The sequence below is a fragment of the Pseudophryne corroboree genome, unplaced genomic scaffold (genome assembly GCF_028390025.1).
Source record: "Pseudophryne corroboree isolate aPseCor3 unplaced genomic scaffold, aPseCor3.hap2 scaffold_1755, whole genome shotgun sequence".
NCBI lineage: Eukaryota > Metazoa > Chordata > Amphibia > Anura > Myobatrachidae > Pseudophryne > Pseudophryne corroboree.
Window position 1 is genome coordinate 1 of NW_026968393.1, and position 72,089 is coordinate 72,089.

General features: G+C 45.0%; 6 non-coding genes across 6 annotated transcripts; 5 read left to right on the plus strand and 1 right to left on the minus strand.

Moving 5' to 3' along the window:
- Positions 1-231: 231 nt before the first annotated feature.
- TRNAN-AUU (transfer RNA asparagine (anticodon AUU)) lies at positions 232-305 on the minus strand. Its single transcript has one exon. It is a non-coding gene; the product is annotated as a tRNA-Asn (tRNA).
- Positions 306-4,203: 3,898 nt separating this feature from the next.
- On the plus strand, positions 4,204-4,366 carry LOC135002287 (U1 spliceosomal RNA). The gene has a single exon (XR_010203525.1). It is a non-coding gene; the product is annotated as a U1 spliceosomal RNA (small nuclear RNA).
- A 675-nt stretch (positions 4,367-5,041) lies between these two features.
- On the plus strand, positions 5,042-5,205 carry LOC135002285 (U1 spliceosomal RNA). Its single transcript, XR_010203523.1, has one exon. It is a non-coding gene; the product is annotated as a U1 spliceosomal RNA (small nuclear RNA).
- Positions 5,206-5,357: 152 nt separating this feature from the next.
- LOC135002284 (U1 spliceosomal RNA) lies at positions 5,358-5,520 on the plus strand. Its single transcript, XR_010203522.1, has one exon. It is a non-coding gene; the product is annotated as a U1 spliceosomal RNA (small nuclear RNA).
- A 1,965-nt stretch (positions 5,521-7,485) lies between these two features.
- Positions 7,486-7,649, plus strand: LOC135002286 (U1 spliceosomal RNA). The gene has a single exon (XR_010203524.1). It is a non-coding gene; the product is annotated as a U1 spliceosomal RNA (small nuclear RNA).
- Positions 7,650-31,413: 23,764 nt separating this feature from the next.
- On the plus strand, positions 31,414-31,487 carry TRNAN-AUU (transfer RNA asparagine (anticodon AUU)). Its single transcript has one exon. It is a non-coding gene; the product is annotated as a tRNA-Asn (tRNA).
- Positions 31,488-72,089: the final 40,602 nt, after the last annotated feature.

The window sequence follows — 72,089 nt, forward strand, 5'->3', positions numbered from 1 at the left end:
AGAAAATGAAGAGCTGTTTAATCACTCGATTGGATTTTTCTGCCAGCATATTTTTTTTCTCTGCAACCCACTGCTAAATTGTGCTTCCTAGCTGTTTTTTTATAAAATCACTGAATCAAATCTAACTCTGATTACATCAGAGAAGGCCATGTACCCTACACCATAAGAGGGGGTTTGAAATTTTGACTTGTCTACTTAAATATCACCAAAATCTGATCACAAGTTTAATTACGTCCCTGGGTGGGATTGAACCACCAACCTTTCGGTTAATAGCCGAACACACTAACCGATTGCGCCACAGAGACACTTTGCAAAAAGTGCGTACTGACAAAGGTTAATAAGCATACATCTAGAACGTTTCCTAGAAAAACATAAAAAAATCAATAATCTGGAGAGTTTTTGTAAGATGTTTCTTCCATCAACCAACGAATAAACACATTGGTACTTTCCCATGATGAGTGAGTGCTTCAGGATCTCTTGCACTTACATGTGCAGCAGAGTACTGCAATGGAAGCATGCTGGACCCATAACCCAGAGGTAGGCAGATTGAAACTATCCTTTGCTATATGCATTTTTTTTGTTAATTTAAGTAATCAAAACTGGGATTGATATTTTTGCTCTTTTATTTTTACTTAAAGTACAATAACTTTTACCATTTTAATTTGTTTTAATAGTATATTGACAGTATAGTTTTCTTTCAAAAATCCACTTAATTTTCTTTACCCTGTTATTAAAATGGTAATTGACAAAAAAAACTACATTGTCACCAGAAGAGCAATACAAAATGTACAAGTGATATATTAAAATCATCTTTCCAGCTTGAATTTCAATGATGCATTGGGGCAACAATTTTGTGAGAAACATCTTCACCCTTAAATAAAGATTTTCGTAATTCCTTACCTGTGTGCTAATTAGATATCACCTTGTTTTCACATTAAACAGACTTCCACATGAGAAAGCAGCAAGGATGCAGTGGCGTTAATGTTTCCTGGTGTCAACCTGTATTATTTCAGTAGACATTGAAATGAGGATGCATCTTGCTGCCTTTCCAATGAAGCAAGTTTAATTTAGTAATAGGTGAAAAACCATCCCTACAAAGGTGTTAATCAGAGACTTGGCTTTGTGGACACTTTTCAGAGAACAAATTTGTTAGCATAAAAATTAAGCAAGAAAATTAAGAGCTGTTAAATCAAGCAATTTGATTTTTTTGCAAGCATATTTCTTTTTCTCTGCAACCCACTGCTAAATTGTGCTTCCTAGATGTTTTTATAAAATCACTGAATCAAATCTAACTCTGATTACATCAGAGAAGGCCAGGTACCCTACACAATAAGAGGGGGTTTGAAATTTTGACTTGTCTACTTAAATATCACCAAAATCTGATGACAAGGTCAATTACGTCCCTGGGTGGGATTGAACCACCAACCTTTTGGTTAAAAGCCGTACACACTAACTGATTGTGCCACAGAGACACTTTGCAAAAGTACATACTGACAAAGGCTAATAAGCATTCATCTAAAACGTTTCCTAGAAAAACTTAATAAAGTCAATAATCTGGAGAGTTTTTGTAAGATGTTTCTTCTATCAACCAACGAAGAAACACATTGGTACTTTCCCATGATGAGTGAGTGCTTCAGGATCTCTTGCACTTACATGTGCAGCAGAGTACAGCAATGGAAGCATGCTGGGCCCATAACCCAGAGGTAGGCAGATTGAAACTATCCTCTGCTATATGCATTTTTTTGTTTGTTAATTAAAGTAATCCAAAACTGGGATTGATATTTTGGCTCTTTTATTTTTACTTAAAGTACAATAACTTTTACCATTTTAATTTGTTTTAATAGTATATTGACAGTATTGTTTTCTTTCAAAAATCCACTTAATTTTCTTTACACTATTATTAAAATGGTAATTGACAAAAACAAACTACATTGTCACCAGAAGAGCAATACAAAATGTACAAGTGATATATTAAAATCATCTTTCCAGCTTGAATTTCAATGATGCATTGGGGCAACGATTTTGTGAGAAACATCTTCACCCTTAAATAAAGATTTTCTTAATTCCTTACCTGTGTGCTAATTAGATATCACCTTGTTTTCACATTAAACAGACTTCCACATGAGAAAGCAGCAAGGATGCAGTGGCGTTAATGTTTCCTGGTGTCAACCTGTATTATTTCAGTAGACATTGAAATGAGGATGCATCTTGCTGCCTTTCCAATGAAGCAAGTTTAATTTAGTAATAGGTGAAAAACCATCCTTACAAAGGTGTTAATCAGAGACTTGGCTTTGTGGACACTTTTCAGAGAACAAATTTGTTAGCATAAAAATAAAGCCAGAAAATAAAGAGCTGTTTAATCACTCAATTGGATTTTTCTGCCAGCATATTTTTTTTCTCTGCTACCCACTGCTAAATTGTGCTTCCTAGCTTTTTTTATAAAATCACTGAATCAAATCTAACTCTGATTACATCAGAGAAGGCCAGGTACCCTACACAATAACAGGGGGTATGAAATTTGACTTGTCTACTTAAAGATCACAAAAATCTGATAACAAGGTCAATTACGTCCCTGGGTGGGATTGAACCACTAACCTTTTGGTTAATAGCCGTACATACTAACTGATTGCGCCACAGAGACACTTTGCAAAAGTACATACTGACAAATGCTAATAAGCATTCATCTAAAACGTTTCCTAGAAAAACTTAAAAAAGTCAATAATCTGGAGAGTTTTTGTAAGATGTTTCTTCTATCAACCAACGAAGAAACACATTGGTACTTTCCCATGATGAGTGAGTGCTTCAGGATCTCTTGCACTTACATGTGCAGCAGAGTACAGCAATGGAAGCATGCTGGGCCCATAACCCAGAGGTAGGCAGATTGAAACTATCCTCTGCTATATGCATTTTTTTTTGTTAATTAAAGTAATCCAAAACTGGGATTGATATTTTGTCTCTTTTATTTTTACTTAAAGTACAATAACTTTTACCATTTTAATTTGTTTTAATAGTATATTGACAGTATTGTTTTCTTTCAAAAATCCACTTAATTTTCTTTACCCTATTATTAAAATGGTAATTGACAAAAACAAACTACATTGTCACCAGAAGAGCAATACAAAATGTACAAGTGATATATTAAAATCATCTTTCCAGCTTGAATTTCAACGATGCATTGGGGCAACGATTTTGTGAGAAACATCTTCACCCTTAAATAAAGATTTTCTTAATTCCTTACCTGTGTGCTAATTAGATATCACCAAACAAGGCTTCACCTTCATAGGGAAGAGACTCCCTTTCTTCTTGGAGTCAGCATCAGCATTCTCTTGGTGAATCCACAATGCCCTCCTATCCGACACTGCCATGAAATTGGCCCGTGAACTCAAGAGTCCTATATCCCTTGCAGTCTCACGTAAGTATGCTGCAGTGTCCTTGATATGATACAACGTAAGGAGTATCCCATCTCTCCAGGGTATCTATATCGGATGACAAGGTATTCGACCAATTCTTGAATACTACTACTCACCCATGCACATGTATTTGTATTCTGTCCGCGGCGGGAAATGAATAAACAACCAGAATCCTTTTGGGGATTTGAAACCATTTTGTCGAGCTGGCCCAGACTTTCTCAAACAGAGATGGAGGAACGTTACATCAGCTTTCATTATATATCTATATATACATACATATAGACCCCTTTGTCAGGAACAGCAGGGTCTTCAGTGATTTTAATATGTCCATAATATCCACAATCATGTACTGAATGCTCCTTGCCAATATTGGATCTAATCAGGAAACTTATGGTCGACATAAGTATCAGTATCCGTGTCAGTATCAGTGTGTAGTAACTGGGCAAAATAACATTTTTGCGACCCAGCGGGGCCTGAGGGAAAAGAAACATAGCCATGAATATCACATCTATTCTCTACGTCTGTGTCTGGGACACAGATTTATCCAACCTTACTCTGATATTACTGAAACATTTACCCAGTCAGTTATCGGTGGTGCCAACAGGGCCACCATCATATGTCTGCATTCCTAATATAGTTTCCTCTTGGGAAAAACAGGTCAGATTTCTTTGTCTCAGATCTTCCTCTAGCCTTGTTCTTCTTTTGAGAGTTCCCTTGTGCTGCCTCAGTTGGATCTCCTTCACTTGACAGGGGGGTGCCCGAGCAGCGACCCTCCCCAGCTCTAGCCCAACTCCTACTTACGTGCCAAGTGAGATACTATGATCAGGAAGGTGCTTCTCCCAGGGCAAGGCTCACCCATTGCACTCTGGGTGTGCTGCTCCTGCGATTTCCCCAAATGTGGGACACTTGACTGCATAATTTGTGTTTCCACTGGTCTGCTTTCATATAATTCAGATCTCTTTGTCTCAGGTCTCTCTCCAGCCTAGTTTGCTGTCTGTTTCCACTTCTTTTTTTTTTGAGCCCCTCCCTTCTATACCCTTGTGCACTATCCTGACTTCTCCTCCTGTCTGCTTACTTTGTGCCTTCCAACGCACAATGCGAACTACAGGTAGTGCTGCAGTGCCCACACCCTTTTACTTGCCTTACAGAGCAGCTCTGGAGCTGTTACAGTGCCCAGCTGCTGCAAGAAATCAGCTTGAATGCTTCAGGGGCTGGGGCATAGCCAACATGAGCCCCACACCGAAGGAGGGTGGAGGTGTTTAATGCGAACTAGGGGTCATCCAAGCGCCGCAAAAGGCCGCCATGCCCTGCACGCCCCTTTTCTCTTTTCATATGCAGATGAGGGTTGAAGCCAACTTTGACCCACTGCTTGGATGACATCACCGTATGCAAATCCATCTGCTGCAGGCCTTCCCCCAGGAATGCTTGTACTAGTTGTTGCATTTGGTTTGTTGTTTGGGGGTGCTTCAGTATTAGGCAGCCTTCTGCCCTCCCATGTTCATCTGAAAATATGTGTTCTCCCTGCAGTTGTTGTCCCCAGATGAGAGTTCCCTTGTGCTGCCTCAGTTGAATCTCCTTTACTTGACAGAGATGTGCCTGAGCAGCGGCCCTCCCCAGCTCTATCCCAAATCATACTTATTTTGCATAGGAGATACCATGGTCATGAAGATTGTTCTCCCAGGGTGAGGTTCATTCATTGCATTCTGAGTATGCTAACCCCTGTGATTTCCCCAAATGTGGGAAACTCGACTGCATTATTTGTGGTAGTGGGGGACTGTGTTTGTGCTTTCCTCTGGTCAGCTCTGGTAAAAGTCAGATTTCTTTGTCTCAGATCTTCCTCTAGCCTTGTTCTTCTTTCGAGAGTTCCCTTGTGCTGCCTCAGTTGGATCTCCTTCATTTGACAGGGGGGTGCCCGAGCAGCGACCCTCCCCAGCTCTAGCCCAACTCCTACTTACCTGCCAGGTGAGATACTATGATCATGAAGGTGCTTCTCCCAGGGCAAGACTCACCCATTGCACTCTGGGTGTGCTGCCCCTGTGATTTCCCCAAATGTGGGAAACTTGGCTGCATAATTTGTGTTTCCACTGGTCGGCTTTCATATAATTCAGATTTCTTTGTCTTAGGTCTCTCTCCAGCCTAGTTTGCTGTCTGCTGGCATACTCTCTCTCTGTCTCTCCAAAGGGCCTTGTGGGGAAACTGTCTTCAGAAAAAGCATTCCCTGTGTGTGTAGTGTGTCGGTACACGTGTGTCGACATGTCTGAGGAAGAAGGCTATATTAGAGAGGAGCGGGAGCAAATGAACGTGGTGTCTCCGCCGACACCTGATTGGATGGATATGTGGAATGTTTAAAATGCTAGTGTAAACTCATTGCACAAAAGATTAGACAAGGCAGAAGCTTTGGGACAGTCAGGGTCTCAACCAATGCCTAATCCTATGTCGCAGGGACTGTCAGGGTCTCATAAGCGCCCACTATCCAGATTGTTGACACAGATACCGACACGGATTCTGACTCCAGTGTCGATTACGATGATGCAAAGTTACAGCCAAAATTGGCAAAATACATTTGATATATGATTATGGCAATAAAAGATGTTTTGCACATCACAGAGGAGCCCCCTATCCCTGACAAGAGGGTACATATGTACAAGGGAAAGAAGCCTGAGGTAACCTTTCCCCCCTCACACGAGCTGAACGAGTTATGTGAAAAAGCTTGGGAATCTCCTGCAGATTTCCAAAAGGATTCCCCTTTCCCATCAACGGATAGGTTACGATGGGAATCCTCCCCTTGGGTGGACAAAGCATTAACACGCTTATCCAAGAAGGTAGCCCTCCCGTCCCAGGATACGGCTACCCTCAAAGAGTCTGCTGACCGCAAACAGGAGATTACCCTGAAGTCCATTTATACACATTCAGGTACCTTACTCAGACCGGCAATTGCGTCGGCCTGGGTGTGTAGTGCTGTAGCGGCATGGACGGATACCCTAGATAAGGCTACTATTTTATTGCCCCTGGGGCATATAAGAGATGCTGTCCTATATATGTGTGTATGCAAACTACAGGTGGTGCTGCAGGGCTCACACCCTTTTACTTGTCTTGTAGAGCAACTCTGGAGCTGTTACTGGGTCCAGCTGCTGCAAGAAATCAGCTTGAATGCTTCAGGGGCTTGGGCATGGCCAACATGAGCCCCACACTGATGGGGGTGTATAAAGCGATCTAGGGGTCATCCAAGCGCAACCCCACAAAGGCCGCCATGCCCTGCGTGACCATTTTCTCTTTTCATATGCAGACGAGGGTTGCAGCCAACTATGCCCATTGCTTGGATGACATCACCGTATGCAAATCCGTCTGCTGCAGACCTTTCCCCAGGAATGCTTGTACTAGTTGTTGCATATGGTTTGATGTTTGAGGGTGCTTCAGTATTAGGCAGCCTTCCGCCCTCTCATGTTCATCTGAAAATATGTGGTCTCCCTGCAGTTCCCTTGTGCTTCCTCAGTTGAATCTCCTTAACTTGACGGGTGTGTGCCCGAGCAGCCGCCCTCCACAGCCCTATCCCAGCACATGCTTTTCTTGCGTATGAGATCTCTTGATCATGAAGATAGTTCTCACAGGGTGAGGTTCATCCATTACATTTTAAAGTAGGAAGGTACAAATTACATATTCAAATTACATATATGTGCTGGATTCAAATGTTTTCCCCCCTTCCTTTCTCAATTGTGCCCATCAGCAGCTATTCTAATGTTGCTGCCAATGGGTGTGACACATTCATTTCTTCTGTGGGGTACACTGGACTCCACAAGGATTCACATTGGGGTGTAGAGTAGGATCTTGATCTGAGGCACCAACAGGCTCAAAGCTTTTGACTGTTCCCAAGATGCTCAGCGCCCCCTCCTCTATAACCTCGCTTCCATGAACAGGGAGCTCAGTTTGTAGTTGGTGCCTTCAGTAGCAGGCCACTTAAGAGGGGGCTGCCTCAGGCAGCCTATTCTTAGCTATTAATTTTGACAAGAAAAGAAGAACTTTTATTTATAAGAATCTACAAGGGCTGCAGCGGCCCTCCCCAGCCCTATCCCAAATCATACTTATTTTGCATAGGAGATACCATGGTCATGAAGATTGTTCTCCCAGGGTGAGGTTCATTCATTGCATTCTGGGTATGCTGACCCCTGTGATTTCCCCAAATGTGGGAAACTCAACTGCATTATTTGTGGTAGTGGGGGACTGTGTTTGTGCTTTCTTCTGGTCAACTCCCCCCTCTTCCTGCTGTGTTCGGCCACCCCCTACCCCCTCCCCTCCCTGCCGTGTGTCCGGTCACCCTCCCCTCTCTGCTGTGTGTCCAGCCACCCCCCCCCCCTCTCAGCTGTGTGTCCGGCCACCCCCCCCAGACACGCAGCGCCTGACACACACAGACATGCAACGCCTGACACGCATACGCATATGCAGCGCTGGACGCACACGCACACAGCACCTGACACACACACACACACACACAGCACCTGACACACACGCACACACACAGCACCTGACACACACACACACAGCACCTGACACTCACACGGACCTGACACACGCGCACACACTCACACGCAGCACCTGACACACGCACACACAGACGCAGCACCTGACACTCACACGGACCTGACACACACGCACACACTCACACGCGGCGCCTGACGCACATAGACACGCGGCGCCTGACGCACATAGACACGCGGCGCCTGACGCACACGCGGCGCCTGACGCACACGCGGCGCCTGACGCACACGCGGCGCCTGACAGACACGCGGCGCCTGACACACACGCACAGGCAGCGCCTGGCACACACGCACAGGCAGCGCCTGACACACACGCAGCGCCTGACACACACAGACACGCAGCGCCTGACACACACAGACACGCAGCGCCTAACGCACAGGCAGCGCCTGACACACGCAGCGCCTGACACACGCAGCGCCTGACACACGCAGCGCCTGACACACGCAGCGCCTGACACACACACGCACCTGACACTCACATGCTCCTGACACACGAAGCATGATGGCCTAACAGGAGGCTTTAAAATTTTCTTTCTAGTGACCTTCGTTTGGGAGAAAAATGCAAAGGTACAAGACAGCTTTTCCTTGCCAATATCTCTCTTTTGCAAAGAGCTGCGCATTGGAAAATTCAGGGCTATGTCGTGTAGATGATGGCCTAACAGGAGGCTTTAAAATTATCTTTCTAGTGTCCTTCGTTTGGGAGAAAAATGCAAAGGTACAAGACAGCTTTTCCTTGCCAATATCTCTCTTTTGCAAAGAGCTGCGCATTGGAAAATTCAGGGCTATGTCGTGTAGATGATGGCCTAACAGGAGGCTTTAAAATTATCTTTCTAGTGTCCTTCGTTTGGGAGAAAAATGCAAAGGTACAAGACAGCTTTTCCTTGCCAATATCTCTCTTTTGCAAAGAGCTGCGCATTGGAAAATTCAGGGCTATGTCGTGTAGATGATGGCCTAACAGGAGGCTTTAAAATTTTCTTTCTAGTGTCCTTCGTTTGGGAGAAAAATGCAAAGGTACAAGACAGCTTTTCCTTGCCAATATCTCTCTTTTGCAAAGAGCTGCGCATTGGAAAATTCAGGGCTATGTCGTGTAGATGATGGCCTATCAGGAGGCTTTAACATTTTCTTTCTAGTGTCCTTCGTTTGGGAGAAAAATGCAAAGGTACAAGACAGCTTTTCCTTGCCAATATCTCTCTTTTGCAAAGAGCTGCGCATTGGAAAATTCAGGGCTATGTCGTGTAGATGATGGCCTAACAGGAGGCTTTAAAATTTTCTTTCTAGTGTCCTTCGTTTGGGAGAAAAATGCAAAGGTACAAGACAACTTTTCCTTGCCAATATCTCTCTTTTGCAAAGAGCTGCGCATTGGAAAATTCAGGGCTATGTCGTGTAGATGATGGCCTAACAGGAGGCTTTAAAATTTTCTTTCTAGTGACCTTCGTTTGGGAGAAAAATGCAAAGGTACAAGACAGCTTTTCCTTGCCAATATCTCTCTTTTGCAAAGAGCTGCGCATTGGAAAATTCAGGGCTATGTCGTGTAGATGATGGCCTAACAGGAGGCTTTAAAATTATCTTTCTAGTGTCCTTCGTTTGGGAGAAAAATGCAAAGGTACAAGACAGCTTTTCCTTGCCAATATCTCTCTTTTGCAAAGAGCTGCGCATTGGAAAATTCAGGGCTATGTCGTGTAGATGATGGCCTAACAGGAGGCTTTAAAATTATCTTTCTAGTGTCCTTCGTTTGGGAGAAAAATGCAAAGGTACAAGACAGCTTTTCCTTGCCAATATCTCTCTTTTGCAAAGAGCTGCGCATTGGAAAATTCAGGGCTATGTCGTGTAGATGATGGCCTAACAGGAGGCTTTAAAATTTTCTTTCTAGTGTCCTTCGTTTGGGAGAAAAATGCAAAGGTACAAGACAGCTTTTCCTTGCCAATATCTCTCTTTTGCAAAGAGCTGGGCATTGGAAAATTCAGGGCTATACCGTGTAGATGAAGCACTAACAGGAGGCTTTAAAATTTTCTTTCTAGTGTCCTTCGTTTGGGAGAAAAATGCAAAGGTACAAGACAGCTTTTCCTTGCCAATATCTCTCTTTTGCAAAGAGCTGCGCATTGGAAAATTCAGGGCTATGCCGTGTAGATGATGGCCTAACAGGAGGCTTAAAAATTTTCTTTCTAGTGTCCTTCGTTTGGGAGAAAAATGCAAAGGTACAAGACAGCTTTTCCTTGCCAATATCTCTCTTTTGCAAAGAGCTGCGCATTGGAAAATTCAGGGCTATGTCGTGTAGATGATGGCCTAACAGGAGGCTTTAAAATTTTCTTTCTAGTGACCTTCGTTTGGGAGAAAAATGCAAAGGTACAAGACAGCTTTTCCTTGCCAATATCTCTCTTTTGCAAAGAGCTGCGCATTGGAAAATTCAGGGCTATGTCGTGTAGATGATGGCCTAACAGGAGGCTTTAAAATTTTCTTTCTAGTGTCCTTCGTTTGGGAGAAAAATGCAAAGGTACAAGACAGCTTTTCCTTGCCAATATCTTTCTTTTGCAAAGAGCTGCGCATTGGAAAATTCAGGGCTATGTCGTGTAGATGATGGCCTAACAGTAGGCTTTAAAATTATCTTTCTAGTGTCCTTCGTTTGGGAGAAAAATGCAAAGGTACAAGACAGCTTTTCCTTGCCAATATCTCTCTTTTGCAAAGAGCTGCGCATTGGAAAATTCAGGGCTATACCGTGTAGATGAAGCACTATCAGGAGGCTTTAAAATTTTCATTCTAGTGTCCTTCGTTTGGGAGAAAAATGCAAAGGTACAAGACAGCTTTTCCTTGCCAATATCTCTCCTTTGCAAAGAGCTGCGCATTGGAAAATTCAGGGCTATGCCGTGTAGATGATGGCCTAACAGGAAGCTTTAAAATTTTCTTTCTAGTGTCCTTCGTTTGGGAGAAAAATGCAAAGGTACAAGACAGCTTTTCCTTGCCAATATCTCTCTTTTGCAAAGAGCTGTGCATTGGAAAATTCAGGGCTATGTCGTGTAGATGATGGCCTAACAGGAGGCTTTAAAATTATCTTTCTAGTGTCCTTCGTTTGGGAGAAAAATGCAAAGGTACAAGACAGCTTTTCCTTGCCAATATCTCTCTTTTGCAAAGAGCTGCGCATTGTAAAAATCAGGGCTATGTCGTGTAGATGATGGCCTAACAGGAGGCTTTAAAATTATCTTTCTAGTGTCCTTCGTTTGGGAGAAAACTGCAAAGGTACAAGACAGCTTTTCCTTGCCAATATCTCTCTTTTGCAAAGAGCTACGCATTGGAAAATTCAGGGCTATGTCTTGTAGATGATGGCCTAACAGTAGGCTTTAAAATTTTCTTTCTAGTGTCCTTCGTTTGGGAGAAAAATGCAAAGGTACAAGACAGCTTTTCCTTGCCAATATCTCTCTTTTGCAAAGAGCTACGCATTGGAAAATTCAGGGCTATGTCTTGTAGATGATGGCCTAACAGTAGGCTTTAAAATTTTCTTTCTAGTGTCCTTCTTTTGGGAGAAAAATGCAAAGGTACAAGACAGCTTTTCCTTGCCAATATCTCTCTTTTGCAAAGAGCTGCGCATTGGAAAATTCAGGGCTATGTCGTGTAGATGATGGCCTAACAGGAGGCTTTAAAATTATCTTTCTAGTGTCCTTCGTTTGGGAGAAAAATGCAAAGGTACAAGACAGCTTTTCCTTGCCAATATCTCTCTTTTGCAAAGAGCTACGCATTGGAAAATTCAGGGCTATGTCGTGTAGATGATGGCCTAACAGGAGGCTTTAACATTTTCTTTCTAGTGTCCTTCGTTTGGGAGAAAAATGCAATGGTACAAGACAGCTTTTCCTTGCCAATATCTCTCTTTTGCAAAGAGCTGCGCATTGGAAAATTCAGGGCTATGTCGTGTAGATGATGGAATAACAGGAGGCTTTAAAATTTTCTTTCTAGTGTCCTTCGTATGGGAGAAAAATGCAAAGGTACAAGACAGCTTTTCCTTGCCAATATCTCTCTTTTGCAAAGAGCTGCGCATTGGAAAATTCAGGGCTATGCCGTGTAGATGATGGCCTAACAGGAGGCTTTAAAATTTTCTTTCTAGTGTCCTTCGTTTGGGAGAAAAATGCAAAGGTACAAGACAGCTTTTCCTTGCCAATATCTCTCTTTTGCAAAGAGCTGCGCATTGGAAAATTCAGGGCTATGTCGTGTAGATGATGGCCTAACAGGAGGCTTTAAAATTATCTTTCTCTATCGTCCTAAGTGGATGCTGGGGTTCCTGAAAGGACCATGGGGAATAGCGGCTCCGCAGGAGACAGGGCACAAAAGTAAAGCTTTTACAGGTCAGGTGGTGTGTACTGGCTCCTCCCCCTATGACCCTCCTCCAGACTCCAGTTAGATTTTTGTGCCCGGCCGAGAAGGGTGCAATTCTAGGTGGCTCTCATAAAGAGCTGCTTAGAGAGTTTAGCTTAGGTTTTTTATTTTACAGTGATTCCTGCTGGCAACAGGATCACTGCAACGAGGGACAGAGGGGAGAAGAAGTGAACTCACCTTCGTGCAGGATGGATTGGCTTCTTGGCTACTGGACATGAAGCTCCAGAGGGACGATCACAGGTACAGCCTGGATGGTCACCGGAGCCACGCCGCCGGCCCCCTCACAGATGCTGAAGCAAGAAGAGGTCCAGAATCGGCGGCTGAAGACTCCTGCAGTCTTCTTAAGGTAGCGCACAGCACTGCAGCTGTGCGCCATTTTCCTCTCAGCACACTTCACACGGCAGTCACTGAGGGTGCAGGGCGCTGGGGGGGGGGCGCCCTGGGAGGCAAATGAAAACCTTTAAAAAGGCTAAAAATACCTCACATATAGCCCCAGAGGCTATATGGAGATATTTACCCCTGCCTAAATGTACTAAATAGCGGGAGACGAGCCCGCCGAAAAAGGGGCGGGGCCTATCTCCTCAGCACACGGCGCCATTTTCTGTCACAGCTCCGCTGGTCAGGAAGGCTCCCAGGTCTCTCCCCTGCACTGCACTACAGAAACAGGGTATAACAGAGAGGGGGGGCAAAATAAATGGCAATATATTAATATAAAAGCAGCTATAAGGGAGCACTTAATCATAAGGCTATCCCTGTCATATATAGCGCTTTTTGGTGTGTGCTGGCAGACTCTCCCTCTGTCTCCCCAAAGGGCTAGTGGGTCCTGTCTTCGTATAGAGCATTCCCTGTGTGTCTGCTGTGTGTCGGTACGTGTGTGTCGACATGTATGAGGACGTTATTGGTGTGGAGGCGGAGCAATTGCCAAATATGAGGATGTCACCTCCTAGGGGGTCGACACCAGAATGGATGCCTTTATTTGTGGAATTACGGGATAGCGTCAACTCGCTTAAGCAGTCGTTTGCCGACATGAGGCGGCCGGACACTCAATTAGTGCCTGTCCAGGCGCCTCAAACACCGTCAGGGGCTGTAAAACGCCCCTTGCCTCAGTCGGTCGACACAGACCCAGACACAGGCACTGATTCCGGTGGTGAAGGTGACGAATCAACCGTATTTTCCAGTAGGGCCACACGTTATATGATTTTGGCAATAAAGGAGATGTTACATTTAGCTGATACTACAGGTACCACTAAACAGGGTATTATGTGGGGTGTGAAAAAACTACCAGTAGTTTTTACCGAATCAGAAGAATTAAATGACGTGTGTGATGAAGCGTGGGGTGCCCCGATAAAAAACTGCTAATTTCAAAGAAGTTATTGGCTTTATACCCTTTCCCGCCAGAGGTTAGGGAGCGCTGGGAAACACCTCCTAGGGTGGACAAAGCGCTAACACGCTTATCAAAACAAGTGGCGTTACCCTCTCCTGAGACGGCCGCACTTAAAGATCCATCAGATAGGAGGATGGAAAATATCCAAAAAGGTATATACACACATGCAGGTGTTATACTACGACCAGCTATTGCGACTGCCTGGATGTGCAGTGCTGGGGTAGTTTGGTCAGAGTCCCTGATCGAAAATATTGATACCCTGGACAGGGACAATATTTTACTGTCGTTAGAACAAATAAAGGATGCATTTCTTTATATGCGTGATGCACAGAGAGATATCTGCACACTGGCATCACGGGTAAGTGTGCTATGTCCATTTCGGCCAGAAGAGCTTTATGGACACGACAGTGGACAGGCGATGCGTAGAGGAGTTATTTGGGGTCGGTCTATCGGATTTGGTGGCCACGGCTACGGCCGGGATATCCACCTTTCTACCTCAAGTCACTCCCCAACAGAAAAAGGCACCGACCTTTCAACCGCAGCCCTTTCGTTCCTTTAAAAATAAGAGAGCAAAGGGCTATTCATATCTGCCACGAGGCAGAGGACGAGGGAAGAGACAGCAACAGGCAGCTCCTTCCCAGGAACAGAAGCCCTCCCCGGCTTCTACAAAAGCCTCAGCATGACGCTGGGGCTTCGCAAGCGGACTCGGGGGCGGTAGGCGGTCGTCTCAAGAATTACAGCGCGCAGTGGGCTCACTCGCAGGTAAATCCCTGGATCCTGCAGATAATATCTCAGGGGTACAGGTTGAAATTAGAGACAGAGCCACCTCGCCGTTTCCTGAAGTCTGCTTTACCAACGTCCCCCTCAGAAAGGGAGACGGTTTTGGAAGCCATTCACAAGCTGTATTCTCAGCAGGTGATAGTCAAGGTACCTCTTCTACAACAAGGGAAGGGGTATTATTCCACTCTTTTTGTGGTACCGAAGCCGGATGGCTCGGTAAGGCCTATTCTAAATCTGAAGTCCTTGAACCTGTACATAAAGAAGTTCAAGTTCAAGATGGAGTCACTCAGAGCAGTGATAGCGAACCTGGAAGAAGGGGACTTTATGGTATCCTTGGACATCAAGGATGCGTATCTCCACGTTCCAATTACCCCTCACACCAGGGGTACCTCAGGTTCGTTGTACAAAACTGTCACTATCAGTTTCAGACGCTGCCGTTTGGTTTGTCCACGGCACCTCGGGTCTTTACAAAGGTAATGGCCGAGATAATATTTCTTCTTCGAAGAAAAGGCGTATTAATTATCCCATACTTGGACGATCTCCTAATAAGGGCAAGGTCCAGAGAACAGCTAGAGATGGGTTTAGCACTATCTCAAGAGGTGCTAAAGCAGCACGGATGGATTCTGAATATTCCAAAATCCCAATTAATGCCGACAACTCGTCTGCTGTTCCTGGGGATGATTCTGGACACAGTTCAGAAAAAGGTTTTTCTTCCCGAAGAAAAAGCCAAGGAGTTATCTGACCTGGTCAGGAACCTCCTAAAACCAGGAAAGGTGTCTGTACATCAATGCACAAGAGTCCTGGGAAAAAATGGTAGCTTCTTACGAAGCAATCCCTTTCGGCAGATTCCATGCAAAGGGATCTGTTGGACAAATGGTCAGGGTCGCATCTTCAGATGCACCTGCGGATAACCCTGTCGCCGAGGACAAGGGTATCCCTTCTGTGGTGGTTGCAGGAGGCTCATCTATTGGAGGGCCGCAGATTCGGCATGCAGGATTGGATCCTGGTGACCACGGATGCCAGCCTGAGAGGCTGGGGAGCAGTCACACAGGGAAGAAATTTCCAGGGAGTGTGGTCGAGCCTGAAAAAGTCTCTTCACATAAGCATTCTGGAACTAAGAGCAATCTACAATGCTCTAAGCCAGGCGGAACCTCTGCTTCAAGGAAGACCGGTGTTGATCCAGTCGGACAACATCACGGCAGTCGCCCATGTAAACAGACAGGGCGGCACAAGAAGCAGGAGGGCAATGGCAGAAGCTGCCAGGATCCTTCGCTGGGCGGAGAATCACGTGATAGCACTGTCAGCAGTATTCATCCCGGGCGTGGACAACTGGGAAGCAGACTTCCTCAGCAGACACGACCTTCACCCGGGAGAGTGGGGACTTCATCCAGAAGTTTTCCACATGCTATTAAACCGTTGGGTAAAACCAATGGTGGACATGATGGCGTCTCGCCTCAACAAAACACTGGACAGGTATTGCGCCAGGTCAAGAGATCCGCAGGCAATAGCTGTGGACGCGCTGGTAACACCTTGGGTGTACCAGTCGGTATATGTGTTTCCTCCTCTGCCTCTCATACCAAAGGTATTGAGGATTATACGGCAAAGAGGAGTAAGACTAGTGGCTCCGGATTGGCCAAGAAGGACTTGGTACCCGGAACTTCAAGAGATGGTCACGGACGATCCGTGGCCTCTAGTTCTGAGAAGGGACCTGCTTCAGCAGGGTCCTTGTCTTTTTCAAGACTTACCGCGGCTGCGTTTTGACGGCATGGCGTTTGAATGCCAGATCCTAAAAGGAAAAGGCATTCCAGAAGAAGTCATTCCTACCTTGATAAAGGCAAGGAAGGAAGTCACCGCGAAGCATTATCGCCGTATTTGGCGAAAATATGTTGCGTGGTGCGAGCAGCGGAGTGCTCCGATGGAGGAATTTCAACTGGGTCGTTTTCCTACATTTCCTGCAATCAGGATTGTCTATGGGTCTCAAATTGGGATCTATTAAGGTTCAAATTTCGGCCCTATCAATATTCTTCCAAAAAGAATTGGCCTCAGTCCCTGAGGTCCAGATTTTTATCAAAGGAGTACTGCATATACAGCCTCCTGTGGTGCCTAAGGTGGCACCGTGGGATCTAAATGTAGTTTTAGATTTCCTCAAATCCAATTGGTTTGAACCACTAAAGAATGTGGATTTGAAATATCTCACATGGAAAGTGACTATGTTACTGGCCCTGGCTTCGGCCGGGAGAGTATCTGAACTGGCGGCTTTGTTTTATAAAAGCCCATATTTAATTTTCCATTCGACATAGGGCAGAGCTGCGGACGCGTCCGCATTTTCTCCCTAAGGTGGTATCAGCGTTTCACCTGAACCAGCCTATTGTAGTGCCTGCGGCTACAGACGACTTGAAGGACTCCAAGTTGTTGGACGTTGTCAGAGCCTTAAAAATATACATTTAAAGGACGGCTGGAGTCAGAAAATCTGACTCGCTGTTTATACTGTATGCACCCAACAAGTTGGGTGCACCTGCTTCTAAGCAGTCGATTGCTCGTTGGATTTGTAACAAAATTCAACTTGTACATTCTGTGGCAGGCCTGCCACAGCCTAAATCTGTTAAGGCCCATTCCGCAAGGAAGGTGGGCTCATCTTGGGCGGCTGCCCGAGGGGTCTCGGCATTACAACTCTGCCGAGCAGCTACGTGGTCAGGGGAGAACACGTTTGTAAATTTTTACAAATTTGATACCCTGGCAAAGGAGGACCTGGAGTTCTCTCATTCGGTGCTGCAGAGTCATCCGCACTCTCCCGCCCGTTTGGGAGCTTTGGTATAATCCCCATGGTCCTTTCAGGAACCCCAGCATCCACTTAGGACGATAGAGAAAATAAGAATTTACTTACCGATAATTCTATTTCTCGGAGTCCGTAGTGGATGCTGGGCGCCCATCCCAAGTGCGGATTATCTGCAATACTTGTACATAGTTATTGTTAACTAATTCGGGTTATTGTTTAGGAAGCCATCTTTCAGAGGCTCCTCTGTTATCATACTGTTAACTGGGTTTAGATCACAAGTTGTACGGTGTGATTGGTGTGGCTGGTATGAGTCTTACCCGGGATTCAAAATCCTCCCTTATTGTGTACGCTCGTCCGGGCACAGTACCTAACTGGAGTCTGGAGGAGGGTCATAGGGGGAGGAGCCAGTACACACCACCTGACCTGTAAAAGCTTTACTTTTGTGCCCTGTCTCCTGCGGAGCCGCTATTCCCCATGGTCCTTTCAGGAACCCCAGCATCCACTACGGACTCCGAGAAATAGAATTATCGGTAAGTAAATTCTTATTTTCTAGTGTCCTTCGTTTGGGAGAAAAATGCAAAGGTACAAGACAGCTTTTCCTTGCCAATATCTCTCTTTTGCAAAGAGCTGCGCATTGGAAAATTCAGGGCTATGTCGTGTAGATGATGGCCTAACAGGAGGCTTTAAAATTATCTTTCTAGTGTCCTTCGTTTGGGAGAAAAATGCAAAGGTACAAGACAGCTTTTCCTTGCCAATATCTCTCTTTTGCAAAGAGCTACGCATTGGAAAATTCAGGGCTATGCCGTGTAGATGAAGCACTAACAGGAGGCTTTAAAATTATCTTTCTAGTATCCTTCGTTTGGGAGAAAAATGCAAAGGTACAAGACAGCTTTTCCTTGCCAATATCTCTCTATTGCAAAGAGCTACGCATTGGAAAATTCAGGGCTATGCCGTGTAGAGGAAGCACTAACAGGAGGCTTTAAAATTATCTTTCTAGTGTCCTTCGTTTGGGAGAAAAATGCAAAGGTACAAGACAGCTTTTCCTTGCCAATATCTCTCTATTGCAAAGAGCTACGCATTGGAAAATTCAGGGCTATGCCGTGTAGATGAAGCACTAACAGGAGGCTTTAAAATTATCTTTCTAGTGTCCTTCGTTTGGGAGAAAAATGCAAAGGTACAAGACAGCTTTTCCTTGCCAATATCTCTCTTTTGCAAAGAGCTGCGCATTGGAAAATTCAGGGCTATGTCGTGTAGATGACGGCCTAACAGGAGGCTTTAAAATTATCTTTCTAGTGCCCTTCGTTTGGGAGAAAAAATGCAAAGGTACAAGACAGCTTTTCCTTGCCAATATCTCTCTTTTGCAAAGAGCTACGCATTGGAAAATTCAGGGCTATGTCGTGTAGATGATGGCCTAACAGGAGGCTTTAAAATTATCTTTCTAGTGCCCTTCGTTTGGGAGAAAAATGCAAAGGTAAAGACAGCTTTTCCTTGCCAATATCTCTCTTTTGCAAAGAGCTGCGCATTGGAAAATTCAGGGCTATGCCGTGTAGATGATGGCCTAACAGGAGGCTTTAAAATTTTCTTTCTAGTGTCCTACGTTTGGGAGAAAAATGCAAAGGTACAAGACAGCTTTTCCTTGCCAATATCTCTCTTTTGCAAAGAGCTGCGCATTGGAAAATTCAGGGCTATGTCGTGTAGATGATGGCCTAACAGGAGGCTTTAAAATTATCTTTCTAGTGTCCTTCGTTTGGGAGAAAAATGCAAAGGTACAAGACAGCTTTTCCTTGCCAATATCTCTCTTTTGCAAAGAGCTACGCATTGGAAAATTCAGGGCTATGTCTTGTAGATGATGGCCTAACAGTAGGCTTTCAAATTTTCTTTCTAGTGTCCTTCGTTTGGCAGAAAAATGCAAGGTACAAGACAGCTTTTCCTTGCCAATATCTCTCTTTTGCAAAGAGCTACGCATTGGAAAATTCAGGGCTATGTCTAGTAGATGATGGCCTAACAGTAGGCTTTAAAATTTTCTTTCTAGTGTCCTTCGTTTGGGAGAAAAATGCAAAGGTACAAGACAGCTTTTCCTTGCCAATATCTCTCTTTTGCAAAGAGCTACGCATTGGAAAATTCAGGGCTATGTCGTATAGATGATGGCCTAACAGGAGGCTTTAAAATTTTCTTTCTAGTGTCCTTCGTTTGGGAGAAAAATGCAAAGGTACAAGACAGCTTTTCCTTGCCAATATCTCTCTTTTGCAAAGAGCTACGCATTAGAAAATTCAGGGCTATGCCGTGTAGCTGAAGCACTAACAGGAGGCTTTAAAATTTTCATTCTAGTGTCCTTCGTTTGGGAGAAAAATGCAAAGGTACAAGACAGCTTTTCCTTGCCAATATCTCTCTTTTGCAAAGAGCTGCGCATTGGAAAATTCAGGGCTATACCGTGTAGATGAAGCACTAACAGGAGGCTTTAAAATTTTCTTTCTAGTGTCCTTCGTTTGGGAGAAAAATGCAATGGTACAAGACAGCTTTTCCTTGCCAATATCTCTCTTTTGCAAAGAGCTACGCATTGGAAAATTCAGGGCTATGTCGTGTAGATGATGGCCTAACAGGAGGCTTTAACATTTTCTTTCTAGTGTCCTTCGTTTGGGAGAAAAATGCAAAGGTACAAGACAGCTTTTCCTTGCCAATATCCCTCTTTTGCAAAGAGCTGCGCATTGGAAAATTCAGGGCTATGTCGTGTAGATGATGGCCTAACAGGAGGCTTTAAAATTTTCTTTCTAGTGACCTTCGTTTGGGAGAAAAATGCAAAGGTACAAGACAGCTTTTCCTTGCCAATATCTCTCTTTTGCAAAGAGCTGCGCATTGGAAAATTCAGGGCTATGTCGTGTAGATGATGGCCTAACAGGAGGCTTTAAAATTTTCTTTCTAGTGACCTTCGTTTGGGAGAAAAATGCAAAGGTATAAGACAGCTTTTCCTTGCCAATATCTCTCTTTTGCAAAGAGCTGCGCATTGGAAAATTCAGGGCTATGTCGTGTAGATGATGGCCTAACAGGAGGCTTTAAAATTTTCTTTCTAGTGTCCTTCGTTTGGGAGAAAAATGCAATGGTACAAGACAGCTTTTCCTTGACAATATCTCTCTTTTGCAAAGAGCTGCGCATTGGAAAATTCAGGGCTATGTCGTGTAGATGATGGCCTAACAGGAGGCTTTAAAATTTTCTTTCTAGTGTCCTTCGTTTGGGAGAAAAATGCAAAGGTACAAGACAGCTTTTCCTTGCCAATATCTCTCTTTTGCAAAGAGCTGCGCATTGGAAAATTCAGGGCTATGTCGTGTAGATGATGGCCTAACAGGAGGCTTTAAAATTTTAATTCTAGTGTCCTTCGTTTGGGAGAAAAATGCAAAGGTACAAGACAGCTTTTCCTTGCCAATATCTCTCTATTGCAAAGAGCTACGCATTGGAAAATTCAGGGCTATGCCGTTTAGATGAAGCACTAACAGGAGGCTTTAAAATTTTAATTCTAGTGTCCTTCGTTTGGGAGAAAAATGCAAAGGTACAAGACAGCTTTTCCTTGCCAATATCTCTCTTTTGCAAAGAGCTACGCATTGGAAAATTCAGGGCTATGTCGTGTAGATGATGGCCTAACAGGAGGCTTTAAAATTATCTTTCTAGTGTCCTTCGTTTGGGAGAAAAATGCAAAGGTAAAGACAGCTTTTCCTTGCCAATATCTCTCTTTTGCAAAGAGCTGCGCATTGGAAAATTCAGGGCTATGCCGTGTAGATGATGGCCTAACAGGAGGCTTTCAAATTTTCTTTCTAGTGTCCTTCGTTTGGGAGAAAAATGCAAAGGTACAAGACAGCTTTTCCTTGCCAATATCTCTCTTTTGCAAAGAGCTACGCATTAGAAAATTCAGGGCTATGCCGTGTAGCTGAAGCACTAACAGGAGGCTTTAAAAAATTCTTTCTAGTGACCTTCGTTTGGGAGAAAAATGCAAAGGTAAAGACAGCTTTTCCTTGCCAATATCTCTCTTTTGCAAAGAGCTGCGCATTGGAAAATTCAGGGCTATGCCGTGTAGATGATGGCCTAACAGGAGGCTTTAAAATTTTCTTTCTAGTGTCCTTCGTTTGGGAGAAAAATGCAAAGGTACAAGACAGCTTTTCCTTGCCAATATCTCTCTTTTGCAAAGAGCTACGCATTGGAAAATTCAGGGCTATGTCGTATAGATGATGGCCTAACAGGAGGCTTTAAAATTTTCTTTCTAGTGTCCTTCGTTTGGGAGAAAAATGCAAAGGTACAAGACAGCTTTTCCTTGCCAATATCTCTCTTTTGCAAAGAGCTACGCATTAGAAAATTCAGGGCTATGCCGTGTAGCTGAAGCACTAACAGGAGGCTTTAAAATTTTCATTCTAGTGTCCTTCGTTTGGGAGAAAAATGCAAAGGTACAAGACAGCTTTTCCTTGCCAATATCTCTCTTTTGCAAAGAGCTGCGCATTGGAAAATTCAGGGCTATACCGTGTAGATGAAGCACTAACAGGAGGCTTTAACATTTTCTTTCTAGTGTCCTTCGTTTGGGAGAAAAATGCAATGGTACAAGACAGCTTTTCCTTGCCAATATCTCTCTTTTGCAAAGAGCTACGCATTGGAAAATTCAGGGCTATGTCGTGTAGATGATGGCCTAACAGGAGGCTTTAACATTTTCTTTCTAGTGTCCTTCGTTTGGGAGAAAAATGCAAAGGTACAAGACAGCTTTTCCTTGCCAATATCTCTCTTTTGCAAAGAGCTGCGCATTGGAAAATTCAGGGCTATGTCGTGTAGATGATGGCCTAACAGGAGGCTTTAAAATTTTCTTTCTAGTGACCTTCGTTTGGGAGAAAAATGCAAAGGTACAAGACAGCTTTTCCTTGCCAATGTCTCTCTTTTGCAAAGAGCTGCGCATTGGAAAATTCAGGGCTATGTCGTGTAGATGATGGCCTAACAGGAGGCTTTAAAATTTTCTTTCTAGTGACCTTCGTTTGGGAGAAAAATGCAAAGGTACAAGACAGCTTTTCCTTGCCAATATCTCTCTTTTGCAAAGAGCTGCGCATTGGAAAATTCAGGGCTATGTCGTGCAGATGATGGCCTAACAGGAGGCTTTAAAATTTTCTTTCTAGTGTCCTTCGTTTGGGAGAAAAATGCAAAGGTACAAGACAGCTTTTCCTTGCCAATATCTCTCTTTTGCAAAGAGCTACGCATTGGAAAATTCAGGGCTATGTCGTGTAGATGATGGCCTAACAGGAGGCTTTAACATTTTCTTTCTAGTGTCCTTCGTTTGGGAGAAAAATGCAAAGGTACAAGACAGCTTTTCCTTGCCAATATCCCTCTTTTGCAAAGAGCTGCGCATTGGAAAATTCAGGGCTATGTCGTGTAGATGATGGCCTAACAGGAGGCTTTAAAATTTTCTTTCTAGTGACCTTCGTTTGGGAGAAAAATGCAAAGGTACAAGACAGCTTTTCCTTGCCAATATCTCTCTTTTGCAAAGAGCTGCGCATTGGAAAATTCAGGGCTATGTCGTGTAGATGATGGCCTAACAGGAGGCTTTAAAATTTTCTTTCTAGTGACCTTCGTTTGGGAGAAAAATGCAAAGGTATAAGACAGCTTTTCCTTGCCAATATCTCTCTTTTGCAAAGAGCTGCGCATTGGAAAATTCAGGGCTATGTCGTGTAGATGATGGCCTAACAGGAGGCTTTAAAATTTTCTTTCTAGTGTCCTTCGTTTGGGAGAAAAATGCAATGGTACAAGACAGCTTTTCCTTGACAATATCTCTCTTTTGCAAAGAGCTGCGCATTGGAAAATTCAGGGCTATGTCGTGTAGATGATGGCCTAACAGGAGGCTTTAAAATTTTCTTTCTAGTGTCCTTCGTTTGGGAGAAAAATGCAAAGGTACAAGACAGCTTTTCCTTGCCAATATCTCTCTTTTGCAAAGAGCTGCGCATTGGAAAATTCAGGGCTATGTCGTGTAGATGATGGCCTAACAGGAGGCTTTAAAATTTTAATTCTAGTGTCCTTCGTTTGGGAGAAAAATGCAAAGGTACAAGACAGCTTTTCCTTGCCAATATCTCTCTATTGCAAAGAGCTACGCATTGGAAAATTCAGGGCTATGCCGTTTAGATGAAGCACTAACAGGAGGCTTTAAAATTTTAATTCTAGTGTCCTTCGTTTGGGAGAAAAATGCAAAGGTACAAGACAGCTTTTCCTTGCCAATATCTCTCTTTTGCAAAGAGCTACGCATTGGAAAATTCAGGGCTATGTCGTGTAGATGATGGCCTAACAGGAGGCTTTAAAATTATCTTTCTAGTGTCCTTCGTTTGGGAGAAAAATGCAAAGGTAAAGACAGCTTTTCCTTGCCAATATCTCTCTTTTGCAAAGAGCTGCGCATTGGAAAATTCAGGGCTATGCCGTGTAGATGATGGCCTAACAGGAGGCTTTCAAATTTTCTTTCTAGTGTCCTTCGTTTGGGAGAAAAATGCAAAGGTACAAGACAGCTTTTCCTTGCCAATATCTCTCTTTTGCAAAGAGCTACGCATTAGAAAATTCAGGGCTATGCCGTGTAGCTGAAGCACTAACAGGAGGCTTTAAAAAATTCTTTCTAGTGACCTTCGTTTGGGAGAAAAATGCAAAGGTAAAGACAGCTTTTCCTTGCCAATATCTCTCTTTTGCAAAGAGCTGCGCATTGGAAAATTCAGGGCTATGCCGTGTAGATGATGGCCTAACAGGAGGCTTTAAAATTTTCTTTCTAGTGTCCTTCGTTTGGGAGAAAAATGCAAAGGTACAAGACAGCTTTTCCTTGCCAATATCTCTCTTTTGCAAAGAGCTACGCATTGGAAAATTCAGGGCTATGTCGTATAGATGATGGCCTAACAGGAGGCTTTAAAATTTTCTTTCTAGTGTCCTTCGTTTGGGAGAAAAATGCAAAGGTACAAGACAGCTTTTCCTTGCCAATATCTCTCTTTTGCAAAGAGCTACGCATTAGAAAATTCAGGGCTATGCCGTGTAGCTGAAGCACTAACAGGAGGCTTTAAAATTTTCATTCTAGTGTCCTTCGTTTGGGAGAAAAATGCAAAGGTACAAGACAGCTTTTCCTTGCCAATATCTCTCTTTTGCAAAGAGCTGCGCATTGGAAAATTCAGGGCTATACCGTGTAGATGAAGCACTAACAGGAGGCTTTAACATTTTCTTTCTAGTGTCCTTCGTTTGGGAGAAAAATGCAATGGTACAAGACAGCTTTTCCTTGCCAATATCTCTCTTTTGCAAAGAGCTACGCATTGGAAAATTCAGGGCTATGTCGTGTAGATGATGGCCTAACAGGAGGCTTTAACATTTTCTTTCTAGTGTCCTTCGTTTGGGAGAAAAATGCAAAGGTACAAGACAGCTTTTCCTTGCCAATATCTCTCTTTTGCAAAGAGCTGCGCATTGGAAAATTCAGGGCTATGTCGTGTAGATGATGGCCTAACAGGAGGCTTTAAAATTTTCTTTCTAGTGACCTTCGTTTGGGAGAAAAATGCAAAGGTACAAGACAGCTTTTCCTTGCCAATGTCTCTCTTTTGCAAAGAGCTGCGCATTGGAAAATTCAGGGCTATGTCGTGTAGATGATGGCCTAACAGGAGGCTTTAAAATTTTCTTTCTAGTGACCTTCGTTTGGGAGAAAAATGCAAAGGTACAAGACAGCTTTTCCTTGCCAATATCTCTCTTTTGCAAAGAGCTGCGCATTGGAAAATTCAGGGCTATGTCGTGCAGATGATGGCCTAACAGGAGGCTTTAAAATTTTCTTTCTAGTGTCCTTCGTTTGGGAGAAAAATGCAAAGGTACAAGACAGCTTTTCCTTGCCAATATCTCTCTTTTGCAAAGAGCTGCGCATTGGAAAATTCAGGGCTATGTCGTGTAGATGATGGCCTAACAGGAGGCTTTAAAATTTTCTTTCTAGTGTCCTTCGTTTGGGAGAAAAATGCAAAGGTACAAGACAGCTTTTCCTTGCCAATATCTCTCTTTTGCAAAGAGCTGCGCATTGGAAAATTCAGGGCTATGTCGTGTAGATGATGGCCTAACAGGAGGCTTTAAAATTTTAATTCTAGTGTCCTTCGTTTGGGAGAAAAATGCAAAGGTACAAGACAGCTTTTCCTTGCCAATATCTCTCTATTGCAAAGAGCTACGCATTGGAAAATTCAGGGCTATGCCGTTTAGATGAAGCACTAATAGGAGGCTTTAAAATTTTAATTCTAGTGTCCTTCGTTTGGGAGAAAAATGCAAAGGTACAAGACAGCTTTTCCTTGCCAATATCTCTCTTTTGCAAAGAGCTGCGCATTGGAAAATTCAGGGCCATGTCGTGTAGATGATGGCCTAACAGGAGGCTTTAAAATTATCTTTCTAGTGTCCTTCGTTTGGGAGAAAAATGCAAAGGTACAAGACAGCTTTTCCTTGCCAATATCTCTCTTTTGCAAAGAGCTGCGCATTGGAAAATTCAGGGCTATGTCGTGTAGATGATGGCCTAACAGGAGGCTTTAAAATTTTAATTCTAGTGTCCTTCGTTTGGGAAAAAAATGCAAAGGTACAAGACAGCTTTACCTTGCCAATATCTCTATTTTGCAAAGAGCTGCGCATTGGAAAATTCAGGGCTATGTCGTGTAGATGATGGCCTAACAGGAGGCTTTAAAATTTTCTTTCTAGTGTCCTTCGTTTGGGAGAAAAATGCAAAGGTACAAGACAGCTTTTCCTTGCCAATATCTCTCTTTTGCAAAGAGCTACGCATTGGAAAATTCAGGGCTATGTCGTGTAGATGATGGCCTAACAGGAGGCTTTAAAAATTTCTTTCTAGTGACCTTCGTTTGGGAGAAAAATGCAAAGGTACAAGACAGCTTTTCCTTGCCAATATCTCTCTTTTGCAAAGAGCTGCGCATTGGAAAATTCAGGGCTATGTCGTGTAGATGATGGCCTAACAGGAGGCTTTAAAATTTTCTTTCTAGTGACCTTCGTTTGGGAGAAAAATGCAAAGGTACAAGACAGATTTTCCTTGCCAATATCTCTCTTTTGCAAAGAGCTGCGCATTGGAAAATTCAGGGCTATGTCGTGTAGATGATGGCCTAACAGGAGGCTTTAAAATTTTCTTTCTAGTGTCCTTCGTTTGGGAGAAAAATGCAATGGTACAAGACAGCTTTTCCTTGCCAATATCTCTCTTTTGCAAAGAGCTGCGCATTGGAAAATTCAGGGCTATGTCGTGTAGATGATGGCCTAACAGGAGGCTTTAAAATTTTCTTTCTAGTGTCCTTCGTTTGGGAGAAAAATGCAATGGTACAAGACAGCTTTTCCTTGCCAATATCTCTCTTTTGCAAAGAGCTGCGCATTGGAAAATTCAGGGCTATGTCGTGTAGATGATGGCCTAACAGGAGGCTTTAAAATTTTCTTTCTAGTGTCCTTCGTTTGGGAGAAAAATGCAAAGGTACAAGACAGCTTTTCCTTGCCAATATCTCTCTTTTGCAAAGAGCTGCGCATTGGAAAATTCAGGGCTATGTCGTGTAGATGATGGCCTAACAGGAGGCTTTAAAATTTTCTTTCTAGTGTCCTTCGTTTGGGAGAAAAATGCAAAAGTACAAGACAGCTTTTCCTTGCCAATATCTCTCTTTTGCAAAGAGCTACGCATTGGAAAATTCAGGGCTATGTCGTGTAGATGATGGCCTAACAGGAGGCTTTAAAATTTTCTTTCTAGTGACCTTCGTTTGGGAGAAAAATGCAAAGGTACAAGACAGCTTTTCCTTGCCAATATCTCTCTTTTGCAAAGAGCTGCGCATTGGAAAATTCAGGGCTATGTCGTGTAGATGATGGCCTAACAGGAGGCTTTAAAATTTTTATTCTAGTGTCCTTCGTTTGGGAGAAAAATGCAAAGGTACAAGACAGCTTTTCCTTGCCAATATCTCTCTTTTGCAAAGAGCTGCGCATTGGAAAATTCAGGGCTATGTCGTGTAGATGATGGCCTAACAGGAGGCTTTAAAATTTTCTTTCTAGTGTCCTTCGTTTGGGAGAAAAATGCAAAGGTACAAGACAGCTTTTCCTTGCCAATATCTCTCTTTTGCAAAGAGCTACGTATTGGAAAATTCAGGGCTATGTCGTGTAGATGATGGCCTAACAGGAGGCTTTAAAAATTTCTTTCTAGTGACCTTCGTTTGGGAGAAAAATGCAAAGGTACAAGACAGCTTTTCCTTGCCAATATCTCTCTTTTGCAAAGAGCTGCGCATTGGAAAATTCAGGGCTATGTCGTGTAGATGATGGCCTAACAGGAGGCTTTAAAATTTTCTTTCTAGTGACCTTCGTTTGGGAGAAAAATGCAAAGGTACAAGACAGCTTTTCCTTGCCAATATCTCTCTTTTGCAAAGAGCTGCGCATTGGAAAATTCAGGGCTATGTCGTGTAGATGATGGCGTAACAGGAGGCTTTAAAATTTTCTTTCTAGTGTCCTTCGTTTGGGAGAAAAATGCAATGGTACAAGACAGCTTTTCCTTGCCAATATCTCTCTTTTGCAAAGAGCTGCGCATTGGAAAATTCAGGGCTATGTCGTGTAGATGATGGCCTAACAGGAGGCTTTAAAATTTTCTTTCTAGTGTCCTTCGTTTGGGAGAAAAATGCAAAGGTACAAGACAGCTTTTCCTTGCCAATATCTCTCTTTTGCAAAGAGCTGCGCATTGGAAAATTCAGGGCTATGTCGTGTAGATGATGGCCTAACAGGAGGCTTTAAAATTTTAATTCTAGTGCTACTCCGATCAACAACTGTTCCTTGGACCTCGCCTTTATCTGGAGATCGTCCAAGTACGGGATAATTATAACTCCCTTTTTTCGCAGGAGTATCATCATCTCGGCCATTACCTTGGTAAACACCCTCGGTGCCGTGGACAGACCAAACGGCAGCGTCTGGAATTGGTAATGACAGTCCTGTACCACAAATCTGAGGTACTCCTGGTGAGGAGAGTAAATGGGGACATGCAGGTAAGCATCCTTGATGTCCAGTGATACCATGTAATCCCCTTCCTCCAGGCTTGAGATAACCGCCCTGAGCGATTCCATCTTGAACTTGAACCGTTTTATATACGTGTTCAAAGATTTAAAATTTAAAATGGGTCTCACCGAACCGTCCGGTTTCGGTACCACAAACCTTATTATTTCAAAACTTGTAACCATGCCAATCACAGACAGAAGGTTTCCATTAGACACAGATCTGAGAATATACTTAACTGAACATTATGTCCCACACACAAAACCATAACACACAAATTTAAATACAGTTTGCAAACTTCAATTTCTTGCAGATTTCAACAGTTTTGCCGATTTCAAAATACGCTTAGTATTGGTTGATCAGGCCAATATTATACAGCATGATTTAAATGCAAAACATATACTGTACCCTTTGTCACAGTACTATACAAAATTTGTGCTTCTATGGAATATTTCTTCCATACATGATATGCACACTTAGGGTTAATCCTCCCTGCCCTTCCCATACGCTGGAAAAATTCGCAATCCCTGCAATTTTTCACACACGCGACACGTCTGTCAACTGGGAAGCTGCAGTAGATCCTCTTATCACAACTACAATCACAAAGCAACATGCTTAGGTTATGCTTAAAACAACCAGCAGCTCTTAGCAGCTCAGTATTGCAATATATACTTACACTCAGTTACATATAATCCCTATAACCTCGGGTTGTTCACTCTATTTTTTTCTAATGTACCCTTCTTATACACGTGTAGCTGACTAACAAGTGGAGGTGATCTATGTGCTTTTTACTTTATTTGGCTCTTGGTCCAAAGCACTTATTCATGCAATCATTCATAGAGTGAAAAACACAGGTCACTGTTTCTTTGCTCAAATCTTTGAATTAATTTTGGTATTCTTATTTACATGCAACAGCATCTGTCAATCATCATTTCCGAGTTACTTGGTCCTTCAACCGATTTGGACATAATTTTGGTATTCATTTTACAAACAAGCAACAACAAACAGGTCCCTGAGTTATTTTACTAGTTTTTTTTCAATCTCTCCACTTCTCATTCTCATATTATAAAAAATACAATCACACAGACAGCTGGCAGGTATAGAAACAGCATGTACTGGAATACAGCACATACCATGGTATTCTATACTTACCAGTGCTGTTATGACTTGGGATGTTCCTTCCATCATCAGCTGCTGGCTGGCTGGCACACCCCTTTGAGAATTTGATGAAGAGATCGAGATCTATAGTTCCAAGGACATAGCCCCCATCTGTTGAATTCTCTTGGATTAACTAAATTAACCATCTTGTTGCTGTTTGGGTTGTTAGGTAAAAGAATGAATTGAAAATGGATTTATAAAAATCAATTATTATTTATTCAAAGGGCCACGCCCGTATACAGGGGAGAAGTAGCATTCTCTCGTCCTGTGTCAAATCATTTAACAACAACATACACGTATCAACAATGAGTTTTATATAATACACAGTTACACCCCTTTTGTATATTCCTCCCATATGATTTCATACCCCAGGAATACAATGTTAGGCAATAGAGTTATGCAATATTGGGACAATTGTCAAGAATACTAAAAAGATACTCGTGAGCTTCAACTGTGTCCATATTAGGAATTACATCTGGTCTCTATGAGCTTTTAGAAAGTGCGTATGTGGAAACAATACTTAGCCAACAAAGTTGTTTTTCTCTCAGGGTGTGTAAAAAGTTCAAGATGAATTTGCTATATCATCTAGCTAGAATCAAAATGGATTCTGTTATGCTTTCATATTATACTAGTGAATATGAGAACCCTTTGCTTATTGGATGTATACATAATATACGTACTATCCCGTAGTGCACACACATAACTGTTAGGCCTTCAGCAGGTTGCCTCTGTCACAGTATTCAACACATCTTATAAAACTCTCCAGATTATTGACTTTTTAAAGTTTTTCTAGGAAACGTTTTAGATGAATGCTTATTAGCCTTTGTCAGTATGCACTTTCGCAAAGTGTCTCTGTGGCGCAATCAGTTAGTGTGTACGGCTGTTAACTAAAAGGTTGGTGGTTCAATCCCACCCAGGGATGTAATTGATCTTGTTATCAGATTTTGGTGATCTTTAAGTAGACAAGTCAAAATTTCAAACCGCCTCTTATGGTGTAGGGTACCTGGCCTTCTCTGATGTAATCAGAGTTAGATTTGATTCATTGATTTTATAAAAACAGCTAGGAAGCACAATTTAGCAGTGGTTTGCAGAGAAAAAAAATATGCTGGCAGAAAAATCCAATTGAGTGATTAAACAGCTCTTCATTTTCTGGCTTTATTTTTATGCTAACAAATTTGTTCTCTGAAAAGTGTCCACAAAGCCAAGTCTCTGATTAACACCTTTGTAAGGATGGTTTTTCACCTATTACTAAATTATACTTGCTTCATTGGAAAGGCAGCAAGATGCATCCTCATTTCAATGTCTACTGAAATAATACAGGTTGACACCAGGAAACATTAACGCCACTGCATCCTTGCTGCTTTCTCATGTGGAAGTCTGTTTAATGTGAAAACAAGGTGATATCTAATTAGCACACAGGTAAGGAATTCCGAAAATCTTTATTTAAGGGTGAAGATGTTTCTCACAAAATTGTTGCCCCAATGCATCATTGAAATTCAAGCTGGAAAGATGATTTTAATATATCACTTGTACATTTTGTATTGCTCTTCTGGTGACAATGTAGTTTTTTTTTCAATTACCATTTTAATAACAGGGTAAAGAAAATTAAGTGGATTTTTGAAAGAAAACTATACTGTCAATATACTATTAAAACAAATTAAAATGGTAAAAGTTATTGTACTTTAAGTAAAAATAAAAGAGCAAAAATATCAATCCCAGTTTTGATTACTTAAATTAACAAAAAAAATGCATATAGCAAAGGATAGTTTCAATCTGCCTACCTCTGGGTTATGGGTCCAGCATGCTTCCATTGCAGTACTCTGCTGCACATGTAAGTGCAAGAGATCCTGAAGCACTCACTCATCATGGGAAAGTACCAATGTGTTTATTCGTTGGTTGATGGAAGAAACATCTTACAAAAACTCTCCAGATTATTGATTTTTTAATGTTTTTCTAGGAAACGTTCTAGATTTATGCTTATTAGCCTTTGTCAGTATGCACTTTTTGCAAAGTGTCTCTGTGGCGCAATCGGTTAGTGTGTTCGGCTATTAACCGAAAGGTTGGTGGTTCAATCCCACCCAGGGATGTAATTAAACTTGTGATCAGATTTTGGTGATATTTAAGTAGACAAGTCAAAATTTCAAACCCCCTCTTATGGTGTAGGGTACATGGCCTTCTCTGATGTAATCAGAGTTAGATTTGATTCAGTTATTTTATAAAAAAACAGCTAGGAAGCACAATTTAGCAGTGGGTTGCAGAGAAAAAAAAATATGCTGGCAGAAAAATCCAATCGAGTGATTAAACAGCTCTTCATTTTCTGGCTTTATTTTTATGCTAACAAATTTGTTCTCTGAAAAGTGTCCACAAAGCCAAGTCTCTGATTAACACCTTTGTAAGGATGGTTTTTCACCTATTACTAAATTAAACTTGCTTCATTGGAAAGGCAGCAAGATGCATCCTCATTTCAATGTCTACTGAAATAATACAAGTTGACACCAGGAAACATTAACGCCACTGCTTCCTTGCTGCTTTCTCATGTGGAAGTCTGTTTAATGTGAAAACAAGGTGATATCTAATTAGCACACAGGTAAGGAATTAAGAAAATCTTTATTTAAGGGTGAAGATGTTTCTCACAAATTTGTTGACCCAATGCATCATTTAAATTCAAGCTGGAAAGATGATTTTAATATATCACTTGTACATTTTATATTGCTCTTCTGATGACAATGTAGTTTGTTTTTGTCAATTACCATTTTAATAATAGGGTAAAGAAAATGAAGTGGATTTTTGAAAGAAAACAATACTGTCAATATACTATTAAAACAAATTAAAATGGTAAAAGTTATTGTACTTTAAGTAAAAATAAAAGAGCCAAAATATCAATCCCAGTTTTGGATTACTTTAATTAACAAAAAAAAATGCATATAGCAGAGGATAGTTTCAATCTGCCTACCTCTGGGTTATGGGCCCAGCATGCTTCCATTGCTGTACTCTGCTGCACATGTAAGTGCAAGAGATCCTGAAGCACTCACTCATCATGGGAAAGTACCAATGTGTTTCTTCGTTGGTTGATAGAAGAAACATCTTACAAAAACGCTCCAGATTATTGACTTTTTTAAGTTTTTCTAGGAAACGTTTTAGATGAATGCTTATTAGCCTTTGTCAGTATGGACTTTTGCAAAGTGTCTCTGTGGCGCAATCAGTTAGTATGTACGGCTATTAACCATAAGGTTGGTGGTTCAATCCCACCCAGGGACCTAATTGACCTTGTTATCAGATTTTGGTGATCTTTAAGTAGACAAGTCAAAATTTCAAACCCCCTGTTACGGTGTAGGGTACCTGGCCTTCTCTGATGTAATCAGAGTTAGATTTGATTCAGTGATTTTATAAAAACAGCTAGGAAGCACAATTTAGCAGTGGGTTGCAGAGAAAAAAAAATATGCTGGCAGTAAAATCCAATTGAGTGATTAAACAGCTCTTCATTTTCTGGCTTTATTTTTATGCTAACAAATTTGTTCTCTGAAAAGTGTCCACAAAGCCAAGTCTCTGATTAACACCTTTGTAAGGATGGTTTTTCACCTATTACTAAATTAAACTTGCTTCATTGGAAAGGCAGCAAGATGCATCCTCATTTCAATGTCTACTGAAATAATACAAGTTGACACCAGGAAACATTAACGCCACTGCATCCTTGCTGCTTTCTCATGTGGAAGTCTGTTTAATATGAAAACAAGGTGATATCTAATTAGCACACAGGTAAGGAATTAAGAAAATCTTTATTTAAGGGTGAAGATGTTTCTCACAAAATCGTTGCCCCAATGCATCATTGAAATTCAAGCTGGAAATATGATTTTAATATATCACTTGTACATTTTGTATTGCTCTTCTGGTGACAATGTAGTTTGTTTTTGTCAATTACCATTTTAATAATAGGGTAAAGAAAATGAAGTGGATTTTTGAAAGAAAACAATACTGTCAATATACTATTAAAACAAATTAAAATGGTAAAAGTTGTTGTACTTTAAGTAAAAATAAAAGAGCCAAAATATCAATCCCAGTTTTGGATTACTTTAATTAACAAAAAAAAATGCATATAGCAGAAGATAGTTTCAATCTGCCTACCTCTGGGTTATGGGCCCAGCATGCTTCCATTGCTGTACTCTGCTGCACATGTAAGTGCAAGAGATCCTGAAGCACTCACTCATCATGGGAAAGTACCAATGTGTTTCTTCGTTGGTTGATGGAAGAAACATCTTACAAAAACTCTCCAGATTATTGACTTTTTAAAGTTTTTCTAGGAAACGTTTTAGATGAATGCTTATTAGCCTTTGTCAGTATGTACTTTTGCAAAGTGTCTCTGTGGCGCAATCAGTTAGTATGTACGGCTATTAACCAAAAGGTTGGTGGTTCAATCCCACCCAGGGACCTAATTGACCTTGTTATCAGATTTTGGTGATCTTTAAGTAGACAAGTCAAAATTTCAAACCCCCTGTTATGGTGTAGGGTACCTGGCCTTCTCTGATGTAATCAGAGTTAGATTTGATTCAGTGATTTTATAAAAACATCTAGGAAGCACAATTTAGCAGTGGGTTGCAGAGAAAAAGAAATATGCTGGCAAAAAAATCAAATTGCGTGATTAAACAGCTCTTCATTTTCTGGCTTTATTTTTATGCTAACAAATTTGTTCTCTGAAAAGTGTCCACAAAGCCAAGTCTCTGATTAACACCTTTGTAGGGATGGTTTTTCACCTATTACTAAATTAAACTTGCTTCATTGGAAAGGCAGCAAGATGTATCCTCATTTCAATGTCTACTGAAATAATACAGGTTGACACCAGGAAACATTAACGCCACTGCATCCTTGCTGCTTTCTCATGTGGAAGTCTGTTTAATGTTAAAACAAGGTGATATCTAATTAGCACACAGGTAAGGAATTAAGAAAATCTTTATTTAAGGGTGAAGATGTTTCTCACAAAATTGTTGACCCAATGCATCATTGAAATTCAAGCTGGAAAGATGATTTTAATATATCACTTGTACATTTTGTATTGCTCTTCTGGTGACAATGTAGTTTGTTTTTGTCAATTACCATTTTAATAATAGGGTAAAGAAAATGAAGTGGATTTTTGAAAGAAAACAATACTGTCAATATACTATTAAAACAAATTAAAATGGTAAAAGTTATTGTACTTTAAGTAAAAATAAAAGAGACAAAATATCAATCCCAGTTTTGGATTACTTTAATTAACAAAAAAAAATGCATATAGCAGAGGATAGTTTCAATCTGCCTACCTCTGGGTTATGGGCCCAGCATGCTTCCATTGCAGTACTCTGCTGCACATGTAAGTGCAAGAGATCCTGAAGCACTCACTCATCATGGGAAAGTACCAATGTGTTTCTTCGTTGGTTGATGGAAGAAACATCTTACAAAAACTCTCCAGATTATTGACTTTTTAAAGTTTTTCTAGGAAACGTTTTAGATGAATGCTTATTAGCCTTTGTCAGTATGGACTTTTGCAAAGTGTCTCTGTGGCGCAATCAGTTAGTATGTACGGCTATTAACCATAAGGTTGGTGGTTCAATCCCACCCAGGGACCTAATTGACCTTGTTATCAGATTTTGGTGATCTTTAAGTAGACAAGTCAAAATTTCAAACCCCCTGTTATGGTGTAGGGTACCTGGCCTTCTCTGATGTAATCAGAGTTAGATTTGATTCAGTGATTTTATAAAAACAGCTAGAAAGCACAATTTAGCAGTGGGTTGCAGAGAAAAAAAATATGCTGGCAGAAAAATCCAATTGAGTGATTAAACAGCTCTTCATTTTCTGGCTTTATTTTTATGCTAACAAATTTGTTCTCTGAAAAGTGTCCACAAAGCCAAGTCTCTGATTAACACCTTTGTAAGGATGGTTTTTCACCTATTACTAAATTAAACTTGCTTCATTGGAAAGGCAGCAAGATGCATCCTCATTTCAATGGTAAGTCAACCTTCTTGCCCTATGTTCCCTGTCAACGGATGAAGACGCATCATTATCTACCGCAGTCATTTTGGCCCAATAGATATGCAAGAAGTTTAGATTCCCCTTTCTTTGCAGGTAAAGGAAGGAAAAGGAAGAGGTCTGTAGCCTCTTCAAGATCGCAGGACCAGAGATTGTCCTCTGCTTCTGCCAAATCCACTGCATGACACTGGGGCTTTCTTGCAGGAGCCCACACCAGTGGGGGCACGTCTAAAACTCTTCAGTCAGTTCTGGATTCATTCGGACCTGGACTCGTGGGTTTTACAAATAGTGTCCCAAGGGTACAAACTGGGGTTTCAAGACGTTCCCCCTCACCGATTGTTCAAATTGGCCTTAGTCAGCAGGGAGAAGGTTTTTATTCAAGCCTCTTCGTGGTCCCGAAGCCGGACGGCTCAGTCAGACCAATCTTAAATCTGAAATCCCTCAATTTCTTCCTAAAGAAATTCAATTTCAAGATGGAATTTCTCAGGGCAGTGATCTCCAGTCCGGAGGATGGAGATTTCATGGTTTTGGTAGACATAAAGGATGCCTACTTACATGTTCCCATTTAGCCACTGCCTCAAGCTACCTAAGGTTTGCAATTCAGGATTGTCATTACCAATTTCAGACATTGCCGTTTGGTCTGTCCACGGCTCCGAGGATTTTCACCAGGGTGATGGCGGAAATTATGGTTCTCCTTCGCAAGCAAGAAGTCACAATTATCCCGTACTTGGATGATCTCCTGATAAAGGCGAGATCCAGGGACCAGTTGGTGCAAAACATTGCACTCTCCCTGACAGTTCTTCAACAACATGGTTGGCTCCTAAACTTGCCAAAATCGCAGTTGGTCCCAATGACGCGGTTGTTGTTTTTGGGAGTCATACTGTTAGGCGCCGGGGTCCGCTTGATGGTCTGCGCGGCCCGGCGCCTAGCAACTAGAGACGCCGTGCACGTACAGCCGCCGGCTCCCTAGCAACGCTAGACGCCGGGCGCGCTGAGCCGCACGGACCCTAGCAACGGGGACGCCACTGGCGGACCGCGTTCCCCATTGCTAGGCTTTAGGAAATTAAGATATTCACCTGCTCTCTGGCCGTGCAGCAAGGCAGCTGCACGGCATTTATTCTAATCAGCCTTTAGCAGCTGATTGGAGGACTCCTTGTTAAATACACTCCCAGGGCTTCTCACAGACGCCGGTAATAGCTTCCTGCATGCTGCCTTTGTTTGCTGAGAGTCTGTTTCCAGTCCTGCTGTATCCGGTCATTCCAGTCCGCAGAAGTCCGGTATTCGGGAGTTATCATCTCATCCCAAGAGGTCGTTTGGTTCCCTGGAGTCCTGACTGATCACCGTTTTATATCCAGTGGTGTTCGTGAGTTGCGGCTCTGCCGTGTGTTGCGGCTCAGCCGCTTTACCTTTTATATTTTGTGTTTGGAGCACTTGCGGAGGGTTCCGCTTCCACAAGTCCTCTCTGGTACTTGGCGGTGACGGGTAGGAGAATTGGACAAGTGGATATTTTGGTTGTCCTTTTTCCTGGCGGTTTCTCCGCACATATTATAGTTTTGAGTTTGCTTAGCCCCTGGCCTGGTTGTTTAGTTAGAGGGCCTCTTGTTATCACCCTGTCTCAGGTTTCCCTTTGTCTCTCATTAAGACCGGGGGGCATCGAAGTTGGGCAGACATAATCCGCCCTTCAAACGCGGCTGCCAAGGGCTCAAGAAACCATAGTCTCGCAGGGGATTTCTGACAACACGGGTGAGACAACAGAGTTAGGGCGCCAGGGGCTATTTTCCTGTCCTGCTCCCTTCCCCAGCATTCCGTTCCAGTGCTCCAGTCTTTGCCATAAGATCTTCTCTGACCAGAGTGCTGGAATCATAACATTATTACCGGCCATACCAAAACTTAAAATTAAACAGGGTTTAATTTTTTCTCATTCAGTTTTGTGAGAGTTTATCGGCCTCATGAATCCAACAGGTTTAGGGCCAAATCCTGGTCAGCTCTTAGTCAGCCAGATTCTAGAACTTACTCAGATGGTTCAGGATCTTTCTCTTCGGGTGAAGTCGCAGGAAGATCTTTTGCGAGCTTCCCCAAGGGTAGTCCCTGAACCAAAGATGCATTTGCCTGACCGTTTTTCTGGTGATAGAAAAGAGTTTTTTTAATTTTAAAGAATCCTGTAAACTTTATTTTCGTTTAAGACCGACTTCCTCGGGTACTGAATCTCAGCGGGTCGGGTTTATTATTTCTTTGCTCCAGGGGGATCCTCAGACCTGGGCATTTGGTTTAAGAGCAGAGGATCCGGCATTGTTGTCAATTGACGCTTTTTTTGAGTCTTTAGGGCTCTTGTATGATGACCCTGATAGAGAGGCGTCCGCTGAAAGTCAGTTGCGCGCTCTCAGACAGGGTAGAAATCCTGCAGAGGTTTATTGTACGGAGTTTCGCCGTTGGTCGAACGACTGTGGCTGGAATGACCCAGCCCTGCGCAGTCAGTTTCGCCTCGGCTTATCAGAGTCTATAAAAGACAGTCTCCTTCAGTACCCCGCTCCTGAGACTCTCGATAAACTCATGGAGCTTTCTATTAAGATTGATCGTCGTCTCAGAGAGCGGAGGGCTGAAAAGGGAGCACCTGTAAGGTCAAGTCCGTGTGTTTATTCCATTCCTGAAGACGTAGAGGAGACCATGCAGATGGGTCTCTTCCGGCTGTCTCCTGAAGAAAGAGCCAGAAGGCAAAATTCTGGTCTTTGTCTGTACTGTGGGGGTAAGGGACATTTTGCTCGTAATTGTCCGAACAAGTCGGGAAACGCTTTGACCAGGTGAATTGTGAGGGGGTTCACCTAGGTCTGCAGCTTATCTCCTCGAATAACTCCCTTTTAGTCCCAGTTAAAGTTTCCTTTGGCAGCCTCAGTTCTTTGGTGTCGGCTTTTGTTGACAGTGGAGCTGCAGGAAACTTTATGGATTTAACTTGGGCTAAGGCCTTAGGCATTCCTCAGTTACCTTTGGGTAGGTGTGTCACCATGCATGGCTTAGATGGGAGTCCGCTGTCTAATGGGATTATTTCTCTCTGTACACCCCCTGTACTACTTACAGTAGGAGCTCTACATTCCGAGAAAATCGAGTTCTTTCTTACACATTGCCCAGCAGTTCCAGTTGTTCTGGGTCACCCTTGGCTGGCCTTTCATAATCCCACCATTGATTGGCGGTCGGGGGAGATTTCACATTGGGGTACTTTTTGTGATAAGGAATGTATCACGTTTCCAGTCAGAGTAGCAGCTATCATTCCAGAACTCATTCCGGTGGAATACCAGGAGTTTGCTGATGTTTTCTCCAAAGGCAATGCGGACATTCTGCCTCCCCATCGGCCTTATGATTGTGCTATTGAGTTAATTCCTGGTGCCGCATTGCCAAAGGGAAGATTATATGCATTATCCGGGCCAGAAACTGCGGCTATGAATGATTATGTAAAGGAGAGCCTTGAGAAAGGATTTATTAGACCATCAAAATATCCTTTAAGTGCAGGCTTCTTCTTTGTGGAGAAAAAGGATGGCTCGCTTAGACCTTGCATTGATTTTAGAGCCCTGAATAAGATCTCAGTTAAAAACACCTATCCTTTGCCGTTGATTTCTGTACTCTTTGATCAGTTACGTTCTGCTGTGATTTTTTCTAAAATTGACCTTAGAGGAGCGTACAACCTCATCCGAATTAAATCTGGAGATGAGTGGAAAACGGCCTTCAGTACTCAGTCGGGTCACTACGAATACCTAGTGATGCCGTTCGGCCTGTCCAATGCTCCGGCAGTTTTTCAAGACCTCATTAACGATGTGCTCCGTGACTTCCTAGGGAAATTCGTGGTCGTTTACTTAGACGACATCCTGATTTTTTCTAAATCAATGGAACAACATGTTACCCAGGTGCGTCTGGTTCTTCAAAAGTTATGTGAGAATCATTTATATGCCAAGCTGGAGAAGTGTGAGTTTCATGTCACGGAAGTATCTTTTTTAGGGTACATAATTTCCCCTCAGGGATTTTCCATGGAACCAAAGAAACTCCAGGCCATCCTTAGTTGGGCGCAACCCACCAATTTAAAAGCAATTAAGCGTTTTTTAGGGTTTGCGAATTATTATAGGAGGTTCATTCATTCTTTTTCTGACCTGGTTGCTCCCATTGTAGCTCTGACAAAGAAAGGAGCGGATCCTACCAACTGGTCGCGTGAAGCTGAGTTGTCCTTCCGGGCCTAGAAACAAGCCTTTGTCTCGGCTCCAGTCCTCAGACATCCTAATCCGGAATTGCCCTTTGTGGTGGAGGTTGATGCCTCGGAGGTTGGAGTGGGGGCTATCCTTTCTCAAAAGGATCCGGAGTCTCTGGAGTTATATCCTTGTGCCTTTATGTCCAGGAAATTCTCCTCCGCTGAATCCAACTATGACGTTGGTAATCGGGAGTTACTGGCGGTAAAATGGGCTTTCGAGGAGTGGAGGCATTGGCTGGAGGGAGCAAAACATACTATTTCGGTATTGACTGACCATAAGAACCTGCAATAGATTGAATCGGCTAAGCGGCTTAATGCCCGGCAGGCACGTTGGGCATTATTTTTTACGCGTTTCAAATTTATAATCACTTTCAGGCCTGGTTCCAAGAATACTAAGGCTGATGCCCTGTCACATAGCTTTCTTCTGGTTCACAATAACAATCCTGTTACCCCCATACTTCCATCTTCGGTCATCTGGGCGGGCCTCACACAAGATTTATTTACCCAGTTAAAACAGCTTCAACACCAAGCTCCTAGAATTACTCCTGCTGGTCGTCTTTACGTCCCTGAGTTTTTGAGAGTTACTGTTTTAACGGAATTCCATGATAACAAAGTTTCAGGGCATCCAGGAGTCTCTAAGACATTGGAGTTAGTCTCTCGCTCAGTATGGTGGCCTGGTCTTTCTAAAGACGTCAAGGAATTTGTTTATTCATGTCAGGTTTGTGCACAGCATAAGGTTCCCCGTTCCTTGCCCATCGGGCAACTTATGCCCTTAAATGTTCCTCTCAGGCCGTGGTCTCATATTTCCATGGATTTTGTGGTTGACCTTCCCCTTTCAGCCGGATTCCGAGTCATATGGGTGGTAGTGGACCGTTTTAGTAAAATGGCTCATTTTATTGCTCTTCCCCGATTGCCTTCTGCCCAAGGGTTGGCAGTTTTGTTTCTCCGCCATGTATTCAGGCTTCATGGGTTACCTACTGATATTGTTTCTGATCGGGGTCCACAATTCATCGCACAATTCTGGAAATGTTTTTGTGCCTCATTGAAGATGAAATTGTCGTTAACATCCGGTTACCACCCACAATCCAACGGGCAAACCGAACGAGTTAACCAATCATTGAAACAATATTTGCGCTTGTATTCAGCCAAACTCCAGAATGATTGGTCCGAGTTTCTTCCGTTGGCTGAATTTGCTTACAATAATTCTTGTCATTCCTCCACTAAAGAGTCTCCATTCTTTTCAGTTTTTGGTTTTCACCCCAGAGCTAATTCTTTTTTTCATCATTCCTCAGTCTCCTCGCTTACCTTAACCTCCCATCTCAGAGCCATTTGGAAAAAGGTGCACCTTGCTCTCAGAAAAGCGGCCTTTCGAGAGAAGAAATTTTCTGACAGGCTCCGACGTCCTTGCACTTTTAAGGTGGGAGATAGGGTGTGGTTGTCGACTCGCAACATCAGGCTTCGACAATCCTCAGCTAGACTGGGACCCAAATTTATTGGGCCATTTCTTATTATTAAAAGAGTCAACCCAGTTGCCTTTCGGTTACGTTTACCAAGATCTCTCAGGATTGGAAATACGTTTCATTGTTCCCTGTTGAAACAATACGTTTCTTCCAGTAGATTTCCTCGGAAGATCTCTCAGGGTAGATCTCCAGTGGATGTACAGGGACAACAGGAGTTCTTGGTAGAGAAGGTTCTCGATTCCAAATTGTCCCGGGATCGGCTGTATTTTCTGGTTCACTGGAAAGGCTATGGTCCGGAGGAAAGGTCTTGGGTCCTGGATAAGGATCTTCATGCCCCGAGGCTCAAGAGGGCATTTTTTCGGGAATTTCCTCAGAAACCTGGCTTTAGGGGTTCCTTGACCCCTCCTCAAGGGGGGGGTACTGTTAGGCGCCGGGGTCCGCTTGATGGTCTGCGCGGCCCGGCGCCTAGCAACTAGAGATGCCATGCACGTACAGCCGCCGGCTCCCAAGCAATGCTAGACGCCGGGCGCGCTGAGCCGCACGGACCCTAGCAACGGGGACGCCACTGGTGGACCGCGTTCCCCGTTGCTAGGCTTTAGGAAATTAAGATATTCACCTGCTCTCTGGCCGTGCAGCAAGGCAGCTGCACGGCATTTATTCTAATCAGCCTTTAGCAGCTGATTGGAGGACTCCTTGTTAAATACACTCCCAGGGCTTCTCACAGATGCCGGTAATAGCTTCCTGCATGCTGCCTTTGTTTGCTGAGAGTCTGTTTCCAGTCCTGCTGTATCCGGTCATTCCAGTCCACAGAAGTCCGGTATTCGGGAGTTGTCATCTCATCCCAAGAGGTCGTTTGGTTCCCTGGAGTCCTGACTGATCACCGTTTTATATCCAGTGGTGTTCGTGAGTTGCGGCTCTGCCATGTGTTGCGGCTCAGCCGCTTTACCTTTTATATTTTGTGTTTGGAGCATTTGCGGAGGGTTCCGCTTCCACAAGTCCTCTCTGGTACTCGGCGGTGCCGGGTAGGAGAATTGGACAAGTGGATATTTTGGTTGTCCTTTTTCCTGGCGGTTTCTCCGCACATATTATAGTTTTGAGTTTGCTTAGCCCCTGGCCTGGTTGTTTAGTTAGAGGGCCTCTTGTTATCACCCTGTCTCGGGTTTCCCTTTGTCTCTCATTAAGACCGGGGGGCATCGAAGTTGGGCAGACATAATCCGCCCTTCAAACGCGGCTGCCAAGGGCTCAAGAAACCATAGTCTCGCAGGGGATTTCTGACAACACGGGTGAGACAACAGAGTTAGGGCGCCAGGGGCTATTTTCCTGTCCTGCTCCCTTCCCCAGCATTCCGTTCCAGTGCTCCGGTCCTTGCCATAAGATCTTCTCTGACCAGAGTGCTGGAATCATAACACATACTGGACACAGAAGAGGTTTTCTTCCAGTGGAAAGGCTATGGAGATCCAGAGTCTGGTCAAACAAATTCTGAAACCAGCAAGAGTGTTAATCCATCAATGCATTCAGTTGCTGGGGAAGATGGTTGTGGCCTACGAGGCCATTCAGTTTGGCAGGTTCCATGCCAGAGTGTTCCAGTGGGACCTGTTGGACAATTGGTCCGGATCCCACCTACACATGCACCGGAGGATAATCCTGTCTTCCAAGACCAGAATCTCACTCCATTGGTGGCTGCACAGTTCTCACCTCCTAGAGGGGCGATGGTTCGGGATCCAGGACTGGATCCTAGGGACCACAGATGCAACCCTCCGAGGCTGGGGAAAACGTCCAAGGAAGATGGTCAAGTCAGGAAAGTTGTCTCCACATAAATGTTCTGGAGTTAAGGGCCATTTAATAACTGCAGACACAGTACACACTGGGACGGGTGCCCAGCATCCTCAACAGACTAAGAGAAAAGGATTTACCGGTAGGTATTAAAATCCTAGTTTCTCTAACGTCCTAGAGGATGCTGGGGACTCCGTAAGGACCATGGGGATAGACGGGCTCCACAGAGTTCATGATCTTCACTGAGGTAGCGCACAGCACTGCAGCTGTGCGCCATTGCTCCCATACACCTCACATACTCCGGTCACTGTAAGGGTGCAGGGCGCAGGGGGGGCGCCCTGGGCAGCAATATAAACCTCTTTTTGGCAAAAATATAACATATATACAGCTGGGCACTGTATATATGTATGAGCCCCCACCAATTTTACAGTTTAAGCGGGACAGAAGCCCGCCGCCGAGGGGGCGGGGCTTCTCCATCAGCACTCACCAGCGCCATTTTTTCTCCACAGCACCGCTGAGAGGAAGCTCCCCGGACTCTCCCCTGCTTATACCACGGTAGAGAAGAGGGTTGAAAAGAGAGGGGGGGCACATAATTCGGCCCAAATTACATACAGCAGCGCTACTGGACAAACATTAAGTTACTGTGTTATTCCTGGGTTATATAGCGCTGGGGAGTGCGCTGGCATACTCTCTCTCTGTCTCTCCAAAGGGCCTTGTGGGGAAACTGTCTTCAGAAAAAGTATTCCCTGTGTGTGTGGTGTGTCGGTACACGTGTGTCGACATGTCTGAGGAAGAAGGCTATATTAGAGAGGAGCGGGAGCAAATTAATGTGGTGTCTCCGCTGACACCTGATTGGATGGATATGTGGAATGTTTTAAATGCTAGTGTAAACTCATTGTACAAAAGATTAGACAAGGCTGAAGCTTTGGGACAGTCAGGGACTCAACCCATGCCTGATCCTATGTTGCAGGGACTGTCAGGGTCTCATAAGCGCCCACTATCCCAGATTGTTGACACAGATACCGACACGGATTCTGACTCCAGTGTCGATTACGATGATGCAAAGTTACAGCCAAAATTGGCAAAATCCATTCGATATATGATTATGGCAATAAAAGATGTTTTGCACATCACAGAGGAACCCCCTGTCCCTGACAAGAGGGTACATATGTACAAGGGAAAGAAGCCTGAGGTAACCTTTGAGGGGGTCACACGAGCTGAACGAGTTATGTGAAAAAGCTTTGGAATCTCCAGATAAAAGACTGCAGATTTCCAAAAGGATTCTTATGGCGTATCCTTTTCCATCAACGGATAGGTTACGATGGAAATCCTCCCGTAGGATGGACAAAGCATTAACACGCACAGCTACAGTTGGAAAATCAAATTTTTTACCTTATGTTCCCTCACAGCATAAGAAAGCTCCGCATTATCAAATGCAGTCCTTTCGGTCACAAAGAAACAAGAAAGTGCGAGGTGCGTCCTTTCTTGCCAGAGGTAGGTGCAGAGGAATAAAGCTGCACAACACAGCTAGTTCCCAGGAACAGAAGTCCTCCCCGGCCTCTACAAAATCTACCTCATGACGCTGGGGCTCCACTGGCAGAGTCCGGCCCATGTGATGTCATGCAGCTGCTCTGACCACGCCTCCTGTTTCTCCGTTGCTGACCCCATTTTGAAACCGTGCCCCGCACCGCTCCATCTCTGACTTGGAAATGGAGTGTTGTTGACCCCCCTCCCCCCCCCCCTTCACCGATTCACAGGCAGAGGTGATCGCATTATCTGCGGGGTGCCGCAGAAAATGCAGGTGGATGCGTATGCTCTTAGCAGTTTTTGCAGTTGGATTGCGATCCAACCTGAATCAGGCCCCATTACCTATCACAATGCACTGCGGGTAGTACAAAATGGGGTTAATATAGGAGAAAAAACCCCAGAGCTGTGCTCCTTAACTGTCCCTGGTGGCTAGTGGAGCGGCTGCCCAGTAATCAGTGTCCACGCCAGTGCGCACACGGCCCGCCCCCATCAGCGGCCTCGTGATCCCGGAGGGCGGTGTGTGTGTGACTGACCTTAGGAAGAAACCGGAGCCTCCGCTGCAGTGACCCAGCAACCGGGGCACGGGAGTATACTGCGCCACTGGGAGTGATGGAGCTGCAGTAAAGAGGTCTATTAGACCTAGCCTGCTGCAGCCCTTGTAGATTCTTATAAAAAAAGTTCTTCTTTTCTTGCCAAAATTAATAGCTAAGAATAGGCTGCCTGAGGCAGCCCCCTGTTAAGTGGCCTGCTACTGAAGGCACCAACTACAAACTGAGCTCCCTGTTCATGGAAGCGAGGTTATAGAGGAGGGGGCGCTGAGCATCTTGGGAACAGTCAAAAGCTTTGAGCCTGTTGGTGCCTCAGATCAAGATCCTACTCTGGTGTACATATACAATGTGAATCCTTGTGGAGTCCAGTGTACCCCACAGAAGAAATGAATGCGTCACACCCATTGGCAGCAACATTAGAATAGCTGCCGATGGGCACAATTGAGAAAGGAAGGGGGGAAAACATTTGAATCCAGCACATATATGTAATTTGAATATGTAATTTGTACCTTCCTACTTTAAAATGTAATGGATGAACCTCACCCTGTGAGAACTATCTTCATGATCAAGAGATCTCATATGCAAGATAAGTATGTGTTGGGATAGGGCTGTGGAGGGCGGCTGCTCGGGCACACCCCTGTCAAGTTAAGGAGATTCAACTGAGGAAGCACAAGGGAACTCTCATCTGGGAACAACAACTGCAGGGAGAACACATTTTCAGACGAATGTGGGAGGGCAGAAGGCTGCCTAATATTGAAGCACCCCCAAACAACAAACCAAATGCAACAACTACTGCAAGCATTCCTGGGGGAAGGCCTGCAGCAGATGGATTTGCATATAGTGATGTCATCCAAGCAGTGGGCATAGTTGGCTGCAACCCTCGTCTGCATATGAAAAGAGAAAAGGGTCACGCAGGGCATGGCGGCCTTTGTGGGGTTGCGCTTTCGAGAGTTCCCTTGTGCTGCCTCAGTTGGATCTCCTTCACTTGACAGGGGGGTGCCCGAGCAGCGACCCTCCCCAGCTCTAGCCCAACTCCTACTTACCTGCCAGGTGAGATACTATGATCAGGAAGGTGCAAAACCAGTGCTGTTGGCTGGCAATCATAACATATGTGCACAAGCAGAAGCAAATCCTGTCCCCTACCAAAGGGCCAGTGCTAGGGTGTTTGGCGCCTCCCTGCAAACTATTAATTTGGGCCCTCTCTCCAATACTTAATAAAGGGACAGTGCGCTCCTTAAAAAAAGAAGGTGTGGTATCACAAGGAAGGGGCATGGCCACACAATAGCACCCCAAATCAAAATACGCCACACAGTAGCACTATCTTATTGTCATTACACCACATGTAATAATAATAATAATAATAATAATAATACCCACAGTCGCAGTGCCCTTTATACACATAACCACCATATCAGTGCAGCTTACACACATAATGCCAACAGTAGCAGTGCCCCTTCTACACATGCCCACGGTGGCAATCCTTTACATGGCAAATATCAACCTGGTTTTGCCATGTAAAGGATTGCCACTTTAAAAAACAAACAATAAAAAAAAAAAAAACAACAGGAAAAAACACAAAATCTCTCACTTTCTGATTCTCACACCCTATTACATTCCTCCCTATATATTTAAATGTTTCTATTACTGTATGTTCCCTCTTCCCTTCTCCAAACTATACACATAATCTTTTAGTATTTCCAGGTAAGTTTTGTGATGTAGGCCATGCACAATTTTAGTTGCCCTAATGTATTTACAGCCTTCTGGAGATATGGCTTCGGGAACTGAACACAGGATTCTAAATGTGGCTGTACCAAGGACCTATACAGTGGCATTACAGGTTGAGTATCCCTTATCCAAAATGCTTGGGACCAGAGGAATTTTGGATATCGGATTTTTCTGTATTTTGGAATAATTGCATACCATAACGAGATATCATGGTGATGGGACCTAAATCTAAGCACATAATGCATTTATGTTTCATATACACCTTATACACACAGCCTGAAGGTCATTTTAGCCAATATTTTTTATAACTTTGTGCATTAAACAAAGTGTGTGTACATTCACAGAATTCATTCATGTGTCATATACACCTTATACACACAGTCTGAAGTTCATTTAATACAATATTTTTAATAACTTTGAGTATTAAACAAAGTTTGTGTACACTGAGCCATCAAAAAACAAAGGTTTCACTAGATAGTGGTTGGTGGAGCAACAGAGTCAAGAGCAGAAGTAAGGGAAGCATTGTATGTGGAAGTGGCTTGTTCAGGGCATGAGAGAGAGAGAATAGGAGAGAGAAGTGAGTCAAACAGGGAGGAAAGGAATGTGGTGTCAATAGCTTCAATGTTACGCTTAGTGATGGTAGCCTTAGGAGGTAGAGATGGGGAAGTCGAGAGAGATAGGTTGAAGGAGAGCAGGTGGTGGTCAGAGAGGGGAAATGGGGAGTTGGAAAAATCAGAAATATCACAGCGGTGAGTGAAGACCAGATCCAGTGAGCTCCCATTCACATGGGAGGGTGAGGAGGTCCACTGGGAGAGACCAAGTGAAGAGGTGAGGTTAAGGAGTTTAGAGGCAGGGGATTGTGTGGGGATGTCAATAGGGATGTTGAAATCGCCTAGGATAATGGTGGGAATGTCAGAAGAGAGGAAGTGAGGAAGCCAGGAAGCAAAGTTGTCGATGAATTTGGAAGCAGTGCCAGGGGGGCGGTAAATGACAGCTACTCTAAGATGGACTGGTTGGAAGAGGCATATGGCGTGGTCCTCAAATGTAGAGAATATAAGGGATGGTTCTGGTGGTATGAGTTGGTAGGAGTAACTAGAAGGTAAAAGGATCCCAACACCACCCCCATGGCGACCCCCAGGTCGGGGTGTGTGTGTGAATGTAAGGCCCCCAGCAGAGAGAGCAGCAGCAGAAGTAGTGTCAGAGGGCGTAATCCAAGTTTCAGTAATGGCTAGTAGGTGTAGGGAGTTGGAAATGAAAAGGTCATGAGTGGGGACCAGTTTGTTACAAACAGATCTGGCATTCCAGAGGGCACAGGATAGGGGGTATGAGTTTGTGGGAGAGATGTGAATTAGATTTTCAGGGTTGCTGTAGCGATGAGGTGGGATTAACTTTGAGGGCAGGGATGATGAGAGAGTAGTGATGGTACGGGTGCCTGAGCTAGGAGTGGAAACTGCAGGAGGTGGGCAGGGAGGGAGGTCAGTGTGATGTGGATGGGGGTGTGGGGAGGTGACAGGGAAGGGAGAGAGGGAGCAGGGCTGAGTTGTGGGGTAGCAGGACCATGGGGCAGAGGTGAATGAAAGTGGGGTAACAGGAAAGGTGGGGGAAGGAAACAGAGGGATGGAGGGGAGACAGAGGAGGGGAGAGAGGAGGAGGTGGAGGAGACTAGTGGGGAAGGATAAAGATACATTATTAGGTAGACACTGAGTGATGTGGGGAGTATAAGAAAACCTTGACATAGTGTTAAGTAGGTAAATAGGTTGAAGTAGTGGAAGTAGGAGAGGAGACTGTAAGGCAATCCGAGCAGAAGAATTGCAGAAATGCAGGTGAGAAAAGCAGTGTAGGCTCAAGGGGTGTAGATTTAGTATGAAATGAGTCAAAAGCGTAGATAAAGTGGGTGCAGAAATGTATTTGGAGTGTAAGAAATGAAAGGATTGTGAGAGGTTTAAGAAGCAATGGTAATTATGTTAGATGTTTTAAGTGTTTGCAGGCAAAATTGCATTGGTGCAGCTGTGCTTAAAAAACAAAATTACAATAATACAGATACAGGCATTTGTAGGTGAAATGGATGGTTTATGAAATGTCCAAGTAAGGTAGTTCTGTGCTATGTAATCAGATGCAACAATCAGGAGGTGAGTGATCTGAGGAGTAAGTGACTCACATTTGTTATTAGTTCTTCAGTTTTCTTTGTTTTGTTAGATTGGTGTGCTTCTGTTTTCCTTCTTTTTCACTTCGATTGAACGCTGATTGAACACTGCTGTTATGTGTCAATTTTATCACGCTTTGATAAAAATGCACGCTTAGATCAATAAATGCACAGCCAAATGGCTTTGCACAGCCTACACCATTGGACTTAAGTAGAAGACTATTACAAGTGAAACCAATAATTGAAATCTGTAACCACACCCCACCCCCTCAAATGCCAGGCAATAAATTACCTTAAAAACAACAACCAGGCATTCCACAAAGATTAAACTGGGTCTATATCATTCAAAACTTTAAAAAAGTACTTCAAAATCACATACTATGCAATAATGTTTCAATTTGCATTACCCAGCAGAATTAGCTTTGCATATATAGATATAGTGCAGCAGAATATATTGGTGGTTGTAGTCAATTGTAATTACCTGGAGGTGACAAGAAGAGAAGAAACGTCAATTCACAATCGATATCAGCTGAAGATAAATTAATGCTGATTGAACACTGCTGTTATGTGTCAATTTTATCACGCTTTGATAAAAATGCATGCTTAGATCAATAAATGCACAGCCTACACCATTGGACTTAAGTAGAAGACTATTACAAGTGAAACCAATAATTGAAATCTGTAACCACACCCCACCCCCTCAAATGCCAGGCAATAAATTACCATAAAAACAACAACCAGGCATTCCACAAATATTAAACTGGGTCTATATCATTCAAAACTTTAAAAAAGTACTTCAAAATCACTTACTATGCAATAATGTTTCAATTTGCATTACCCAGCAGAATTAGCTTTGCATATATAGATATAGTGCAGCAGAATATATTGGTGGTTGTAGTCAATTGTAATTACCTGTAGGTGACAAGAAGAGAAGAAATGTCAATTCACAATCGATATCAGCTGAAGATAAATTAACGCTGATTGAACGCTGCTGTTATGTGTCAATTTTATCACGCTTTGATAAAAATGCACGCTTAGATCAATAAATGCACAGCCAAACGGCTTTGCACAGCCTACACCATTGGACTTAAGTAGAAGACTATTACAAGTGAAACCAATAATTGAAATCTGTAACCACACCCCACCCCCTCAAATGCCAGGCAATAAATTACCTTAAAAACAACAACCAGGCATTCCACAAAGATTAAACTGGGTCTATATCATTCAAAACTTTAAAAAAGTACTTCAAAATTACATACTATGCAATAATGTTTCAATTTGCATTACCCAGCAGAATTAGCTTTGCATATATAGATATAGTGCAGCAGAATATATTGGTGGTTGTAGTCAATTGTAATTAACTGTAGGTGACAAGAAGAGAAGAAACGTCAATTCACAATCGATATCAGCTGAAGATAAATTAACGCTGATTGAACGCTGCTGTTATGTGTCAATTTTATCACGCTTTGATAAAAATGCACGCTTGGATCAATAAATGCACAGCCAAACGGCTTTGCACAGCCTACACCATTGGACTTAAGTAGAAGACTATTACAAGTAAAATCAATAATTGAAATCTGTAACCAAACCCCCCCCCACCTCAAATGCCAGGCAATAAATTACCTTAAAAACAACAACCAGGCATTCCACAAAGATTAAACTGGGTCTTTATCATTCAAAACTTTAAAAAAGTACTTAAAAATCACATACTATGCAATAATGTTTCAATTTGCATTACCCAGCAGAATTAGCTTTGCATATATAGATATAGTGCAGCAGAATATATTGGTGGTTGTAGTCAATTGTAATTACTCAGCAGAATTAGCTTTGCATATATAGATAGAGTGCAGCAGAATATATTGGTGGTTGTAGTCAATTGTAATTACCCAGCAGAATTAGCTTTGCAAATATAGATATAGTGCAGCAGAATATATTGGTGGTTGTAGTCAATTGTAATTACCCAGCAGAATTAGATCTTCATATATATAGTGCAGCAGAATATATTGGTGGTTGAAGTAAATTGTAATTACCCAGCAGCAGCTCTACTGCACTCAACATCACCAGTGCTCACAATATATATAATGCTATATACTATGCCATAGTGGTGCTTACTATATAACACCTCCTACTGCGTTCCCCCTGGCAATGAGCATGACACCCAGAGAGTGAAACCCCTGGCAATGAGCATGACACCCAGCACGTGAAACTCTTGGCGTTGAGCAGTTTTTGTAAAAGTAATTAGAAGCTTTACTGTAGGGCATAGTGTATCACAGATATTGTGGTGTGTGACATAATATGTTCCAAAGGGCATTAATGTGTGGGGCTTAACATGGTGGAAATTACTGTACTTTTTTCCCTGTGGTGGCCGAGGTCTGTTGGTGCAGGGTCAAGAACTAGGGTGTAAGGTAGTCTTTGCCTGCAAGGCTACGCTCATTTTATGGAGACCATACCCATACATTTAAGTGTGGCATATACCTGCGCTTGCTCGCGGGGTGAGAACATCTCCCTAATTGAATTCAGCGATATGAATAGAGGTTGTGCAGCAGCCACAGAAAGGGTTAATCTCTGCAGCTTGTCACTAAATTACATTGTTGCAATTTTAGCTGGGAGCTGCAATAATTACTCTAATACATAACACAGCCAACACTTCTATATTCACACAATATACTGCATGGTGAATATAGAAGTGGTGCTTGCTAAACAGCACCTCCTACTGCATTCCACATCACCGCTGGTCACACTCATATCAGGCCCATAATGCTGTATACTATGCCATAGTGGTGCTTACTATATAACACCAGGTGCTGTGCAGTGGTCAAAACACACTAACTGGTCCCATGCTGTTGTTGAACTAAAGGCCTATACACACGATGAGATTCGGTCTATGCTAATAGGTTTAAAAAGGTTACATAAAAGCTACTTTATGTATTTATTCATTAAAGTTTTTAAGTTGTATTTTACAACCATACAATGATATGATATATAATGTATCGTATAATCATTACATAATGTTGATGGCATTGAATTGTCTCTGCCTTGACTAGTGGCAGCAGCTTCAGCACTAGGTGGAAGTGGATCTTGATCTTTCCCTATTTTACCCTCCACCTTTTTGTTCTCCATTTTTTAATGTGTGGAATTATATGCCAGTAATATATCTGGAATTAGACGGTGGTAATGTCTGGAATTAGATACCACTAGATAGATACCAGATATCACTGTGACTGGAATGATGACATATGCACAGTGACAGGACACTACCACAGCACCCTACAGCAGCCATATGCGGCACAAGACACTGGAGTATTAGTAATGTACTGTAGTATACTGAGCACCACAAGACAATGAGCAGTGATACGGAGCACTGATGAGATTACTAGAACTGACACTGAGCAGCCAGATGCAGCACTGGACTATTAGTAATGTTCTGTAGTATACTGAGCACCACAATGCAGCACAAGACAATGAGCAGTGATACTGAGCACTGATGAGGATACTAGAACTGACACTGAGCAGCAAGATGCAGCACTGGACTATTAGTAATGTACTCTAGTATACTGAGCACCACATTGCAGCACAAGACAATGAGCAGTGATACTGAGCACTGATGAGGATACTACTGAGAACTGACACTGAGCAGGAGAGACACACTGCAATTTCATCTTGCGCCTCTTTTTTTATTTATCTTTGCATCATGTGCTGTTTGGGGCTATTTTTTTAAGTGCCATCCTGTCTGACACTGCAGTGCCACTCCTAGATGGGCCAGGTGTTTGTGCTGCCCACTTGGGTCGCTTAGCTTAGTCATCCAGGGACCTTGGTGCAAATTTTAGGACTAAAAATAATATTGGGAGGTGTGAGGTGTTCAGAATAGACTGGAAAGGAGTAGAAATTATGGTTATTGAGCTTAATACTATAGGATCAAAATTACCCCCAAATTCTATGATTTTAGCTGTTTGAGGTTTTAAAAAAAAATCACCCGAATACAAAACCCGAAAGGGTGGTTTTGCCAAAACGCGTCCGTATCCAAAACACAACTGCGGATCCGAAACCAAAACCAAAACATGAAACACGAAAAATGCCCGCTGCACATCTCTAGTTAGGGGAGAAGCATGTAGCCTTGTAGACTATGCACAGCTATATCTAGAAAAATATACGATCTAATCTTTAACCAACCAATGCAAGAAAGTATTTAATGTGAAAATACGAAACACTAGACTAATTGGAGGTGCGCCCTAAAGCAAATTACAATGTTAGGATTAGGGGGTTCGGAAAGACCTCTAGTGTAAACACTACTATATACATTTTAAGATAGGAAGGTACAAATTACATATTCACATTGCATCTATGGGCTGGATTCAAATGTCCCTTTCCTCCCTCAATCGTGCCCGTCAGCAGCTATTCTAATGTTGCTGCCAACGGGTGCGACATGTTTATTTCAGCTAGCTACCCCCAGGGGAAACAAGCTGAAATGTGTGCAAAGAGACCCATTTGGGCAACCAAACGGTGTCTTTTCATGATCGCGCCCATTACTTTATTCAGGTTTAGGTGCTTTGTGCACCTAAACCAGAGTGTAATGGGCGCAATAATTGAGGGCATTTGAATTTCCCTTATATGTGTGTGTGTGTGATATACACACAGACACACATACTGTATTTCTTTATATAATGGACACCTCAGTTTCTATTCATTCATGTCCTGCCCCCTACTCTGTCAGACCCCTTCCCCTCTACTTTTCTGACCCCAAACGCCACTCATTCTTGTTGAGTGCTGGTGGGCCCATTCAGAATTTTGCTATGGGGCCCACAAAGGTCTAGTTACGCCACTGGGCAGGGTTGTAGAGGAGGCGGTGCAAGGCATCCTGGGAACAGTCAAAGCTTTAGCCTGTTGGTGCCTTGGATCAAGATCCAACTCTACACCCCGATGTTAGTGTAGTGCCTTTTGGGGTTAAGGTTTTACAGAAAGTTACAGGTTTTTTTAATTTAGTAAAATATGCCCCATTTTAAAGATAGGGCATTTACATTTAGGAAAACTACAGGTAGTTTTTCCCCCACCGAACATAATACCCCTTTTTGGTGGTACTCGTATTATCAGAAATGTATAAAAACATTTTCCATTGTATCAATCATGTAACGTGTGGCCCTACTGGAAATCACGGTTGTCTCTTCACCGTCGACACAGGAGTCAGTATCCATGTCGGCGTCTGTATCTGCCATCTGAGGTAACGGCCGCTTTAGAGCCCCTGACGGCCTATGAGACGTCTGGACAGGCACAAGCTGAGTAGCCGGCTGTCTCATGTCAACCACTGTTTTTATATAGAGCTGACACTGTCACGTAATTTTCAACAGTACATCCACTCAGGTGTCGACCCCCTAGGGGGTGACATCACTGTTACAGACACTCCGTCTCAACATCATTTTTCTCCTCATATATGTCGACACAAACGTACCGACACACAGCACACACACAGGGAATGCTCTGATAGAGGACAGGACACCACTAGCCCTTTGGGGAGACAGAGGGAGAGTATGCCAGCACACACCAGAGCGCTATATATATACAGGGATAACCTTATATAAGTGTTTTTCCCCTTATAGCTGCTGTATGTTTTAATACTGCGCCTAATTAGTGCCCCCCTCTCTTTTTTAACCCTTTCTGTAGTGTAGTGACTGCAGGGGAGAGCCAGGGGAGCTTCCCTCCAACTGAGCTGTGAGGGAAAATGGTGCCAGTGTGCTGAGGAGATAGGCTCCGTCCCCTTTCCGGCGGCCTTATCTCCCGGTTTTTTGTATATTTTGGCAGGGGTTAAATGCATCCATATAGCCCAGGAGCTATATGTGATGTATTTTTTGCCATGTAAGGTATTTCTGTCGTGTTTTATTGCGTCTCAGGGCGCCCCCCCCAGCGCCCTGCACCCTCAGTGACCGGAGTATGAAGTGTGCTGAGAGCAATGGCGCACAGCTGCAGTGCTGTGCGCTACCTTATTGAAGACAGGAACGTCTTCTGCCGCCGATTTTTCCGGACCTCTTCGCTCTTCTGGCTCTGTAAGGGGGCCGGCGGCGCGGCTCCGGGACCCATCCAGGCTGGACCTGTGATCGTCCCTCTGGAGCTAATGTCCAGTAGCCAAGAAGCCCAATCCACTCTGCACGCAGGTGAGTTCGCTTCTTCTCCCCTTAGTCCCTCGATGCAGTGAGCCTGTTGCCAGCAGGTCTCACTGAAAATAACAAACCTAAACTAAAACTTTCACTAAGAAGCTCAGGAGAGCCCCTAGTGTGCACCCTTCTCGTCGGGCACAGAAATCTAACTGAGGCTTGGAGGAGGGTCATAGGGGGAGGAGCCAGTGCACACCAGCTAGTCCTAAAGCTTTCTTTAGATGTGCCCAGTCTCCTGCGGAGCCGCTATTCCCCATGGTCCTTACGGAGTCCCCAGCATCCACTTAGGACGTTAGAGAAAATAAGGATAAAGTGGACTACAGAAACTGATGCTCTAACCAAAGGAGAGAGAGAGAGAGAGAAAAGCACAAGGGAAAGTGAGCAATCGGAACACCATAGAGAGAGGAGAGATAGAAATGCCTGAAAAAGTAAAGGGGGTTGGGTATGGCATCCGGCGCTCGGGATTCCAGCAGTCACATGATACCTAATCCTAATCCTAACCCTCTGGGGGGGGTGGCGGATAGGGCTAACCCTCAGGGGGTGGCAGCTAGGACTAACCCCCCCCCCCACCTCCTAGTGCCTTCCCTAACACCCCCTCCTCCGGTCCTAACCCTCCCTCCAATACTCGCCTTCGGGATGTTGGCTGTCTGTGTGCCGGCATCAGTCTCCCAAGTGGTGTCAGGATTCCAACATCGGTCAAATGACCGCCGGTATACCGTCTGCCGGGATGGTAAATGTATCCTGAGGACAGGTAGTGAGTGTGGAGGGATAGGTGGTTCAGTAAAATGTAACAGCTCAAACTGCGATCATTCACTGATAAATTGATTTATATCTCTCCCTTTTTAACCATTGCAGTCATAAAAGCAATGTTTTTTAAACTTTTAAATAAAGCTTGTTAGCATCCCCAGCACACTGTATATGCTGGGAGATGTAGTTCTCAATATGAAAACATTTAATTACTGTATGAACTCTAATTCCCCAACTGAAACCTCTCACAAACACACACTCCTAAATCTAGTACACACACACACATTTCCCCAGTACTGACAACTCTCATCACTTCCACACACTGACAACTCCCTCCTGCTCCTCTCCCCACTGACACTGACAGCTCCCTCACAGTCACACACATCCTCCACCCCCCCACACACACACTGATAGCACACATGCACAAATCCCCCCCTCCTCGACACTAACTGTCACGGACTGCTTGGGCAGCAGGGGGCAGGCTCTGACTTGAAGTGCTGAAATTCAACAGCTCTCTCGAACTTGCAAGGCATGGCTGTGCAGCTGTCTCCAGCCATCTCCTTGCCCACTGTGTAATTTGTGGCGTTCTCTGATGTTCCCCGCTCTGCCTCTACAACCGGCACATAATGTACAGCAGTGGTGACTCCAGAGTATGGGCCTGGAGAACTCTGCCTACCGGGGGGTAGGGATTAATAATTTCAAAGGGGCAGAGCTAGGAGTGAAGCAGTGGACAGCAGTTGAGGGGCGTTTCAAACTGTAACAGGGTTGGGACAATTTCAGTATCCTTCCCTCACCGTCTAATTGGTCAGTCCCACGCTGATTGCCATAGCGCCCTTTCGAGACTGCAGAACTCTATCCCTTAGCCACGGTTGGCACAGCTGGATGGTGCCCCTGGCAAGTGCCATCCTGGCCAAGGGGTAGATACGCCCCTGAGGGTCAGGGCCAGCAACAGAAATCTCGGGGCCCAGTACACTGATATCTCTGGGGCCCCCTCAACCCCCCCTTAACTTGGCAGAGGGATCTTTAAAAAAAAATGGAGCCTTTGACTCGGACCGTCAGTGAGGCCGGTAGGTGGTTTTCATACTGGGCTATCCAGCTCTTCGGTGGCGGTGGCAGGGACATTCAGAAAAGGGCCAGCACAGCAACATGCATAATAATGGCAATACAGTATGGACCACAGGGACTGGACAAAGTGATGGGGTAAAAGGAGGGGGGAGGGTTTAGTTGGCCTGTTAATTGTTTTCCTGCTTAAATTGAGCAGTTGGTGGATACACTTTAAAAAGCAATATTGGCACTGTGGCCCCATTATTTCTGTTCTCAATACTTGGAGCCCTGAACAAGTGTCCCCTTTGTCCCCCCTGTCACCGGGCCTGTTCAGGCGTTACCTATGGAGAAGCTGCGACATGACATCCTAGGACACGATACTGCACCATGCATCACCATTATATTTCAGTGTGCCATGTCAATATTTAAATCTTGTTCTGTGTGACGTGAGTTGTAAATGGTTGAAAATCTCTGTGCTACAGTATCGTCACCATGTAGTTATAACAACACCGCAAAACCACCAAAAGACGTGTTTTGGTAGAGGGACTGCTGGAGGGGCCCATTGGGGCCCCCAGTTTGCTACCCCACCCCAGTATACCTGTGCTGTAGCCAGTGGAAGGGGCACTATCTTCCCGGTGATCTCTTCGGGAAGATGGTGCCGCACATAGAAAGCAAAGACTCTGGCTGCACTCTCCTGCCCTCGCTCTAAGCAAGGTGATCGGGCCACAAAAGGACCCCTGTCGGACCCCGGCCTGTGGGCCACAAAAGGATGCATTGGGGGCGGCATGCGGCCCATGGGTTTGACACCCCTGCCCTAGAGTATCACAATTTGTTTCACGGCACCCCTAGGCCAAAGTTTTTTTTATTGAGAAATTCAGAAAAAAATATAAAATTAAGTAAATTGTGTTTATAGCATGTCATCCTCAGGTTCAGTTATGTTGTGAGGGAATGGTTTTGCCAATTTAATAAAGTATAAATAATTTTAATTGGTCCTGGACCACCAAACTATGCTACCAGTGCAAGAACCCCAGTTTGGAAACTACTGCCATAAAATAAACCTTTTTTGTTTTTTTTAAACTACATGTAATACACCTTAGATCTCAGTTCCTAAAAGGTTTTAAACCTTTGCATACAGTAAACTACACATATTTAAAAATCCTACACCGGGCACAAGTGCTCACGGGCCAATTTCATGGCAGTCTCGGATAGGAGGGCATTGTGGATTCACCAAGGGAATGCTGATGCTGACTCCAAGAAGAAAGGGAGTCTCTTCCCTATGAAGGTGAAGCCTTGTTTGGCGACGGCCTAGTTAATTTGATCTCGGCAGCTCCCGCAGGTAAGTCATCCTTCTTGCCCTATGTTCCCTCTCAACGGATGAAGACGCATCATTATCTGACGCAGTCATTTCGGCCCAATAGATATGCAAGAAGTTAAGATTCCCCTTTCTTTGCAGGTAGAGGAAGGAAAAGAGGGAAGAGGTCTGTAGCCTCTTCAAGATCGCAGGAGCAGAGATCGTCCTCTGCTTTTACCAAATCCACTGCATGACGCTAGGGCTCTCTTGCAGGAGCCCGCACCAGTGGGGGGCACGTCTAAAACTCTTCAGTCAGTTCTGGATTCATTGGGACCTGGACTCGTGGGCTTTACAAATAGTGTCCCAAGGGTACAAACTGGGGTTTCAAGACGTTCCCCCTCACCGATTGTTCAAATCAGCCTTAGTCAGCAGGGAGAAGGTTTTTATTCAAGCCTCTTCGTGGTCCCGAAGCCGGACGGCTCAGTCAGACCAATCTTAAATCTGAAATCCCTTAATTTCTACCTAAAGAAATTCAATTTCAAGATGGAATCTCTCAGGGTAGTGATCTCCAGTCCGGGGGATAAAGGAGATTTCATGGTTTTGGTAGACATAAAGGATGCCTACTTATATGTTCCCATTTAGCCACTGAATCAAGCTACCTGAGGTTTGCAATTCAGGATTGTCATTACCAATTTCAGACGTTGCCGTTTGGTCTGTCCACGGCTCCGAGGATTTTCACCAGGGTGATGGCGGAAATGATGGTTCTCCTTCGCAAGCAAGGAGTCACAATTATCCCGTACTTGGATGATCTCCTGATAAAGGCGAGATCCAGGGACCAGTTGGTGCAAAACATCTACTCTCCCTGACAGTTCTTCAACAACATGGTTGGCTCCTAAACTTGCCAAAATCGCAGTTGGTCCCAATGACGCGGTTGTTGTTTTTGGGAGTGATACTGGACACAGAAGAGGTTTTCTTCTAGTGGAAAGGCTCTGGAGATCCAGAGTCTGGTCAAACAAATTCTGAAACCAGCAAGAGTGTTAATCCATCAATGCATTCAGTTGCTGGGGAAGATGGTTGCGGCCTACGAGGCCATTCAGTTTGGCAGGTTCCATGCCAGAGTGTTCCAGTGGGACCTGTTGGACAAGTGGTCCGGATCCCACCTACACATGCACCGGAGGATAATCCTGTCTTCCAAGACCAGAATCTCACTCCATTGGTGGCTGCACAGTTCTCACCACCTAGAGGGGCGATGGTTCGGGATCCAGGACGGGATCCTAGGGACCACGGATGCAACCCTCTGAGGCTGGAGAGCAGTCACACAGGGGGAAAACATCCAAGGAAGATGGTCAAGTCTTCCTTGGATGTTTTCATCTCCACATAAATGTTCTTGAGTTAAGGGCCATTTAATAACTGCAGACACAGTACGCACTGGGACGGGTGCCCAGCATCCTCTACGGACTAAGAGAAAAGGATGTACCGGTAGGTATTAAAATCCTATTTTCTCTACCGTCCTAGAGGATGCTGGGGACTCCGTAAGGACCATGGGGATAGACGGGCTCCGCAGGAGACATGGGCACTTTAAGAAAGACTTTAGTTCTGGGTGTGCACTGGCTCCTCCCTCTATGCCCCTCCTCCAGACCTCAGTTTGATACTGTACCCAGTGGAGACTGGGTGCTTTTCAGGAGCTCTCCTGAGCTTTCTGACAGAAAGTATTTTGTTAGGTTTTTAATTTTCAGGGAGCACTGCTGGCAACAGACTCCCTCATCGAGGGACTGAGGGGAGAGAAGCAGCCCTACTCTCTGAGTTGCAAGGTCCTGCTTCTTAGGCTACTGGACACCATTAGCTCCAGTGGGATTGGTACGCAGGATCTCACCCTCGCCGTCCGTCCCAGAGCCGCGCCGCCGTCCCCCTCGCAGAGCCGGAAGATAGAAGCCGGGTGAGTATGAGAAGAAAAGAAGACTTCAGAGGCGGCAGAAGACTTCATGATCTTCACTGAGGTAACGCACAGCACTGCAGCTGTGCGCCTTTGCTCCCATACACCTCACATACTCCGGTCACTGTAAGGGTGCAGGGCGCAGGGGGGGCGCCCTGGGCAGCAATATAAACCTCTTTCGCAAAAATATAACATATATACAGCTGGGCACTTTATATATGTATAAGCCCCCACCAATTTTACAGTTTAAGCGGGACAGAAGCCCGCCTCCGAGGGGGCGGGGCTTCTCCCTCAGCACTCACCAGCGCCATTTTTTCTCCACAGCACCGCTGAGAGGAAGCTCCCCGGACTCTACCCTGCTTATACCACGTTAGACAAGAGGGTTGAAAAGAGGGGGGGGGGGGGGCACATAATTCGCAAATTACATACAGCAGCACCACTGGGCAAACATTAAGTTACTGTTTTATTCCTGGGTTATATAGCGCTGGGGGGTGTGCTGGCATACTCTCTCTCTGTCTCTCCAAAGGGCCTTGTGGGGAAACTGTCTTCAGAAAAAGCATTCCCTGTGTGTGAAGTGTGTCGGTACACGTGTGTCGACATGTCTGAGGAAGAAGGCTATATTAGAGAGGAGCGGGAGCAAATGAATGTGGTGTCTCCGCCGACAGCTGATTGGATGGATATGTGGAATGTTTTAAATGCTAGTGTAAACTCATTGCACAAAAGATTAGACAAGGCAGAAGCTTTGGGACAGTCAGGGTTTCAACCCATGCCTGATCCTATGTTGCAGGGACTGTCAGGGTCTCATAAGCGCCCACTATCCCAGATTGTTGACACAGATACCGACACGGATTCTGACTCCAGTGTCGATTACGATGATGCAAAGTTACAGCCAAAATTGGCAAAATCCATTCGATTTATGATTATGGCAATAAAAGATGTTTTGCACATCACAGAGGAACCCCCTGTCGCTGACAAGAGGGTACATATGTACAAGGGAAAGAAGCCTGAGGTAACCTTTCCCCCCTCACACGAGCTGAACGAGTTATGTGAAAAAGCTTGGGAATCTCCAGATAAAAGACTGCAGATTTCCAAAAGGATTCTTATGGCGTATCCTTTCCCATCAACGGATAGGTTACGATGGGAATCCTCCCCTAGGGTGGACAAAGCATTAACACGCTTATCCAAGAAGGTAGCCCTCCCGTCCCAGGATACGGCTACCCTCAAAGAGTGTGCTGACCGCAAACAGGAGATTACCCTGAAGTCCATTTATACACATTCAGGTACCTTACTCAGACCGGCAATTGCGTCGGCCTGGGTGTGTAGTGCTGTAGCGGCATGGACAAATACCTTATCTGAGGGGATGGATAGCCTAGACAAGGATACTATTTTATTGACCCTGGGGCATATAAGAGATGCTGTCCTATATATGTGTGTATGCAAACTACAGGTGGTGCTGCAGGGCCCACACCCTTTTACTTGTCTTGTAGAGCAGCTCTGAAGCTGTTACAGTGCCCAGCTGCTGCAAGAAATCAGCTTGAATGCTTCAGGGGCTTGGGCATGGCCAACATGAGCCCCACACCGAAGGAGGGTGGGGGTGTTTAATGCAAACTTGGGGTTATCCAAGCGCCGCAAAAGGCCGCCATGCCCTGCATGCCCCTTTTCTCTTTTCATATACAGATGAGGGTTCCAGCCAACTTTGGCCCACTGCTTGGATGACATCACCGTATGCAAATCCGTCTGCTGCAGACCTTCCCCAGGAATGCTTGCAATAGTTGTTGCATATGGTTTAATGTCCGACACATGTCCTAACTTGTGGTCTCCCTGCAGTTGTTGTCCCCAGACGAGAGTTCCCTTGTGCTTCCTCAGTTAAATCTCCTTAACTTGACGGGGGTGTGCCCGAGCAGCCACCCTCCCCAGCCCTATCCCAACACATACTTATCTTGCATATGAGATCTCTTGATCATGAAGATAGTTCTCACAGGTTGAGGTTCATCCTGGCCCCGCTCCCCGCTGGAGAGGGCTTCAGCAGAAGGGTGAGTACGTGTGGCCAGAGACCTCCCTTCCCATGTGCAGGCCTGCAGAGTCTGCCGCGCAGGATGGGGCATGTGGCACTCTCCCTCCCAGGGGCTCTTCCAGATGTAGCTCCTCAGCAGTATTTTTCCCGGGCTGCGCGGCGCTCTCCCCGACTGGCATCCGCCCTGGAACACTGCCTTCCTCAACGCAACATCAGCAGGGGGCCCTGGCCTCATCTTTCTCATGTATGTATCATGTATGTGTGTGTGATATATGTATGAATCATATATGTTTGTGATCTATCTATCTATCTATCTATCTATCTATCTATCTATCTATCTATCTATCTATCTATCTATCTATCGTATGTGTGTGTATATATATGTATCTATCATGTATGTATGTATGTATGTATGTATCTATCTTGTATGTATGTGTTCTATCTATCTATCTATCTATCTATCTATCTATCGTGTGTGTGATATATGTATGTATCTATCATGTATGTGTTATATGTATGTATCACACCTTCCTCTATACATATACATACATACATACATACATACATACACACACACACACCTATATCTGTACGTACACTGACATACACACACCAACATCTATACATTAACACGCTGACCCCTAAACGTACACCAACGTACCCACACCTGCATCTATACCTACACATGCTGACACGTGGACGTACACCGGCTTACCCACATGTGAATCTATACATACATGTGCTGACACCTGGACATACACTGATGTACCCACACCTAACATCTATACATACACATGCTAACACCTGGACGTATACAGACGTACCCACATTTGCATCCATGCATATATAGATGTAGGTGTGTGTACGTCAGTGTACGTCCAGGTGTCAACGCGTGTATGTATAGATGCAGGTGTGGGTACGTCTGTGTATGTCCAGGTGTCAGAATGTGTATGTATAGATGCAGGTGTGGGAAGGTCAGTGTAGGTTCAGGTGTCAGCGCGTGTATGTATAGATGCAGGTGCTTGTATGTCCAGATGTCAGTGCATGTATGTATAGATGCAAGTGTGGGTACGTCGGTGTATGTCCATTTGTCAGCGCGTGTATATATAGATGCAGGTGCTTGTACGTTGGTGTATGTCCAGGTGTCAGCATGTTTATGTATAGATGCAGGTGTGGGAATGTTGGTGTATGTCCAGGTGTCAGGGCGTGTATGTATGGATATTAGGTGTGGGTACATCAGTGTATGTCCAGGTGTTAGCGCATGTATGTATAGATGTATATATACACACACATACGATAGATAGATAGATAGATAGATAGATAGATAGATAGATAGATAGATAGATAGATAGATAGATATTATAAGGGCACGGTCGTGCCCTTATATTAAGGCTGAATCGAACAAACGGAATTCTCCCATAGGGAACTTCTGAGATGGGGGCATGGTGTTTGAGGGGCTACACCTCAAAACTGATTGGACGTACTGAGCTGAAATTTGGCATGGGCGTGTAGAATCGTCACCCGGTGCTGTATGCCAAATTTCAGGGCAAAATAATAAAAAATGAGGAATTGGGAGTAACCTAAAGTTCCAACTGTCAGTTTTTTTCTGTGACTTCCTTTGTGGCTTTTTGACACCGTTTTCCTATAGAGTGAATTAGATATTTTTTGGGAAGGCATAACTCCGGATAGAGGACGAATTAAGACTTGGGGTTTGTTTTACTAGATAGAGTATGCCCCAGTGTAGTGCCTTTTGGGGTTGTGGTTTTTCAGAAAGTTATAGGGTTTTTTTAATTTAGAGAAATATGCCCCATTATAGAGATAAGGCTTTTCAATTTGTTGCGGCTGCGCAGTGGCCGCCAGGAGAGCGAGAGTGAGTGAGGGAAGGGGTCTCGTGCAGGCTGAGGTTATAAAAGTAGCTGCTGGCGGCGGGAGGAGAGCCAGCGGTTCCTGGGTGTGTGCACCTGCGGTCCCTTACAGACTGCAGCGACCCATTAGGACTGTGGAGGAGAGGGGTAGCGGCATAGCAGCCGCAGGCTTACCGAAAGTGCTCACTACTGAGCAATATGGTCCCCTTACCCGAAGTGGGAGCCGCAGCGGGAGGAATAGCTGGAGTTGCGCCGCAGGAGAAAGTCAGAGGACATCCAGAAGAGACATCCGGTGCAGCGCTGACTCCTGACTGACAGCGCTTGCCTACTGAGCGGTGTTTTACCCCCACACCTGAAGCGGGTGCGGGAGCGGCAGCGGCAGCCGGAGAAGACAGCTGTGCTGCACGGAAGAAGTCAGGCAGCAGCAGCAGCAGCACCAGCGGGCTGAGGTGGGGAGGATCAGTATGGTCCCTTACGTGCGGCTCACATTCAGATCCATCCGGCTCCCTTCCCCTCCTCCCCTGCACCCTTAGCAGCCTGCCCCCACATCTCATTCACCCACCGCCGCAGACTCCTCCCCCACACGGTTATTATAATAAGGCTACCCCCTTCCCTCCCTGCTGTGTGTCCAGCCACCCCCCCCTCACCTGCTGTGTGTCCGGCCTACCCCCCCCCTCACCTGCTGTGTGTCCAGCCCCCCCCCCCTCACCTGCTGTGTGTCCAGCCCCCCCCCCCTCACCTGCTGTGTGTCCGGCCTACCCCCCCCCCCTCCCTGCTGTGTGTCCAGCCACCCCCCCCTCACCTGCTGTGTGTCTGGCCTACCCCCCCCTGCTGTGTGTCCAGCCCCCCCCCCCCTCCCTGCTGTGTGTCCGGCCTACCCCCCCCCCCTCCCTGCTGTTTGTCCGGCCTACCCCCCCCTCCCTGCTGTGTGTCCAGACCCCCCCCCTCACCTGCTGTGTGTCCAGCCACCCCCCCCCTCACCTGCTGTGTGTCCGGCCTACCCCCCCTTCCCTGCTGTTTGTCCGGCCACCCTCCCCTCCCCTGCTGTGTGTCCGGCGGCCTACCCCCCCCCCCTCCCTGCTGTGTGACCGGCCTACCCCCCCCTCACCTGCTGTGTGTCCAGCCCCCCCCCCTCACCTGCTGTGTGTCCAGCCCCCCCCTCCTCCCCTGCTGTGTGTCCGGCCTACCCCCCCCTCCCTGCTGTTTGTCCGGCCACCCTCCCCTTCCCTGCTGTGTGTCCGGCCACCCTCCCCTTCCCTGCTGTGTGTCCGGCCACCCTCCCCTCCCCTGCTGTGTGTCCGGCCACCCTCCCCTCCCATGCTGTGTGTCCGGCCACCCTCCCCTCCCCTGCTGTGTGTCCGGCCTACCCCCCCCTCCCCTGCTGCGTGTCCAGCCCCCCCCCCCCTCACCTGCTGCGTGTCCAGCCCCCCCCCCCTCCCCCCCCCCCCTCACCTGCTGTGTGTCCAGCCCCCCCCTCACCTGCTGTGTGTCCAGCCACCCCCCCTCCCCTGCTGTGTGTCCGGCCTACCCCCCCCTCCCTGCTTTTTGTCCGGCCACCCTCCCCTCCCCTGCTGTGTGTCCTGCCTACCCCCCCTCCCTGCTGTGTGTCCAGCCACCCCCCCCCTCACCTGCTGTGTGTCCGGCCTACCCTCCCCCCCCCTCCCCTCCCCTGCTGTTTGTCTGGCCACCATCCCCTCCCCTCCCCTGCTGTGTGTTCGGCAACTCCCCCCTCTTCCTGCTGTGTTCGGCCACCCCCTACCCCCTCCCCTCCCTGCCGTGTGTCCGGTCACCCTCCCCTCTCTGCTGTGTGTCCAGCCACCCCCCCCCCCCCCCTCTCTGCTGTGTGTCCGGCCACCCCCCCCAGACACGCAGCGCCTGACACACAGACATGCAACACCTGACACGCATACGCATATGCAGCGCCTGACGCACACGCACACAGCACCTGACACACACACACACACACAGCACCTGACACACACGCACACACACAGCACCTGACACACACACACACAGCACCTGACACTCACACGGACCTGACACACGCGCACACACTCACACGCAGCACCTGACACACGCACACACAGACGCAGCACCTGACACTCACACGGACCTGACACACACGCACACACTCACACGCGGTGCCTGACGCACATAGACACGCGGCGCCTGACGCACACGCGGCGCCTGACGCACACGCGGCGCCTGACGCACACGCGGCGCCTGACAGACACGCGGCGCCTGACAGACACGCGGCGCCTGACACACACGCACAGGCAGCGCCTGGCACACACGCACAGGCAGCGCCTGACACACACGCAGCGCCTGACACACACAGACACGCAGCGCCTGACACACACAGACACGCAGCGCCTGACGCACAGGCAGCGCCTGACACACACGCGCCTGACACACGCAGCGCCTGACACACGCAGCGCCTGACACACGCAGCGCCTGACACACACACGCACCTGACACTCACATGCTCCTGACACACGCAGCACCTGACATACTCACACGCAGCACCTGACACACACGCAGACACGCAGCATCTGACACACACACACGCAGCACCTGACACACACACGCAGCACCTGACACACAGACACGCAGCGCCTGACACACACGCAGACACGCAGCGCCTGACACACACGCAGACACGCAGCGCCTGACACACACGCAGACACGCAGCGCCTGACACACACGCAGCGCCTGACACACACGCAGCGCCTGACACACATGCAGCGCCTGACACACACGCAGTTAATATAGGAGAAAACCCCCCAGAGCTGTGCTTTGTGGACACTTTTCAGAGAACAAATTTGTTAGCATAAAAATAAAGCCAGAAAATGAAGAGCTGTTTAATCACGCAATTTGATTTTTTTGCCAGCATATTTCTTTTTCTCTGCAACCCACTGCTAAATTGTGCTTCCTAGATGTTTTTATAAAATCACTGAATCAAATCTAACTCTGATTACATCAGAGAAGGCCAGGTACCCTACACCATAACAGGGGGTATGAAATTTGACTTGTCTACTTAAAGATCACCAAAATCTGATAACAAGGTCAATTAGGTCCCTGGGTGGGATTGAACCACCAACCTTTTGGTTAATAGCCGTACATACTAACTGATTGCGCCACAGAGACACTTTGCAAAAGTTCATACTGACAAAGGCTAATAAGCATTCATCTAAAACGTTTCCTAGAAAAACTTTAAAAAGTCAATAATCTGGAGAGTTTTTGTAAGATGTTTCTTCCATCAACCAACGAAGAAACACATTGGTACTTTCCCATGATGAGTGAGTGCTTCAGGATCTCTTGCACTTACATGTGCAGCAGAGTACTGCAATGGAAGCATGCTAGGCCCATAACCCAGAGGTAGGCAGATTGAAACTATCCTCTGCTATATGCATTTTTTTTTTGTTAATTAAAGTAATCCAAAACTGGGATTGATATTTTGGCTCTTTTATTTTTACTTAAAGTACAATAACTTTTACCATTTTAATTTGTTTTAATAGTATATTGACAGTATTGTTTTCTTTCAAAAATCCACTTCATTTTCTTTACCCTATTATTAAAATGGTAATTGACAAAAACAAACTACATTGTCACCAGAAGAGCAATACAAAATGTACAAGTGATATATTAAAATCATCTTTCCAGCTTGAATTTCAATGATGCATTGGGGCAACGATTTTGTGAGAAACATCTTCACCCTTAAATAAAGATTTTCTTAATTCCTTACCTGTGTGCTAATTAGATATCACCTTGTTTTCACATTAAACAGACTTCCACATGAGAAAGCAGCAAGGATGCAGTGGCGTTAATGTTTCCTGGTGTCAACCTGTATTATTTCAGTAGACATTGAAATGAGGATGCATCTTGCTGCCTTTCCAATGAAGCAAGTTTAATTTAGTAATAGGTGAAAAACCATCCCTACAAAGGTGTTAATCAGAGACTTGGCTTTGTGGACACTTTTCAGAGAACAAATTTGTTAGCATAAAAATAAAGCCAGAAAATATGAAGAGCTGTTTAATCACGCAATTTGATTTTTTTGCCAGCATATTTCTTTTTCTCTGCAACCCACTGCTAAATTGTGCTTCCTAGATGTTTTTATAAAATCACTGAATCAAATCTAACTCTGATTACATCAGAGAAGGCCAGGTACCCTACACCATAACAGGGGGTATGAAATTTGACTTGTCTACTTAAAGATCACCAAAATCTGATAACAAGGTCAATTAGGTCCCTGGGTGGGATTGAACCTCAACGCAACATCAGCAGGGGGCCCTGGCCTCATCACCATCCCAGGTCTTTCTCATGTATGTATCATGTATGTGTGTGTGATATATGTATGAATCATATATGTTTGTGATATATATATATATATATATATATATTCCATAGACAAAAAACCTTACGGTTTCACATGTCCCATTAAGGCTTCTTAGACATGATCGAAATTTCAGAAGCCTGTTGTAACTCTTCCACTCAAACTCCAAAAAGCAATGAAATTCCGATCATTAAGGCTGACGCCTTAATGGACGTGTTCCTTGCGCAATACAGATATGGTATGCCATCACAGCCTGTGGGTAAGTGCAGATTCAGCACTCTCACAGAGTGAGATTGCTGTCACTCACACAATGGTGGAGCTGCTAATTCACAGATTTGTGTGCTCATTGGAATACACACATGCAGTCTATGCAACTGAAGGTCTGAGCAGTTTTGTGGTGCTCCCATCCCACACAGTGCCCACAACCATCCCATTCAGTCAACACAACAAAGCCACCTTGTTACAACATCCTTCTAACTCCATACATCCATCTCACTTAGTATACACATTTAGCTCCCTCAAACATCTTGGTTAATTGCTAAACTATAATACCCCATCTACGGTCTATGCATCTACACTTACTTCCCCTATACACCCCCATGCTGCCCGGTCTTCCCCAATCCCTACTGCTGTGTTCTCCCATCTGTGCTAGTCTGTACTAACTTATCTGTACCATCTGTCTTTCCCCACCTGTGCATTGTCTGTACCACCGTTTCCTTCTCTCTGTGCTGCTCAGTGTTTCCTTCTTCAACGTCACTCCGCCTCCTCCAGTACATGGCACACTGTCTTCTCTCCCATCTGCACCAGTTTTCTACCCATCCATGCCAGTGTTTTCAACCCATCTGCACCATTTCCCCCATCTGCACCGCTCTGTCTCCCTTCCCATACTTGCTGCTTAATCTACCCCCTATCCACACCACTCTTACCCTATTCATGTAGCTGACATCCTGAAGGTAAATTTAGTGGATCCTGCACTCTTGGCAGGGGGATAACCGCCACAGCCCACCCCCCAGTGGTCCGGAAACGCCTCCGTTGTGCAGACCATGCCCTGCCAATGGCATTCTAACGCTGTTTGCACGCCCCCCTCCTTCCCCGCAACCACCTCTGCCTATCAATCAGGCAGGGTGATAGCATCTCACTGGGCTCCTGGGGTACGCACGCGCAGTGCGGCCATTGCACGTGCGTACCTCACAAACTAATTCAGACTTCAATCGCTGCTGCTGCTGCGGTCTGAATTACCCCCTGTGTTTCTCTGTCCCCCCCATTAGTGCTGCTTAGTGTTCCCTCTATCCACACACTTCTGTTCCCCCATCCACACCGCTCTCCTCCCTCCAATCAACAACACTCTTACCTCATCTGAGCAGCTTTGTCTTCCGCTCAGACCTTCAGTTGCATAGACTGCATGTGTGTATTCCAATGAGCACACAAATCTGTGAATTAGCAGCTCCACCATTGTGTGAGTGACAGCAATCTCACTCTGTGAGAGTGCTGAATCTGCACTTACCCACAGGCTGTGATGGCATACCATATCTGTATTGCGCAAGGAACACGTCCATTAAGGCGTCAGCCTTAATGATTGGAATTTCATTGCTTTTTGGAGTTTGAGTGGAAGAGTTACAACAGGTTTCTGAAATTTCGATCATGTCTAAGAAGCCTTAATGGGACATGTGAAACCGTAAGGTTTTTTGTCTATGGAATTTCATCGCTTTTTTTAAATTTATTTTTTTTATTCAGAAATGTAAAATTTCACTTAAAGAATAAACATTTGATTTTTTAAATGTTTAATGAAAATGTTCGTATAACATCACTGTTCTGTGCAAAATTATTTTATTAACCAAACCAAATTGTTTAAGGTCCGTACACACTTAACGATTTAATGAGCGACGTCGCTCATTTTATCGTTAAGTGTGTATGCAGCCAGCGACAAACGATGCGCGGCCCCGCGGGTCGGCAACAATCTTCGCTGTCGGTAGGGCATGCAGGAAGGATGTGGACTGTCGTCCACGACCTTCATGCAGGGCTGGCGGGGGCGTGACGTCACTGAGCGATATGAGCGGTCATATCGCTCAGTGTGTACAGTCGGCCGCCGGCCGGCCCGGGAGGGGAAACATTAGACGATGTAGCTCACAGAGCGACATCGTTTAATGTGTACGGGCCTTTAGACTTTGGTCAAAATATTTTGCTGCCTTTGCAGCTGATGCAGGGAGGGGGGTAGGCGGCAGCAGCCTGTAACTGAGGCTGGAGGTAGGCGTGAAATGCATTGCTTGTACGTGTGAGTGCGTGGTGTCAGGTGCTGCGCGTGTATATGTGTGTGTGTGTCAGGTGCTGCCTGTGTATGTGTGTGTCAGCTCCTGTGTGTATGTGTGTGTCAGGTGCTGCGTGTATATATGAGTGTGTCTGATGGTGCGTGTGTATGCGTCAGCTGCCGCGTGCGTGTGTGTGTGTGTGTGTGTGTGTGTGTGTCAGGTGTTGCGGGTGTATATGTGTGTGAGTATCAGGTGCTCCGCGTGTGTACAAGTGTATGTCTGGTGCTGTGCATGAATACGTATGTCTGTGTCAGGTGATGCGCGTGTACATGAGTGTGCGTCAGGTGCTGCGCGTGTACATGAGTGTGCATTAGGTGCTGCGCGTGTACATGAGTGTGCGTCAGGTGCTGCGTGTGTACATGAGTGTGCGTCAGGTGCTGCGCGTGTACATGTGTGTGCGTCAGGTGCTGCGCGTGTACATGTGTGTACCTCAGGTGCTGCACGTGTCTATGTGTGTGTGAGTAAGGCACTGCGTGTGTATGTGTGTGTCTGATGGTGTGCGTGTATATGCATGTGTCAGGTGCTGCGTGTATATGCATGTGTCAGGTGCTGCGTGTATATGCATGTGTCAGGTGCTGCGTGTATATGCATGTGTCAGGTGCTGCGTGTATATGCATGTGTCAGGTGCTGCGTGTATATGCATGTGTCAGGTGCTGCATGTTTATTTTATTGTGTATAATGGTACGTGTGTGTGTCAGGTGCCGCACGTGTATGTGTGTGTGTGTCAGGTGTTGCGCGTGTATGTGTGGGTCAGGTGCTGCATGTTTATTTTATTGTGTCTGATGCTACGTGTGTGTGTGTGTCAGGTGCCGCACGTGTATGTGTGTGTGTCAGGTGTTGCGCGTGTATGTGTGGGTCAGGTGCTGCATGTTTATTTTATTGTATCTGATGCTACGTGTGTGTGTGTCAGGTGCCGCACGTGTATGTGTGTGTGTCAGGTGTTGCGCGTGTATGTGTGTGTCAGGTGCCGCGCGTGTATGTGTGTGTCAGGTGCCGTTCCCCTTCTTCCCATCCCAGCTCTCTCTGTAGAATACAGCTCTGCACCCAGAGAGAGGGAAAGACTAGGGGGCTGATCACTGCACTGCTCACTTTTTGGTCATGAGTTCGGCCTCCTGTTTCTTCCAGTGCTGTGTTCCTGCAGCCTAGCCCTCCCTGTTGTGCCAGAGAATCAGCCCTTCCTTCCCCTGACAGAGAGAGAGAGCCCGAGGCAGATACACTCTTCCCGTAGCTGGCCTACCCCCAGTACTTCAGCACTGGCCATGCGGCAGTCAACAAAGGAGACCAGCAGGGGGTTCTGGCAGCATCAGCTGTGGCCGCAGCTGGATCGGGGAGGCCTGCAGTGTCTGAGGTGGGCAACACTTCCTCCGCCGCTGTCACCTTCCCCTGCCGGAGAGAAAGCCAGAGACATACCCTTCCCGCAGCTGGGATACCCCTAGTACCTCAGCGCTGGACAGGCAGAAGTCTATGGAGGGGACCGGCAGGGGTTTCGGGCCGCAGCAGTAGCAGCGGCCGCAGTCAGATCAGGGAGGCCTGCAGGGTCAGAACTGGGCAGCACTTCCACCAACACTGTCACCTCTGTGCTGGGCATGTACACCAGTCCGTACGGACGGAG